Here is a 72089-nt window from a genome sequence, read left to right as displayed (position 1 = left end):
TTTCTGCTGTAGATTAGGGTTTACAATAGAGAAATGTAAAATTTCTTAGCCTTTGGTGATCTCATTGTTGTAATCTTTGGAATGAGGCTGTAGAAAGGTGGGGAGATGAGAGAGAATGCTGAGGAGAGAGAAAATTCAAACCTTCTTCACGAAGAACTAAAGAAAATCTATCATTTACTGCTATTGCCGTATCTCAACAACTTGTAAATGCAAAGAACTAAAGAAAATCAATCATTTACTGCTGCTGCCCTTTCTCAACAGCTTGTAGATGCTATCACTTGCTGTTGATTGGTCTTCTCCTACCCCTGGCTTTATAAAAGGTCATCTAACTACCAATATTTAAAACCACACCTACCCACCTACTTAGAGAGCTGAATATCTAGAGGTACAATTGCCATCTCATGCTATAGTGTGAAGAAGAGTTGCTTTCACTTAATGAAGCATCCATTTACAAAAGGATAGCTCAAGATTCACTCATAGAAGGAAGTTATGTAAACTATTTTGAGCAACCAAACTTTAGTCTTGCACAATCCTATACTATCCTAGAGAGAGAGAGAGAGAGAGAGAGAGAGAGAGAGAGAGAGAGAGAGAGAGAGAGAGAGAGAGAGAGAGAGGAGTGTATATTGGTATTGAGTATACCCCACACTTGCAATTGTGTGTTTATTATTATATCAAAGTTGGTAGATCTCCTCGAAGTTGTCAAAACTACATTACATATAGTCTTTGTGTTTTCACACAAAACTATCTTACAAGTAGTTTTTTGTATTCCACAAACTATCTTACATGTAGTTTTAGAGTATACTATAGACACTTAAAAGCTCCTCAGATTTGTTAGAACTACATTACATGTATTTTACATGTAGTTTTTGTATTCTACAAAACTACCTAACATGTAGTTTTTGAGTACACTATAGGTAGTTCTAAAGTACATGATTGTGTAGTCATATATTTTCTATACATGAAAAATAGCTTCAATGAACTTATTTCCATATACTGATTTATCTAAACTAAAGTCTCATAAGTTGGTTCTTTAGGCATATAAGGTTTCATAACTACATCTTGAATCTTCACATGATATGCCTAGAGGGAGCTCTATTCCGATTGCCTAAGTTTAACTCTACTAATAGAGGCAAGGAAATCTAGAACTAGCTCCCTTTGAAATATTATGCATGCATTTGAGAGATCCCCATCTATGTGCCATTCTACCTTGTTGTTTCCATAGCTCTTGACAAAGAGCTATTCTCCTACTTATTGACTATTAATCACATCAAGTATCAAACTTTAGTTTGATTGTCCTCCAATGTGAAGAGTATTATTTAAGATAGTTTTTTAAAAATAAATAAATTAATAACTTTGATACTTTCTATCTAGTAGACATGCTTCAATTTTGTCAGGATATACGTAAGATAATTAGTAGATCCACTTGTCCGGATATAGGTGAGACAATTAGTGTTGATGAAATAGTACATGTCGTCATGCATTCAACACCTTTCATGGTACGATGGAGATCCCTCCCATGAACTAATCCCTCCCATCAAAATCTAGTGAGTGTAGGATGAGGTGGACATAGCTCAAAATACCAAGAAGCATTGTCAAGCTTCATCATTTTGATAAAAGCCCATAATTCATTATTAGTGACAAAAACATTTCACATGAGAAGTTGTCAATTTAATCATAGCCTTTAGCAACATTTTGAAAAAAATATTCTTAAGTTTATAACTACAATTTACGCTCTTATACCATGTGTAACATGCATGTCTAACAAATCCCTAATGGCATATTTTTGGTAGTCCACCTCTCAAAGGGATGTATCCAAGTGATTCCATCCAAAACTCCCATGGAATATTACTCTATTCAACATTACAAAGGGTAATATATGTATGGGGGAGAAAAATCTCATGTGGAATTTGGATGTATAGATATAAATGTGATATGGACAGTATGTACGAGTTGACAATTTATGAGTTTGGCCACCAATTCTTAACAATTAGGGTCTATGGATAGCATGTTGTCTCGAATAGGGCTATTGGACAACATGGGTCATAATTTTCTATGAACGGCTCGAATTGAGATGTGTAGCATGTCAAAAATAAGCTCATGAAGTGTACTTTTAGGCTATATAGGTTATACATGACTGTCATTAATGCATGGTAAAAACTTGTGAGGTGTCCGCTAGGCTCATTCCAAGGCGCAGCTTTTTGTAGTCCATCAATAGGTTTTCCAAATGATGCCGCCCGGCGCTCCCTTGGAACTTCACGGGGTTTGTCACTTAGACTCCACTGAGTCTACATCGAAACGTAAGTGTTTCGGTTGAGCCCACTAGGATCTACTTGAATTTTCGGGTTCCTAAAATCAGACGGATCTCCTAACAACCAACTAATGTCAGTAATTTTGAGTTCCCACTTCTACAGGATTACTCAATCTGAAGCGGACTTGCCATTGCACTTGGTTCAAAGAGAATGGGAGACAGAGGGGAGTGCCGTACGTCAACCCTCTTGCCCATAAGGCAAAATCCCATTCCGGCCCCCTAAAACAATGCAAGTTGGTTCTACCTAACGACTAGTTGGTCAATTTATCGTCATCCTATTTCTATCGCCGATTTTGAAAAGGTCCTATCTAACTGAGACCACCCTACCATTGGACGGACCTGTCGGGGGTTATGCCCACCCGCTTTCCTTTGATGACAGAATCATCTTTAGTTTTTTAATTACCTACAACACATTTATTGGAACATATACAACCAACTTCCTTAATTGGTTCCGTTAAATCACAGATTCCTTTACGTAATTTATCTCACGGGCACGCATAAAATTCAAACAATCCTTGAATAAAGTAAAATTCTTTATTATATTGAAAGTTTATTACAATTTTCATCTTTTCGACCTTGTGGAAGATATAAAGAATTCCACGAGGGTATTTTGCCCACCAAGATTCCACCCTTGTAACTAGTATTTAGGGTTCCAGGATCCCATCCTTGGTCATGAAGGGGCTTGTCAGATTCTAGGAGTAATGCAAAATTTACGACCAGAGCCCCCCTTGGCACCCACATTTCCTACTGCCCAAGGCTATCCCTATGGATAGTCCTTTCACTATGGGGCCAATCTAAGCCTCTCAAAGCAATTACCATGACCCCCTTGGAGTAGGGTCTCGCCACTAGCTTGGGGGTAGCCTAGCGTGATCTTTCCTTTTATCTTGTTTGTCAATGTTTTTAATGAGAGATCTAGATTCTAGCAAACATAAACAATCCTTTCAAACAATGACAATCACACCATTGTGCAATTTATAGCTTCCATAGCCAAGGTAGACCTTAGCCTAAGGTAACCTCACAATTTAATGAGGATTCTCCTCCCCAATGAGAAGTGCTAAGTACATTTTTTTCAACTTGTTAAGTAAGGCATGAATTTCCCATTTAGGCTATCTTACCCAATATAAACAAAATTCCTTAAAGAAATATATTTTGCCAATAACTTAACGAGATGACTTACAGATCCTTTAAATAGAGTTTCACTTTTTTTAAGCATTAGTCAACACTTAACCTTGTTGCATTTGATAATAATTGTATCGAGTTATTTTACTATCTTAAGTGCACATAAAGTCATATGTGGAATAACTTCTTGCAACTATTTCCATCATGATTCTACAATTTAGAGTCTCAATTAATCTAATTACATATCATAGCGATTAATTGTTTATGCATGTACTAGTATGCTTTCTAGATGAAATTGTCAATTCGTATAAGTGTAACATATAGAAGCTAATATTTTATGTAATTAATTCTTATACGGATGGTGTTCGTGCAAGACAAAAAGTAGCTCTTGTACCATTTGATGCAAAGACTAACATTTATTTTTTGTAGAAATTCGGCATAAACCTTATTATTTTATGTGGCAAAATAATAACCTAGTAGTGAATAACCTGGTTTGGCATGACGACATTGGGAATTTTGTCTTTTCTTGCACTTGTGTTTGCCACACCAGATGTTCCGTTAGTAGTGGCAACTCCAGCAACCTCGGGCACTCTCGTGTCTCTGGTAATACCCGTTCTTTGACCGATTGCGGTGGTTCACATGGTCTTTCTACCTCATTGCTTTGGAGCCATCGTTCGCAAGTGGATTTGAGAGATAAAGAAGGAGGAATGAATTTGGGATGGGAGAGTGTAAGAGAAAATGGCTTAGTCCGAGACATGGGAGTTGAGCTAACTCTCTCCCTCGCAGTCTCTCGGGGTAACTCCTCTCTCTCTCTCTCTCTCTCTCTCTCTCTCTCTCTCTCTCTCTCTCTCTCTCTCTCTCTCTCTCTCTCTCTCTAGCTTCGTCTTGCAGCCTCTTGGAGGGGTGTCCTTCTACCTCCCTCTCGGAGCCTCTCGAGGTCTCCTTGTGCCTCACTAAATTTCTCCCCATGCCTCTTATTTATAGCTAAATTAGAGAAGAAGGGTTGTGGCTAAGAAGAAGAGCTCTTTATGGAGGGGATCTTGGCAAAATCAGCAATCTGAAACTTCTAAGATGCAATCTGATGCTCAAATCACAAATTTGATGGTTCCGTTGGCTAGGAAAGGGGGGTAAACCTTAAGACACTTACTTAGAAGTCTTCCAGATCACTCCTTCTTCTTCTTCCTGTTTGGAGTGCTATTTGCTACTTGTAAACTGCGATCACGAGACACGCGATTTCGCTAATCCGTCTTTTTGTATTAAATCTCCAAAACTGGCTTAAGAACCACTTGTTTTTTTTACATGACACCCTGTTCTAGAAGTTTCCATAGCTTTTTAGGATATTTACAAAAAAAAATCCACAATATAAAAAATATGCTAGTTTTGTCCAAAAATCTAGTATTTTTGGACCATCCATACTATACACATTGACACTAATGACTAATATGGCTCGTAACTCTTGTTCACATTGTAACTTCCGTGACAAGTGGCTACATTCCTTGTCAATCCAAAAAAAATGTCGAGTTATGATCCAATATTATTATTTTTAAAAATTGTTAGTTAATTAATTATTAACATTAATTGGCTTTTACTTTAGTTAGTAACCTTATTAACTTACTAATTGACTAACTTGCTTTCGAACTAACCAACTAACTTTTAATTGCATGGAAGTATTACAAAACTATTTTAAATTAGTGTGCTTTTTATAAGCAGTCTAGAGTCCAAACTAGGCCAAGGCCAGCTAATCTTAAATCAAAATTGCATCTTTGAACTAGCAGGTTGTGTCTAATAGAGGTAGGGCTTTTCCAAACCATTCCATCTCACGATATCAATTGGATAACCTACACGATAGGTTAGGGGCATAGAGATCATCTGTACAAGTGTGGATCCTTACATTGCTATATCGGGGTCAAAAGATTAGTAGTGATCCAATACATTTGATGTGTCATAGAGGTGATCCATGCAATCATCTTCATCTTCTTCTTTCACATCCTTCAAGACATACATACTATTGAGTGTAGCTCTCATGTAAGCACATTTAGATGCATGATCCACTGTGTATTTTTACCCACATCGAAAACACAAGCCCGTCTCTTTATGGTCTCTAAAGAGGTCCATTGGGATGAATTGTTGGCCTTCTTGGCTACCTTGGATTGAGACAATTCTCGATCTATTATCAATCTATTTTGTGTTGCTTGCTACCCTAAGGATAGACTACTATTTTGAAGTGTTAAATGGTGAATGAATGAGTATTTTCAGATTGTTATAAGGCATGTTACTTCTCTCATAGGTACCTCCTTGAGGGCTTTATCTAGCTACAACTCTTTGCTGTTCAAAATTGTGTTGAAATCCAATATCCTTCACTTTTTGGCCAACTCTATTTCTTGAAAAGTGTAGTGGGCTTTTGTGCAATCACATTAATGGATAAATTGGGCTCCAAGCCATATATATATATACTTGGTGCAAATTTCCATCATCACTAACATTTTTTAAATACATTGTCAAGTTGAGAAATTGGTTCGTGTATTCTCTCATGGACAAGCTACATTGTTCTAGTTAGTACCACCTTCTAGCCAACTGCTCCACGTCAAAACTGAAGAGATAAATGGTTGCACCATGTGTGCCTTGAAGTCCTTCCATCCATGGATAGTATAATTTTTATACTTAGTGCCACCAAGTGTGTGCAAAACCCTCAAGATGAAGAGTGGCAAAGCGTATCTTTTTATTAACCCCAACACGAAGAAAGCAAAAGGAAATAAAAAAGATGCAGGGCAAAGGCGGAAAAAAGGTAGCCCGACTGAAGAAAGAATAGGAGAAAAGGCCAAAAGCACAAGGGCAACCTTAAACGTCCAAGGCAAATACAAAAGGGGAAAGGCGCATTTTAAAATAAAAAGGCGCACCCTGAAATCGTGTAAAAGAGCACCGGGCTCTCACCCGTGCAATTTGTAAATGTAGATGGGCGGTGGAAAGGAAGCTAGGAAGATAGAAGGACAAGGGGAAAAAGGGCCTAGGCTACGGCCGGCCATGTAAAAAAGGGGAAAAGGGGATGACCGCCCAAAAGGGATTTAGGGTTTTGTATATAAAGTTGAAAAGTGAATGAGAAGCTCATTCTTGTGTGTGGCCAAAAGTAGCTCTCTTCTTCTTCTTCTTCTTCTTCTTCTTCTTCTTCTTCTTCTTCTTCTTACTTGCTTGAGCTTGTGCTTGAGAGAGGGAGCGTGAGAGTGTGAGGGAGTGAGAGTGTGAGGGTGAGGGACCGAGGAGGAGAAGCTCTCCATCTTCTCCTCTCTTCTTCTCTTGTCTTGTCTTGTCTTGTCTTGCTCGCGGCAATGGAGCTTGGAGCGTGGAGCTTGAGGATGGAGCTTGCTTGAAGCTTGCACTTGGATCGTGGAGCTACCGGAGTGCGCGGGAGAGGAGGTAACTCGAACAGCACGGAGGTAAGCTCACTACACCCGTAGATATGGATGGCGCATCGGTTATGTGAGAGGTAGCCATTAGTGCTCGGCTTAGAACGCTTAAAACAATAAGCGGTCCGTGGGTCTTGGCGGTTGAGTGAAAGCTCCCACATTTTGGTTCCGTTGCCGGGACCAACGGATTCAAGCCTTGAGCGCTTGCGCACTTTGAATCGAGCATTAGAGTAGGGTTTTCCCTGAACCGGTGCTTGAGATAGGTAGGAAGTGAGGGGGTTGAAGAGGGTATTCGATCTCCTTGGCAAGTAGGTTTTTTGATTTTCTAAGATTTATGTTGTGGAATGAAGTAGTGTAGGTATTTATTCTGTGATTTGGATGCATTTAGGATAGGAAAAAAAACAAAGAAAAAGAAACAAACAGTAGGGTTTTCTGTTGCTGTATAACAGGCTGAAACAAGGAAACAGGGGACCGGATTCAAGTTTCTGGGTGAGACAGGGACAGGGAACTGGCTGTAAGGTTTGGCGGTGCTGGGAAAGGACCTTAAGAGGCTTGGGAAGCCAGGACAGACCTCATGTCTTTAGTTGGCCTTGTGTGAGAGAGAGGGAGAGAGCTTCTGGTTCATAGGACGAGGAAGCGCTACCCCGATTTCTAGGCGCCAGCGATTCGTGCTGCTCCAGGTGAGTCCGGTGTTCTCCAATAGTGCTCTAATCAGATTTGGGAAGTCTGTGGTGATTGTGTGCAGCAGACAGTGAGGAGGGTTCAAACGCGCCGGAATCGCGCCCGTCGGCCGACGCAGTCGGACCAACTCGCAGTGGTCCGAAACCCTAAATCGGACCACTCGTGCTCTGGAGTCGGACGTCCGACTTTCAGAATTGGACCGAGTGAGTCGGACCAGTCTGGTTCGATTGCCAGAATCGGACCAGCTCGATTGGACGTTCCACGTGGCACTCGGACCAACCCGTTCGACTCGGACACTCGGACACTCGGACCAGTCCGAGCCGAAATCGGACCAGCCAGAATCGGGGACCACCCTGTCTGATCCGATTCCCAGAATCGGACCAGCCAGAATCGGGGACCACCCTGTCTGATCCGATTCCCAGAATCGGACCACTTTGAAAATCGAACCACTTTTTGATCCGATTCCTAGAATCGGACGTAACCAAAATCGGACCACTGAGCCGATCGGACCAGCCCAAAATCGGACGTCCGATTCTGATAATCGGACTCTTGAAAATCGGACATCTTAGAATCGGACCAAAAACTGTCAAAATCTGATAGCTATCCAGAGCACAAATTCTGACGCACCTAAACCCCGAAATTGACCCCAAAGACCACATAGAGCTAAAGGCACAGCATAGATCCATCACTAGGCTAAAACTTAGAGCAAGTAGTTCAAAATTTGGCTATAAACGGTCCTCCAAATTGCACATGGTGTTTACTGTAACGGCCCTAGTCCTGTGAACCAGAAGCTCTCTCCCTCTCTCGTCCTGTGAAGTAATGGCTCTACACGAGCATGGATTCTCACTTGCGAAAGGGCAACCAAAAGCCCATGCCCGAACAGAGAGAAACAGAGACCCTAGAACATCAATGGGCCAATCTAGCCATCAAGGGCAAAAAGGCCACACCACGAGAACACAAAGACAATGTGTTCAGACCATGTCTAGTCAGAGCGGAAGGCAACATCAGCAAGCTACAAATGCCTGGATGACTAGACGTGACACTCTTGATGAGAGGTGTACCTTGAGCAACACTGCACAGACAACCCAAGACAATGGTGGAGAATCCACATCTGGTCATTCAAGTGGGGACTCAAGGGCATCTGTTAGAAGGCTTAAATTTACAAGCCAAGACCCGGAAGATGAAGACATAGTACCACCTGCTTATCTTAGGGTCAAACTCACCGCTAAAAGAGAGCATACTATCGATGCTCTGATTGATGAAGGAGCAGATTTCAATATCTTGACCTATGAATCATGGACCCTACTAGGCCAACCAGAGCTCACACCGACTAGTGCAACTCTTAGCCCTTATGGGGGACACCCACAAGCACTCATAGGGAAGTGCAGAATCCTTGCGACAATTGAAAGGGAGAGCTTGCCTATCCTATTTCATGTTCCTCCAAACAGTGCTAGCTGCGGGAAAAAAACCCTCCTAGGAAGACCCTTCAAAAGGGCGACCAAATGTGAGGCTGACTATGTAGCACAGAGGATACACCTGACACTACCGGGTGTGAGGATAGTCACGACCTTTAGCAAGGGTGACCTCACGAATCACGATCACCGCAGAATGGACGTATTCTTTTGATGCCCTGATCGACGAAGGTGCCAAACGTAATATCTTGATGCATGACCATTGGACACACATTGGTCAGCCTAAATTACAGCCCACAAATGCGAAACTTAGCCCATTTGGGAGCAACACTTACTCTCTCTTAGGAAAATGCCAAGTGGCTATCTCCATCGAGTCTGAAACTGTCCTAATCGTCTTTTATGTGTTACCAAACACTAAGGGGGCCGGTGATAAATCACTACTAGGCCACACTTTCAAAAAGCAAACAAGCTGCAATGTGGACTACAACCTAGATCGCATCCATCTTGCTATAGGCAATGTGCGCATAGTAACTACTTTCAGCAAAAGGGCCATCTTGCACCTTCTATAGATGCAGAGCCACCGATAGAGACCCCCATAGCCAAGCCTAAGGAGAAGGGCATGGATATCTTACCCCGCACTCCAACTATCAGAATCAAACCCACCCAAGCCATTCACATGGCCAAAGAGCCCACGCGCATATGGGTGCCAAAACGACGAGGGCCACCTTCTGGTAGACCGCAAAAACATGCTTCTAAACACAAAAACTATCAATTGCAGCCTAAGAGGCAGCCCAGATGCTATCAACCTAGGCGCACTGCCACACCACGATGGATATCAAAAGATCTCCTGTGATGAGTACAAGGATACTAGGAGGGAAACCCCTGGATATGGGTGCCTAAGGGTGGACACTCAAGAAGCTCAACTCTGAGCAAACCCACTCCAGCTGGACAGGCTGGCACATGCAAAGCACAAGTTGCAAAGAACGTCGAACTAGCACCATTGATGATTAAGGACCCCCAACACATTCATTGTCATAAGCTGGATGTCCCAGCACCATCCAGGTCAAAGGAGGTGCGCACCCCCATGCTAGCTCAAATAGAATGCAGCACACCTCCTATGCCATAGAAGCCCGTTGTAGCATCTCCAAATGCTCCATAGTGCAAAGTCCCATTTGTGACGCCAGCAATGGAGTCAACACTGTCCAGCCCAATTGCGCCATCACCACCAGTAGGTCTTAAGCCTTCGTACGAAAGACGATCTTTCCTTTCAGCCAAGGATCTCGCTGAGACCTCGGGGAATGACGTAGTGGCATGCGTCAAGGAGTTTGATGACACCTTCACTACATTCGTTAGAAGCTACGAGAGGCTTGACCTAGGACTTCTTGAAAAACCACTCACTTCTGATGTTCGCGCGTTGCCGTGCACTTGGGAAGACTATGAGTTTATGATCATCAAATTTCCCAAAATTGCGGCCGAGCTAATCGCTAATGGAGAAATCTCAAAGGAGCAAGCTGTTCTCAGACGACTAGTCCCCTCTTACCACAAGCGTGCTCGCTCTACACCTGAATGAGAATTGGAGGACCTCACGCAGCTTGCTAGCTCTACTTCTCCATTCTTACAACGGTGGTATGCTTTATGACTCCAATGGGAGAAAAAAGGCCGCCATATCATGACCAATGCTGAGCAAAGGAGGGCAATCAAAACAATTGAACCCGACTCTACTTATGTGGCACCTCTTTCATTCAGAGTTTTGGCCATTATACACAACATACACTTAGATGATCAGGTATTGGCCCACCCATACATTGATCAATTCCTCACGGAAGAGGAGTTGCACGTTGCTAGTTGCCTCAAATTCGGGGACATCTTTCATGATGTCTTGACCTACATCACTCAAGCTTCCATACAACCATGCGAACTGATCGTCACGCCCAGTTTGAGTATAACCCTAACCTTTATACTTGGCTGTTGGCCAAGTAGCTCGCCCCACACAGCCCATGCGAGCCCTCCTCCTCCCCTCGCAAATCCTAAAAAGGATTCCCGTAACACTTAGGAAAAAGGGGGGGGGGGGAGAGCAAGTGACGAACCAAGTGATGTAGCAAGAGGTATAAAGGCTGAAAGTGATCAACTGAATTCAAATATGAAAGAATGCAAGGAGAAAGTAGATGTTGGTTGTGAATTATTTCTAAGTTTCATTCCTCTAAATCCGCATGGCGAACTGTCACACACATTCTTTCTTGGGTTTTTCTAGGAATGAATCAAGTTATAACTCTAATGTTGACCTGGGTGATGACAGGCACCTACCATGGCAGGATAGGGTAGACTCCCATTTATGGAAACGGAGCTAACGAAGTATGGAATCAGCATCGAGACATGTGGATTTAGCCAATTCACATTCAAGCATACCATGAATCTAGATGAAGCCATATTGGAAGAGCCAGTCGTGAGGGAGCTGGTGGACAAATGTAACCTCCAAAAGTACATAGAGAAGGTCAGACAGGCAATGGACTATGGCATGTGCGCAGATTTCTTAAGGAGCTTTGATGAAGGATGGAGCTGTGGCACAGTCATAGTGAGGGCAGGTGATCAAGAAAGAAGGGTGTGAGTGCCCCTTAACACAGACATTGTCGAGAGAGCCCTGGGGCTTGTGCCCAAAAAAGAAAGACACCCAAAAAGAGATGTGTACTCCATGCTGGGAGTTAGAAAAGAGGACGTGCACATGGTCAATGGAATCAGTCTAGCTGACATTCTAGACCCTGCGATAAGGATGCAAGCTAAGATGATCCATGCTCATTTCTTGGGCCACAGATACAATGCACTCATGAATAGAATCATTGTGCCACTGCTGGAAATCATTGCGGCAGGAGTCCCAAAGGAGGTGGACTGGAACAGCTTTGTCCAGAAGACTATTAAGAGTTTAGCCACCCTTCTAGCTCCAGCCGCAGCACCATCTGGTGGGGAATCTCCGGCCTCTACCACATGATCCACAAGAAAGAAACCTGCCACAAAAGCCTCTACAATCAGATACGGAGGTGTCCTCACTGCAATCATTGACGAAGCTGTCAAGGATGCCGGTGGGGAGGAAGAGCAAGTTAAGCACCAAAGCTCACCACATCATGAGGAAGAGGGCTGGAGCGAAGAGATGGAAAGCGACGAAGGAGAGCCTAAAATACCACCCACTCAAACGGCCGAGCCACAGAAGCAAATGAAGACCGGCAAGAGCCAGGAAAAGAAGGAGGAGAGATTGAGCAAAGAGAAGCGGGCCGAGGTGAAGAGGGCTCGAAGAGAGTCAAGGAGGGTGGATGAGCAACGAGGGAAGAAGGAGGAGGAAGAGCTTGAAAGAGTTAGAGAGGAGTCAAAAAAGGCAGAAGAGGAAAGGCAAAGAAGGGTGGAGGAGGAAGCCCACGAGCTAAGGATGAGAGAATTGGCTGAGTTGGCAGAGGCCACTTATAGATCTGTTGAAGAAACTCATGGAAGAGGAGAGATCAACCCCTTGAGTCCTCACCATGAGGCTGAAGCAAGTGGCAGCGTGAGGGCAGCCCCAGTGATCATAGGCAAGGAAAAGTCGTTGTTACACCCCCTGCCTTCCTCCTTCGTGCCGGTGCCAACAGACACCACAACTGTCCCGCAATCCACGCCCTCTCTGGACACGGCCCAACTGATGAGCATGATGCAGATGCTCATCAGTAAAGTGGCTAAGATTGTCCCAGAGACTGGAGCGAAAAGACTTGCCACTATAGATGCTGAGTCCAGGAAAGACCCAAAATGGCAAAAGCTAGAAGCGTCAACCACCACAACTCCTATTCCCATGCCACCTGGTGCGGACTACGATGCCTACGTGGCTAAGCTCCTGGCACAGTTGGATAAAGCAAAGGAAGAAAAGAAGGTGGCCCTGTTAGAGCTGGAAAAGGAAAGGGAAACTTCAGCAGCCCTGAGGCTTGAAGTTTCAAGGCAAGGAGCCAATTGGCAAAGGGAGGTAAAAGTGCTACAAGATCAGCTAGAGGCAAAAACGAAAGAAGCCCAGAATAATGAAAGCCGTCTGAGACAGAGGCTAGAGGATGAAGAACAAAACCTGGTGGCCGAGTAGCGGAGCTTAAAGTTGCTAGTGTAGCAATATGTTGACCTAGAGCAGAGAACATCTAGACTGGAAGGGTATGGACAGTTGGCAGCGGAACTTAAAGTTGCTAGTGCAGCAATATGCTGACCTGGAGTAGAGAACATCTAGACTGGAAGGGTATGGACAGTTGGTAGCTCAAGAGGGTGAGTCGAGTGAGCGATAGGAGAATACCATAGCAAAGCTACAATGTGAACTCGAGAAACAAGATAGGCTGGAGAGAGAGATAGAGTTCCTAGCACACGAAAGGCCGGCAACCCTCGCATCAGAAGCACAAGGGCAACAACAGGAGGCACAATGACTGCAAGGTGCGTTGGAAGTTGCCAAGGAAGATACAGAGGCCCTCATGGCCATGGCCTTTACGCAACGAAGACTGCACCTTGCGTAGATCCAAAGCCACGAGCAGCTAGTGTAGGAAAAGTCAGAACTAATCATTGAGGCAAAACAAAGGTTCAGTATTGAAAATTAAGTGAAAGAAATTGCTAAAGAACAACTGGCTTGGAAGTCCAGGGAGTAGGTGGTAACCACATTAGCAAGTGAGCTGGAAGAGGGAAGAAGAAAGATGGATGAAAGAGCCAACGCGTGGGAAGAGAACAACTTTGAAATAATCAGGCAATTAACGGAGCGCTTGGCAGTGGTCAAGTAGAAGAAGGAGGCAAGAACTGGTAGAGGACGCACAATGCAGAGCACGGTCACTACCCAAACAATTCCCTAACGAGCCGGTGCCACTATGAGGGGACCCCAACCCTATCGATTGGCCTCATGAATTGATCATCTGGCATGATCGGGAGTTCCAGAAGAGACCATTTGAGCTATCATTTGCATATCCATGCTCGCTGGACCATGTGTTGCCTCTAGGCATCCTATCCAAGATCAAGGACCTGGCCAATGACCTGGCGAACAGATGGATAGAAGAGAGGAGCCTTATTATAACCAGGTGGAGGCAAGAGCCTGCAGATTACTGGCAGGATAAGGCGAACCGGCTTCCCAAATCTGTCCAAGGATACAAGGCGTAGCCGAAGTGGCGGAGGAGGATTTGGGACGCCAATTTTAATGCCTGGACCGCCTTCTGCAGCTCACTTCCCGAAGAACGAAACGACCCCACCTACATGCCCTACCCCTGTCAGCATGGAGTGGATTATGACCACACTATTCATGGGGATTTTGATTTTCCTAGAATATATAATGTAAATGCCCGAACTCCCGAGGAATGCCTAGTTTTTAGAGTAGAGGATCTCCTTCCATCCATCAACCGCTTCCTTGCGGACTTTTCTTCTTACCCGGATCTCGCCTTCCTAACCACCTACAATTTTCTTAGGCTGATCAAATTCCTATTAATGCAGAGGCCTACCGTCGAGGAAGACCACCTTCCCCCCCTCTTTTTTGACGTCAATCTAGGAATAGATAGTAGGTCTATGACTAGATTAATGATGAGGGCAACCCTGCTTCCCTCTTTTTGCTTAGAACTCTTAGAGAATATGAATGACACCCGCTTCACGAGGTGTAAACATCCATTTTTGTCCTCCACACCTCTGAAGGCCCGGGCTGCTATTAAAGAATACCTCCAAAGCCGTGCCTTTCTATCCCAATGCTTGCGACCACCCCACGCTTCAGCTGAAGGTGATAGGCACTAGTCATCAAAACACCTTCTATGTATACAATCTCCAAAAAGAAGAAGAAGAAGAAGAAGAAGAAATAAAGAAAGAAAGAAAGAAAGAAAGAAAAAGGCACGAAGCCTCACTTTGCTCACCACACCTAGGGTTCACCCCTAGCCCCTCTCCCCACTTCACGCTTAGGGCACATTAAGGGCAGGACTTCCAGACCTGTCACCCTAAGCTCTGCACTGCACATCCAACAATACACGAACCGGGTCCTCAAATGTGGGACATTATTGAAGGCCTAGACCCATCTCCCGGTTCCACTGCACATGCACTTACACCACACCGTGAGACAGACACACCCCTTAGGGAGTGCACAACTTTCTCTTGCAGGCTGTTCGTAACTTAGATGGGACCCACCATTGGCATAGATCTTGGAACCATGTGTTCTTCAATTGATTACGGAGCCCCGGTTTTGACAGTCATCGCCGAAGAAAAATTCCAACCGTGTGACAAAGGTTGAGCATCTTCATAAAGATCAAACCATGCCGAAATCTCTCCAAATCATTAGGAATCAACACCCCATCATCTCTCGTTCACATCACCACCTTTTTGACTGTGATCATCTACCCGCCAATGCTACTTAGCACCAACCCCAACTACTCTGCTGCTCCCCACCCCACTGCCATGGGACTGGCACTCCGTTAGGAGGGGGTAATGTTTACCGCAGCACAGAGGAACGGAAAATGGAGTAGAAGTGCGGGAAAAATGGAAGAAGGAGATAACCAAGAAGGCATAGGACAAAGGAAGGAAAAGGCATCCTGGACGGAGGTCAAACCCTGAAAATTTGAATGATGGTGTCGCCTCGAGAAAAGAAAAGAGTAAAAGCACGCCATTAAATATGAAGGCACTCCCGAATCCTTGTAAAAAGAGCGCTGGGCTCACTCCTGTGCAAATTGTATGGATTAGTGGGAACGGGATAAGTTAGAATGGTGGGAAATAGAAAAAGAAGGCCTAGGCTAATGGCCGGCCATGTAAAAGTGGGGATGACAGCCCAAAAAGTAGGGCATGTATATAAAGTTCAAAAGTGAATGAGAAGTCCATTCTTGTGTGTGGCCAAAAGTGGCTCTCCTCTTCTTCTTCTTCTTCTTGTTATTGCTTGCTTGAGCTTGTGCTTGAGAGAGGGAGTGTGAGAGTGTGAGGGAGTGAGTGTATGAGGGTGAGGGACTGGGGAGGAGAAGCTCTCCATCTTCTCCTCTCTTCTTCTCTTCTCTTCTCTTCTCTTCTCTTGCTCCCGGCGATGGAGCTTGCTTGAAGCTTGCACTTGGATCGTGGAGCTACCAGAGTGCGCGAGAGAGGAGGTAACTCAATCGACATGGAGGTAAGCTCACTACACCCATAGATTTGGATGGCGCGTCGGCTATGTGAGAGGTAGCCATTAGTGCTCGGCTTGGAACGCTTGAAACAATAAGCAGTTCGTGGGTCTTAGCGGTTGAGCGAAAGCTCCCACACCAAAAATAGATTGTGTTTTTCTAAAGATTTGTATGTGGAGTATGGGAATTATCCTTTCTATTTTCAGCCTTGTTTCCTCATGTCATTTAGTCTTCTTTCTACTTCTTGAATGCAATGCTACCCTATTCCTTAACAGAGTTACTTTTCTTGTAAAAATAAGCATTTTTAAGGGTACTCTTATTAACTTAATGTGATGAAAGCTATTTTTAGATCCCCTCTTCGATAGGTAATATAGGGTTAGGTTACCCTTCAAAACCATTGGTTTTGATTGTGACATTAGAGGCATGATCGATCTGGCAAGTTGCAATTGAGAGAAAAATCAGAGTTTGATGGATTGTGGCTCATTTACTCATGACTCACACATTGATCATTCAATCATTCAGTCAATACTCATTATCCTTCCTAAAAAAAGAAAAATATAGTACTAATCGATATCTTTACTTGTATCCAAAATCTATTCTCTCTTTATCAACCCCTCTCATCTTTGTGAGAGAGAAACATCGTCTATCTCATTATTCCTTTGTCATTATTTTTAGTACCTCATATCCCAAATCTATGTAAGGCCCCATCTTGTCTTTGTAGCTCTTCGTTACTATGCATTTTGACCTAGAAATGATCCCATCACTTGAGAACATATTGCATGCCTCATCACATGTTTACTTGAGAAAGCTGAGAAATAGGTAATGCATTTGTTTCTCTTGGCATGTTTCTTTTACCTATTACACTCATGTTTTCTCTTTGATGTACACCTCCTAGTGGCATTCCATGTCTACATGATGCTATATCCTTTTTGGCAAATTTGAAATTTTTTTCCCTAGTGAACCTTGATAACTTGCAAATCAATTTTATGACTCATAATGAGAAGGGAGTGTTTGATTAAGAGCATCATTGCAAGCTAGCCTTTTGCAATAGCCATTTTTAAAACTTACCATTAGGGAAGATGGTAGCATGGTTTGTGATGGAGATTCTAAGGTGCCTCCTCTGTCTCTAAATGTTTCTAATGGATTTTGGATAGTGCCTCTTCTTTAACTTCTTGCAAATCCCATGGTAGGGGAATGTATCCGAAAATTTGGAAGTTTGGTGTAGATAGAGTTTTGGGCATATAATAAGTAGTTTTCCATCAAAGTACAAGTTGAATTTAAAAAACTAGTTTGGATTTCAAACATTGGTGAAAATAAAAGGCCAAATGTTTTATTATTACATCATGTACCATAAAGGTTTCATTGTAATAAGTGCCAATATTCTCTAACATTTCTCTCTCCCTCTCTCTCTCTCTCACTCACTCACTCATGTTAGATTTTGATATTGTTCATCTCTCTCTTGTGCTAGATTTCAATATTGTGTGTGTGTGTGTGTGTGTGTGTGTGCGCGCGCGCGCGTGCGCGCGCGCATGTGCATGTGCGTGTGCGTGTGCGTGTGCCTGCACATGTGCCTACGTGCGTGCGTGTGCGTGTGCGTGTGTGTGTGTGTGTGTGCATGTGCGTGCGCGCGCGCGTGTGTGTGTGTGTGTGAAGAAATCTTTGTTGCAGCTAAAGTAGCTCGTATTTGAAGTGTAAGGCAGTCTCCTTTGCTTTATTTATTGAATGTTTTGGCCCCTATTTGTGCACACCATGTATTCCGTACATGACTATAAATTTCATGCAATCAATACATAAGTGGCTATAAATAGATTTGAAGGTTTTGCATCATGTAGATAATATAGACTGCATGCATGCTTATAGGAATTATAATTCAAGCTGTGAAAGATTTTGCAACATGCAGATATTATGGATTGCAACATGCTTGTAGGAATCAACATTCAAATTATGAAATGTTTTTTTAGATATTGTATTTTGTGATTATTTATAGGAATTTCATTTAAACTCCATGAAGGGTACACCTAAAAAAGAAAAGAGCAGTACACAAGGGTCACCCAACAAGACAAGTTTGTTGCATGCATGCTTTTGCAGGATTGGTATCCTTGCCTCGTAAAAAAGGCATAAATAATCAATCTATGTTCAAATTTGATAAAAGAGACATGCAACAAAACAACTCTTATTTGTTTATAAATTAAAAAATTATAAAACCTCATCTAAATACCTATATTTTAGCTCATGTAGGCATGGTAACGACACTCTTTGCATTAATGGCATAGGATTTAGTTCACCTTAACTAATGATATAATCATAATTGCATGATTGAATCTAATTTCAAATCATAAGAAAGGTGAGTACTTCAAACTTCCCTCCTATTTTTTCTATTTTGTTTTGTCTTGATCCAGTCTTTCCCTCTCTTGGCCATGGATATAGATATTCAACCTTAACCATATCAATTTGTAATTCATTTCAAAAAATGGAGAATGGGTTACAACTATTAGTAGTAGAGGTACTTGAGTGAACATGTAGCAAGTAAGATGTAGAAAAAGACAAAGGTGTGAGAGCCCATTCATGTCTACTTGGAAGGGTGGAATCAAAGACTTCAAATAGGGAGTAAGTTGTAAGTAGGTGAATATCAAGAGATAGCATATCAGGGATGACCCCTCTTCTTGGGCTTCATATGGAAGAACTACTACATTGGGATTCTTTACAATTCTAGAAAAATTGAAACCATAAGGTAAATCACTATATTCCATCACAACATTATCATAAATGGTTAATAATAGAGGGGCTTAGATGTAAGCAAACAAGGTAGCCTCTATGCAAAAAACAAAGAGTTACGAATGAATATTATGGCTCTTGTATGACCTTGGAGGTGATAAAGGCATGTGGTAGACAAAAGGACATTACCATGCATGCAAAAGTGCAAGAAGTCTCTTGGAGTCATCAATCCCTACATTCACTAAGAATAGATGTAGTTATAAGGTTTCATAATGCTTTGGCCAAGTGCAAAGATGGGGATGTCTTCCTAGATAATGCAATGCTCTATGTTTGTGCTTTCGAAACCTTGTACTAGCATAGATGAGACCATACAAAGAAGGGAGACCTCTCCCTAATGCAATCTTCTTTGTTTGCATTTTTAAAAGATTGTGATAACATGGAGAAACCATAATGGGGCTGATGGAAGATTATGCCATTTGTGCTAGGCATTGCATATGTGAGTACGTGACTAGTGTTTAGTTCTTGCAATGGCACAAAAGCTATTTGATGATCTTCTAGCAATGAATGCACTCTCTTGGACTATCTTTAGCACTAGATGTCCTAAGCATAGATATAGTGATGTAGCTTATAAATACATTGGGTGCATGTAAGATGAGGGCCTCCTCCCAAATGCCAATCTCTTTTCATTGCATTTTCAAAGCTTACAATAGCATAGGAGCAACCAAGAAGGGAAAATAGATACATGCTAAGGTCTCTGGCTATTAGGGCTACCATACTATTAAGATGTTTTGCTAGGCATTGGATTGGTGAATCTGTATCCTAAGTGTGGTGTGCTTGAAAAATCATAGTAAGTATTTTATGAGCTTTGAACACTCAATGTAGTCTCTTGGAATGTTCCAATTGGTGGTATGTTGAATATGTACATGGCGATGAAAGTTTAAAATGCTTGGGGCACATGTGAGATAAAGGACTTTTGTAGATGCAATCTACTTAAAATGCATTTTGAAAGTTTGCAGCACTACCATAGGAGCAAAATTGATCAAGCTAAAGAGATACATGATGAGGTCCACAAGTTAGGCCGCCCAAGGAAAATCATGTTGTTGCTCTAGGCAATGCATTGATGATGATGTATGCTAATTGTGGTGCAATTAAAAAAGTGCAAGAAGTGTATGATTCTAGCATAGGATCTAGTCTCTTGGAATGTCATACCCATTGGGTATGTTGATCATGGACATTGTGATGAAGCTTTGAGTGCATGTGAGAGAGGGTCTCTACCTAGATGCACTCACCTTTATTGCAGTTTGAAAGCTTGTACAATGTAGGAGCAATTCAAAAGGGCAAAGAGGTACGTGTTGAATTCTACAAGATGGAGCTTAATATTGTGCTAGGCAATGCATTGGTGAGTATGTATGCTAAGTATGTTTTCACTTCTTTGATCACTAAGCTAACCTAGTAGCAGAGACAATCTCAAAGGTTGTTTCGAAGGTATAATGGGTTTTCATTTCCCTTCTTTAGGAAAATCTTTTGCTTTGTCTTGGAATGCCCCATAAGAGGGAGGCTATAGTCTAAGATAACAACTAGATTTGTATTTTCAAAGGTGGTAATAGAAAATTATTTTTCATCTCTTGTACTCACACATTACCTTCTTGGAAGGATGTATGAGGTGCACTTTCTATTGGTATGAGCTATGAACGTAGTGATCAAAGCTCCAACTCTAGTGAGTAACAAAACTATATTAAAGAGATAAAGCTAGCAAGTTTCTACAAGGCATTCTTATATATGTGAAGCTTTCAACATGTATTCATAGTATTATGGAATTTACATCAAACATGTGTATTCCCAATATTCTCTATCACTAGAGCAGCCTACCTTTGATCTAGTTTTCCTCTATATTACGACTAGTGACATCTTGCCTCCCTAGCTATTACAATTGCATTTGACATTTTTGGGATCTCAAATATATAACACTAAGGAAGGTCAATAATTGCAACAAATACAATTGGAAAGTTGTAAATGAAGCAAGTATTTCTCTATCTACCTACTTCTTCTAATTTTAATTCTCTTTCTCTCTCTCTCTCTCTCTCTCTCTCTCTCTCTCTCTCTCTCTCTCTCTCTCTCTCTCTCTCTCTCTCTCTCTCTCTCTCTCTCTCTCTCTCTATGTCTAGGGTATTTTTCATATTCTAAAGTGAGAAAGAATCTTATTTTCTACATTTTTAAACATATTTACAAGATAACGGCTTTGCTTGGTTTAAAGTTGGGGGATTGAAGTTGAAGCTACAACATGAGGTTCTTATATTATCAACTTCAAATAGCTTGAACAAATGTTAGCATCATGTAGAAGGAGTACATATATTGTCTTCTAGTTCACGACATATCTTTTGAAGTGATTTTTTGAAAATAATAGTGGTACTTCTAAACTAGATGCATGAATTCATGTTTAGTTGACCAATATCATATTTGATGATTGAAGTTCAATGAAGTGAAATGTATGGACTTCGATGCTTCCCTTGCATTTTTCCATTGAAGATAGAGCACAAATATAAATTGAAGAAAGAATTTAAGGATACCATGATTGAATTCTCACTTCATTGTTTTTTAGAACTCTATCACAAAAAGTAGTTACTTGTCTTGGGCCAAGAAATTCTTACATGAACTATAATTTAATAATGTTTTGAGATAGAAACAAAATATATTCCTAGTTAAAGTATAGCAAATGTAGGAAGGGGTGCAATCAATGGCATTAGAGAGTGCCAATAATATATATATATATATATATATATATATATATATCTATTTAGCATTTGAGAAAGGTTTAACATTTTAGATGGTCAAAATCATGCGAAAGCTAGGATGGATGTATTTATTGGTCTTGCAAATGCAACAAATGGCAATAGAAGAGAGCAAACAATTGCTATTGTGCCATGTGGGCTACCAAAGAATTCTAGACAAGGTAGAGATTGCCATGGACATGGTGTAGAAACCCTAATCCCCATCTAATGTCTCTATAATGTAGGCAATTGTTACAAAGAAAGATTGATGGTGATAGCACAATATCAAAGCTCCTAATAGCCTTGTTTGACTATGATTGATGGCAAAGGATGATGAGTATCTGAGTGGGAAAGATGAGAGAAGATGATGATTAGATAGGATGACTAGGACAACAATAGGAAGGCAACACCCAATTGCACACAATAATGATAGAAAGAGTACAAAGGTGGATAGAACTATCCTATAAATAGGGAGGGAAGAATAAATTGGCCAATTTGTTACAAAAATTCACCAAAATCTAGTTGATTATTTTTCTAAAAGGGAAATGCATACAAGTTGTTGGCTCCCCACAAAACGGTTCAGCTATCCATGAAAAGGGTGATTAAATTAACCATCCAACTATGGAGAAGGTTTGGCCATGCAAACAGGAAGAATGTTTCTCCATATAGAAAGATGCCACAAATAGTAGTAGGAAGAATGTTCATCTAAAGTTGGAATGCAATCAAGACCTTCCATGTGGTAGTGCCCTTGAGAACATTCATTTGAGCATTAACTTATCATATGAGAGCATTATGGATTGAATCAACATGCTACTATGATCGTTCATAGATCTTCCAAGTGCTACCTAAGTTGAAGGTGTCAATTCCATTTACATTTTGGGAAATATCCTCATCAAATGCAACATGATCTTGTTTCCATCTACTTGAGCATCAACATTAGCATATGCCCCACCATTTCCACCCCTATCCACATGAGAAACATGGTTTTGTAGCCTCTACCCCTCCCTAAAACCCATAATGCTAGGGGGCATTATCCTAAGAGTGCTAAAGGGGGTCTGCCTATGTTTTAAGGCTTAATGTGGCATGTTAAAAAAAGCATATAAATTATTTTCCAACCTTCATGCTCATGGTACAAATTATTGTAAGCTATAAGCTATATTGTTGAATGTGGATGTGACAAATAATTGCTAAGCTAGTTTAAGTAGACACTAACATAAGACATTGCTTTAGCATTCGATCATTTTTTTCTTTAGCTTTAGATCTTGTCTTGTTTTAAAATAATTGGAGTTGGTAATATGGTAGTAATGTCTATTATAGCATGTTTTTGTCACTATATGATCAAGTAAATTTTACTAGTATAAGTTTTAAAAGCATGAACTTTAAGGTTGTAAATCTTTATGTCTCATAAAAAATATTGGCCTAGATATTTATACATTTTTTTCTCTTTAAAAGGTAGTTCACCTCAAATTCTAAACTCTAGATTGGAATTTGGTATGCTTGCCACATATAACATAGCATAGTTAGTGTATAAGCTCTTAAAGTTATCCTTATTGAACACTTGGGGTTCACTACAAGTTAGAATTCATGTTGCCAATATCTTGCTCATAGGATTGGGCTTCATATAGCAATTTGAACAAGTCTATGAGGTGAATACCCACACCTCAACAATTTGAGGAAGACATGCTTTCACACTATGCTTTGGCAATAAGGGAAAACTAGGAAGACATATTTATCATGTGTTTTGCAAGGGCCTCATATGGGGATAACCTCATCATATATCTTGCAACCTTAGAGCAACAAGAAGGGGATAATATGTGAGACTATGTCTCCAAGGTGTGAAGCCTATACAAAAGAATCTTGCTAGATAGAGATGGAATGCAAATGCCTTTTTTATCAAAGGTATCCTAGATGAAAGAATCTATGAAGCAATGGCTAGCGATTCTATGCTAGATAAGTCCAACCTCAATGAAGCCCTTGATGTGGCCATGTGCATCAGTGACCTATATTTGGAGAGAAATAAAGACAAGAGAGGAATGGTAATACACAACATTGTATCCACAAGAAGTAGCTCAAAACTTAGCATAATCCAAGACCTTCTTGTGGCTTTAAAGCAACAATAGAGATAGAGATATCCAAGCTTGTGCAGACATGAAACAACCATGACCATATTGTTAGAATGTCCAATGTGTACATTGTAGAGGTGCCCATCTACCTTTCAAGTGTTCAAAGCCCCGATTTCTCAAGCATGAGGTAGCTTATTCTAGAGCCCCCAGAAGGTTGTAGACAATGAAGCAACCATGACTATATTGTCAAAATGTCCAATGTGTACATTGTAGAGGTGCCCACCTACCTTTCAAGTGTTCAAAGCCTTGATTTCTTAGGCATGAGGTAGCTTGTTCTAGAGCCCCTAGAAGGTTTCCCTATCCAAGCCCTTATACGAACAATGCATATTAACAATAGAATAGGGGTTCGTACTATGTAAGGCCTCGATAACTAGCTTTTCCAACACTTATTGAGCAGAAGTGATTGATAGAAAGGGCCAAGATCAATCCCTTGGGCATATAAGACCTCCTAACCTAGTTATTACTCACCCTTTAAGAAAATTTTCTTTTACATAATATTTAGGAACCAATGAAGGAGAGGGAGTACCTAAACCCCTATGTCAAATTTGACAAGGAGGATGATGCCTTCCTTATAGACTATTAGCCTATTCTTATCATGATGTTAGGGCATGGAGACAAGGATGAGGCATGGTTCCAATCTAGGGAAACCACCAACTATTGGAGCTATGGGAAACCTAAACATGTGTCAACAAAGTGCCAACAAAACTTAGAAGCACCTAATGAAAATCGAGGGGATTGTTCCCTAAATGTGGCACATGCCACATGTACTCTAATTGCCCCAAATGGAAAGCTAGAATTAGTGCCAATCACAAGGAGGATTCCCGAAATGTGGAATAACTTACATGTACTCTAATTGTCCAAAATGCAAAGCTAGCGTAAGTAAGGAAATAGTCCTCTCAATATCCCTTGGTCTCTTTAGTGTAGAAATGTTAAGTACTAAGGACACAATAACATTCTCTTAAATGCCATTACTTGGGCACAGAGAAAGAAGGCAAGTACAAGTGTACCTAGACCATCCCACTACAACATGACTCCATCAATGGGAAAAGAAATAAAACAAGAGGAAAACTCAAGCCACAACTAAGGTGCAAAGTGAGGGTTTTACCACACTACTAATTGCAAGAATGCTTCATCAAGTATATAGAAATTGCAACTATAGCTCCTAACATAGAGAAAGCTACCACAACAAAAATAGATAAGATTCAAATGCAATCACACAAAAATTGAGACAAAGTTTGATTTAGCTAAGATAAAGTCATAGCAAAAGAAGTGACAAGTTCTATTATGATGTAGTGTATCTTAGTGTCATTGCCACGATAGCCTCAATCAACATGAGAGTATCACTATGAATATTTCTAAGGAATGACCCTAACCTTTAGAAGATTTTCAAACTCTAGGTAGAGGGAAGGAATGAACCTTTAGACCAATCACTTCATACTCTACAAAGGAACAATACTATCTTTAAAGCTCTAATTTCACCTTGAAAGGCACATGGAAGCCAAGCATCACACCATCCTCCTAATGAAGGCTCTAGTAAATCCTTGCAAAGGGGCGTTATTGACACAGTAGTAGCTAGAGTTTGCATTCTCAACCAATCAATTCTAGAGGCATGGGGAAACCCACCAATCAATAATGTGAATTTCAACTTCATGGTGGTAGAAAATTTGAAAGCTTAACTACTAGGAGTTTTGAAGAACTTGACCGTTAAGAAAATTGGGGTTGATTTCTTAGTGAATTTTGTGGTCATGAAATGGGTAGATTACTTCTACTTCTTGGTTGTCCTTGGATGCAAAATGCTTGGCTAGGGCAAAGGATTAGTCTTCTTGGGCAATAGATGTGAAATAGTCAAAATAGAAATGGAAGGCTAGAAGACTATGCCTCTTAACTTGGATGCCATCCCGAACATGCTTCAATGAAACATAAATGACATGATTTGTCTTGGAATGCTCCATAAGAGGGATGGTGTAGGCCAGGACAACAACCATATTTGTATTTCTAAAGGTGGCAATAAAAAAGCATTATTCATATCTTGGTTTCACACATTACCATCTTGGAAGGATGTATGGGGCGCATTTTCTATTGCTACAAGCTATGAATGTAGTGATTAAGTCTCCAAGTCTAGTGAATAGAAAAATTATATTAAAGAAATAGAAGTTTTTACAACACATTCACTTATAGATTTGAAGCTTTCAACACGTATTCACAATTTTGTGTATTTATACCACACATACATATTTTCAATATTCTCTATTAATAGATATTATGGATTTATACCACACATACATATTCTCTATTAATAGATTTGCCCACCTTGGATCTAGTTTTCCTCTCTTTTGGGATTACTAGCATCTTGCCTCCTAGTTATTATAGTTATATTTGAATTTCTTTGGATCTCAAATATATAATGATAAGGAAGGTCAATAATTGCAACAAATACATTGGGAAAGTTGTAGATGAAGCAAGTATTTCTCTATTTAAATGCTACTTATTGTACTCCTCTCTCTCTCTCTCTCTCTCTCTCTCTCTCTCTCTCTCTCTCTCTCTCTCTCTCTCTCTCTCTCTCTCTCTCTCTCTCTCTCTCTCTCTCTCTCTCTCTCTCTCTCTCTCTCTCTCTCTCTCTCTCTCTCTCTCTCTCTCTCTCTCTCTCTCCATGTGGTATTTTGCATGTTCTAAAGTAATGAAGAATCTTATGTGCTATAATTTTTTGGGAGATTTAAAAGATAATAGCATTGCTTGGGTTGAAGTTAAATATATAACATGAGATTCTTACATCAACTTCAAATGGCTTGAACAAATGTTAGCATATAGAGGAGGTATGTATTGTTCTTTGGTTTATGGCATATCTTTTGAAGTGTTGTTTTGAAAATAATAGTGGTACTTCTAAACTAGATGCATGGATTCATATTTAGCTTACCAATATCATATTTGATCATTGAAATTCAACAAAGTGAAATGTATGGACTTGGCTGCTTGCCTTGCATTTTCCCATTGAAGATAGAGCATAAATATAAAATCAAGAAAAAAATTAAGGATACCATGATTGAATTCTAACTTCATTTTTTTAAAGAGCTCTATCACAAAGTAGTTGGTTGTCTTAGGCCAAGTAATTCTTACATGAATTGTTATTTAAGAATGTTTTGAGATTTGGGGGGGGGTTCAATCAACACCATTAGAGAGTTCTAACAATTCAATTTGTAGGTTATATATATATATATATATATATATATATATATATATATATAGTTTTATGTTTGTGTTTAACATTTCTAAAAGGTTTACTATTCTAGGTGGTCAAAGTCACGTGAAAGCTAGGATGAATCTATTTATAAGCCTTGCAAATTCCACAAATGGTAGTAGGTGAGAACAAACAATTGCTATTGTGCCATGTGTGCTGCCAAAGAATTCTAGACAAGGTAGAGATTGCCATATGGACAAGGCTTAGAAACCCTAGTCTCCATCTAACGTGTCTATAATGTAGGCAATTGTAATGGAGAAAGATTGATGGTGATAGTGACAATATCAAAGCTCCCAATAGCCTTGTTTGGCTAAGGCTAATGGTAGAGGATGATGAGAATCCAAGTGGTAAATATGAGAAAAGAGTATGAGTAGATAGGATGAATAGGATGACGCTAGGAAGGGAACACTCAATTGCACACAATGATGATATAAGATTAAGCTACAACTAAGGTGGCATTCTAAAGTGAGGGGCTTACACATTGCTATCCCCAAGAATGCTTCATCAAGTATAGAAAGTGTAGTGATAGCTCTTAACATAGGGAAGTCTACCACAACAAAAGTAGGAGGTATCCAAATGCTAAACATCAACTTTAAATAACTAACAAGGTTAAGAAATGGGTACAAGAAGCTCAAGCAAAAGAACAAGTCCAAGGAGTCATGTATGACATAAGTGCAATGGGATTATGTAGCATAGCACCATTGTCAATTCCATTAGGAGATCACAACCTTAAAGAGATGCAATTCATATGCAATTAGACAAAAAGTGAGCCAAAGTTTGATTAAACTTAGATAAAGTCATAGCAAAAGAAATGGCATGTTCTATTATGATGAAGTGGATCCTAGTGTCATCGCCACAAGAGCCTCAACCAACATGACAATATCAATGGGAATATTTCTCATGAACAACCCTAACCTCTCAAAAAATTTCAAGCTTTGGGTAGAGGGAAGGAACAAACCTTTAGAGCAATCAGTTCCTACTCTACAAAGGAATAACAACAACTTCAAAGCTCTAATTTCATCTTAAAGGGCACATGGAAGCCAAAGCATCACTCCATCATCTTAATGAAGGCTCTAGTGCCTCCTTGAAAATGGGAATTGTTGACATAGTAGCTGGAGTTACCATTGTCAACTAGGGTTTAGAGGCATGGGGAAACCCACCAATCCAAAATGTCCATTTCAACTTCATGGTGGCAAAAAATTTCAAAGTTTGACTATTAGGAGTTTTGAAGGATTGGCTTGTTCAAATGATTGGGATTGGTTTCTTAGTGAATTTTGTGGTCATAAAGGGGTAGATTATGATCTATTGCTTGGTCATCCTTGGATGTGAAATGATTAGCTAATCAAAGACTAGGGAAATGGATTAGTCTTCTTGGGAAATAGATGTGAAGTAGTCAAAATAGAAATGGAAGGTTTGAAGATTATGCCTCTTGGATGACATCTTCAACATGCTTTGATGAGAAATGCATAACGTGCTTTCTGTTGGAATCCTCCATAAGAGGGATGCTACAAGCTAGGACAACAATCATATTTTGTATTTTTTAAGGTTGCGATAGAAAATTATTTTTCATCGCTTGGATTCACACATCACCTTCTCGAAAGGATATATGGGGTGTGTTTTCTATTGCTAACAGTTTGAATTTAGTGATTAAGTCTCCAACTTTGGTGAGTAGCAAAATTGTATTAGAGAGATAAAGCTAGAAGTTTTCTACAAGGCATTCACTTATAGATGTGAAGCTTTCAACATATATGTACAATATTATGGAATTCATATCAAACATATGTATTTTCAATATTCTCTATCAATATAGTAGCCTACCTTGGATCTAGTTTTCCTCTCTATTGGGACTACTGGCATCTTGCCTATGTAGCTATTACCGTTGCATTTGAAATTTTTTGGATCTAAGATATATAACAATAAGGAAGGTCAATAATTGCAACAAATACATTGGCAAAGTCATAGATGAAGTAAGTATTTCTCTATTTACATTCTTCTAATTTTAATTCTCTCTCTCTCTCTCTCTCTCTCTCTCTCTCTCTCTCTCTCTCTCTCTCTCTCTCTCTCTCTCTCTCTCTCTCTCTCTCTCTGTCTTGCTATTTTTCATGTTCTAAAGTGAGAAAGAATCTTATTTACTGCATTTTTTTGGAGATTTAAAAAATAATAACATTTCTTGGATTTGAAGCTATAATATGAGGTTCTTATATGAAATTCAAATAGCTTGAAAAAATGCTAGCATGTAGGGGGGTACATATTGTTTATTGGTTCACTTATCTTTTGAAGTACTTTTTGAAAGTAATAGTGATACCTTTAGACTAGATGCATGGATTCATCTTTATTTGACCAATATCATATTTGATAATTGAAATTTGACGAAGTGAAATGTATTGACTTGGGTGCTTGCCTTGCATTTTCCCATTGAAGATAGAGCACAAATATAAAATGAAGAAAGAATTTAAGGATACCACAATTGAATTTTGACTTCATTGTTTTTTAGAGCTCTATCATCATAGAGTAGTTGGTTGGCTTAGGCAAAGAAATTCTTACATGAACTATTACTTAATAATATTTTGCAATAGGAACAAATCATATTTATAGGTAAAATATAACAGATGTAGTAAGTGGGTGCAATCAATGTCATTAGAAAGTGCCAATAATTTGGGTTTTAGGTAAAATATATATTGTGTTTAACATTTGAGAAAGGTTTAATATTCTAGCTAGTCAAAGTCATGGGGAAACTAGGATGGACATATTTATTGGTCTTGCAGATGCCATAAATGGCAGTAGGAGAAAACAAAAAATTGCTATTGTGCCATGTGGGTTGCCAAAGAATGCTTGATAAGGCATTCTTTGCCATGGACAAGGCATAGAAATCCTAATCCCCATCTAATGCGTCTATAATGTAGAAAATTGTTAAAAAGGAAGATGTGTGATAATGATGACGATATCAAAGCTCCTAATAGCCTTGTCTAACTAAGCATGATTGAAAAGAATGATGAGAATCCAAGTTAGAAAGATGAGAGAAGATGATGACTAGGACAATAATAGGAAGGGAACACTCAATTGCACACAATGATGATAAAAAAAGGTGGAGACAACTATCCTATAAATAGGGGGTAGAATAAACTAGCTGACTTGTTGCAAAAAGACACAAAAATCTAGCTGACTATTTATCTAAAAAGGCAAATGCATATAAGAGGTTGACTCCCACAAAATGGTCTACCTATCCATGAAAAGGGTTAGTAAATTGACCATCGAATTGTGAAGAATATTTGGTCATGCATAAAGAACATTTATCCATGTATAAATATGCCACAATAGTAGTAGGAAGAATGTTCATCTAAATTACTTGGAATTCCATAAAGACCTCCCATGATAGTTCCCTTGAGAATATTCATTTGAGCATTGACTTATCATAGGAGAGCATTATACATTGCATCCAACATGCTACTATTCTCACTCATAGGTCTCCCAAGTGCTACCTTAGTTGAAGGTGTCTCTTCCATTTACATTTTGGGAAATATCCTTATCAAATGCATCATGATCTTGTTGTCATCAACTTGAGCATCAACATTAGCATATGCCCCACCATTTCCACCCTATCTGCATGAGAAACATGGTTTTGCAACCTCTACTCCCTAAATCCATAGTGCTAGGGGAAGTTTAGTTTGATAGCATTTGATCATTGCTAGGTTGTATCCTAAAAATTTCAAATATATGGGAAAAGTGTACTCCAACTATCATTGGTTCCAAAGCACACATGATGTTAGCTAAAGAGCTTTGATTGAGGAGTTCTATAGCTAGGAATGAAGCTAAGAATGAGTAGTTTTAGCATATATAATTGATCCCTTTATGAATATGATCAACTCACTACTAGATTTTATTCACAAATTACAAATAAAGCAAGTGTGATCTAACAATACCCACATTGATACTAGAACATAGTATCATTGGGTATCCTAGTTCATACATTGTTTGCATATCCCATAGAAAGGAATTCTTGATCTTCACATTCTACAAGGAAGTTATATAGTTGTTTGTAGGTTAGGATTGCATTATTCTTAGAAGATAAACACCTTCAAAGTCCCTAGATAGGGAAAAGTTTCTTTGTTACATAGAATTAGGTTTAGTAGGCCCTAGGAGGCTAGAAATTGCCCATGCTTAAATTGCTTGAGCAAGGGTTGCCATTATCATGAGAGTGCTAAAGGGGGCCTTCCTAAGTTTTATGCTTAATGTGACCTCTTCAAAAAAGCACACAAATTATTTTCCAACCTTCATGCTTGTGGTACTATTTGTTGTAGCTGGTAAGCTATATTGTTGAATGTGGACTTGACAAAAAATCGATAAGCTAGTTTAATAAGATACTAATGGGTACTAATGTAAGATATTTCCTAGGATTCAATCACTTTCTCCTTTACCTTGAAACCTTGTATTGTTTTGAAATCATTGAAGTTGGTAATATGGTAGGAATACCTATTATAATATGCTTTTGTTTTACTATATGATAAAGTGAGTTTTACTAGTATAAGTTTTAAAACTATAAATTTTAGAAGCGATCTCTCTATGTCTCAAAAAATATTGGTGTAGCTAATTATAACTATTTTTTTAATCGAAAAGCAATTCATCACAAATTCTAAAGTCTACATTGAAATATTTGCCACATATTATATAGAATAATTAGTGTATGGGCTCTTAAAGTTATTCTTGTTGACCACTCGAGTTCACTACAAGTTATTCTTTTTAACCACTTGAGTTCACTACAAGTTAGAATTCATGTTGCCAATGCCTTGCTCATAGGACCGGGTTTCATATAGCAATTTGAACAAGTCTATGAGGTGAATACCCTCATCAAAAATTCAAAGAAAACACATGCTTTTGAGCTATGCTTTGTGTTGAGATTCAGCAATCACACTCACTAAATACCCTCTTTGTATGGAGCTTCATGGCCAAGGACATGCAGGCTAACCTATCCCATATGCACAGTGGTGCCTATTGCAGTTTCCTACTTTCCTATAAAGCATTGTACTTGCTTCCTTTTCTTAAGGCAATGATAGTACTCTTTTCTTTTCAGTGAAGTGTCAATGTCATTGTCCACATACACAAGATTGTGTTTATGAGTCCAAGTCTCAATATTGGAACCTAATTCACTTGTGTAACAAACAGTGTCTTTGTCTTCTCCATCATGAGTCCACACTTCTCCTTCCATCCACCATAACTCACTGCCATGTTCTAGATCCCGTATCTTTAACATGGTATCAGAGCTCAGTTGGGCATGGCCTAGCTCATTTCACTCCTCTCTCAGCTCCTCTTCACTCAAGTCATCTCAAGCCCAGCTCAGTCCCAGCTAATGAGCTCATTTCTGAACTCTATCTCCACTTGCCCTGTTTGGCAGCCATAGCCAAACTTGCTTCAAGCTCTTATATCTCACTCCACAGGTCAAACCTCCTAGAGCTTCCTTCTGGGAAAGTGTTCCCCTACTTCCAGAGCTTCTTCTTGACACATCAATCATCATTGACTTTGGGCAAGCATAGCTCCAGCATTGTGAAAATTCTCAATCTCTGCCCTGTGTCTGCCATAGCCAGACAGGACCTAGCTCACTTGGAGCTTCTTGATCTCCCTCCACAGGCAAAATTTCAACACGATTTCTTCTGGAGAAATGTTCCTTGGCTCAGGGCGCTGCTTCCTGTCACTTTAAACATCAACATTGGTGATCTACAGCCCTGGCATTGCAGAAATTTGACGTCGCTGCCCAGATCTGCGCCGTGTCTGTTCGAGCCCTCTACGTGCGCCGTGCTGTCCGCGATCTGGACGATTTCCATAGGGCTTTGATAGCCCTTGACATAAGCTTCCTAGACATGTAAATTTTTTTGAAAATGATCAACTAGAAGTCCTGCAATCTGAAAAAAACCAGACCCCTGTCTCAGAAACCCTAATTCCACCATAGCCAAAATCTCTCAAGCTTCTTTTTTCCTCATTTTCTCACTCCTGAGACTAAACCAAGCTAAAGCCCACTCTAATCCATTGTCCCAGCATCAAATCAAGGAGGGGAAGGACTTGAGAAGATTGAAGAACAACCGAACGATCCCGAACAAGAAGAATCAAGCTCAACATCAACACTGACATAGTGTGTTTTCACATTGTCATTACCTGTGTCTCTTAACGCATTGTAATCTGCTCTTCTACTGATAAAATCTCAGAATTCTGGTGTTGATTTGCTACTGATCTTGCAACCTCAACATGGGAAAAGACTCTCCAAATGCTCGATTCAAAGGAGTTGGGTTCCACACTTAGCAAACCCTATGTCCCTTCTGCCTTGCAGAAGTAACTAGTCCAAATCACATGGCACCACAATTTCCATCCTTTATCTAGAATAGGATATTCCAACTCCACAGACGTTGGGGCCACAGAGGTCTTCAACTCCATTTCGGACTTGTCAAGGGGTGTCCAAAGCTCCACCTGACCCACAAGCTCCCTAGGAGTGAAACATTATTCCCACCCTCTAACCTAGCTACAATAGTATTTCTCTATCCAATTTAGCACTCGTCAATCAACAAAGAAGATGAATGTAAGACTAGATGCGAGTTGTAGAGAGCTCACATACTTACCTATCATGTTATAATCCTCGTCATTTGATGGCTTGCATATGGCTTTGCAATTCAAGTGTGATATCTCACAATCAGCTACTCCATTGGTCCCATGCAATTCATGTGCTCTCCAAGCGATCGTGAAGGAAGATAAAAAGAAGAGAATAGCACAAGAGTTGGAGAAGAGCTCTCTCTCTCTCTCTCTCTCTCTCTCTCTCTCTCTCTCTCTCTCTCTCCTAAGGTGATCAAATTGATAAGATAGAAACAAGAAGAAGAGCTCTCAAAGTTGGCACACACAAGAATAACCTCCTCTATTCAATTTTTGACCTTTTATACATGGACTCAAGTTTTAGGGTTTCTGCCCAAAAGGTGGGCACCCTACCCCTTTCTTGGGCCCTTAAACAATCCTTGTAGTACATGTATGCATGTATAAGATTAATCTTAGACTCTCTCCTAACTAAGATTGTTACAATTTGCATGGGAGTGAGCTCAACTCTCACTTTTACAATTGAAAGATAATATATTTTGAACCATATTGCAAGTATTTCAATTCAATGAAGATTCTTCACTTGTGTTGCAAGATTTATAATCTAAATACTACCACTTTTGTTCTTCTTCAACTTTGGTCCCAAATGAGGTTAACAATGATGATCACGTCATTGATGATATCAAAGACATATTTTTTAGGCTTATATGGTTGTGTTAGCATGGTGATGGCAAAAAGAGTGGCTAGAGTATTATAATAGATGGATAACCATACATGGAAGCTTTTTAGTGATGATATTGTTTGTGTTTTTGGAAAGATGGTGTTGCTATAAGCTAAGCAAGTCTATATGAGGAGGTTATGCATGAAGGAGAGTAAAGAGAGCCATTACCCTACCACTCAAGGGAGTCATGGAGTATGTGAGGAGCATGTAGCGACTACCCTATCGTATTCATCGCCAAAGAGACTAAGATTTGTGGAGTATTAAAGGCCATCCTACATGCAAAGTAGGTGGTATTGTGCTTGTGGCTCATAGGGATAGGACAAAGTTAGGAGTTGGCTCCCTACTGTGAGTGTGACTTGGAGCTTTGGAGCTCTTGCTATGGTTTGTGGTGTTCAAAGACAAGGTGGTATTTGTGGAAGTGTGGAGCATTGAAGCCAAGGGTGTTCTTCGATTATCTCTTTGCCTATGTGTTATGTGCTAAACTGTTGAATAATCAAGGTATGTTGAAATTTGACACTTTAATTTGTGAGCCTTGGGTGGATAGTTGTTTATTCCTCAAGGAGGACTATGAGTACATTATTATATCTAATGTGGAGAGCATATTTGTATTCACATTGTTTGATGCTTTGTCTATTTCATTTAAGTATCCTCATGGTGTACTTGCTATCAAATTCATCAAGGAACAATTGTAAGTAGACATGCATATATAAATCACGCTCCACAAGAGTTGGACATAAAAGAGTGATTTTAACCCTACTTGATGCTACAAGGGGTGTTGTAGTTGTTTGCATATATGTTCATGTCTATATACTAGTCTTATTCTACGATTCTATTGTCTTGATGTGTTGGACGTTTTGCTTGTGGATTGGAGTTCTTGTGGGTGTGATAGCCTAGCACAATGTACTTGTTCTCTTTCCTTTTTAGCCACATAGTAGGCTTGCCAAACCATTTAGTAACTCATTGTATAGGAATGAATTGTATGATGAGAACAATAGAGAAAAGTGATCATGCAAACTTCAAATGACATTAGGAATTACACATTTTGGTCACCTAAATTTCATGTAGTTTGTAGCCATAATATCATATGACTTATAGAATACTAAAGAATATCAACCTCAACAGTAAAAAAAGTTTCTTCGTAACACACCATCATATACAGTAATGTACTTTGAGGACACATCCTTTCATAGTAACCCACGATATACATTGCTAGGAATAGTTTATTGTTGTATTTCTCATGTAGTTGACACTCTTGCAATAAATTTCCTATTCATGTCATCATTTACATATCCCAAAAATGTCACAAGATAGTGTTAGTCAAGAGACACGCCTCTCCAAATATATGTTGTATTTTTTGAACACTTCTTGTGTATTGACCTAGGATCAACTCTTTAAGGCATAACTTTCTTTACCCCACCACTTTATGCATGTTGTACATTATTTACGAATTAAGGCCAATAGTTCTTCTAGCTCTCCAACTTCAAAGTCTAAGGTACCAAACATCAAGTCCAATATTCTAAGGTTGCCTCTCATTAGATGAGGTAGGTGAATGACACAATGATGATGGAGCTTTCTTATAAATTGTATCCTACAACATATGTGCATTGCATATGACTTTTAAATCCTATCACTTTTTAGATAAAGCTTGCCATGCCTTTTAAGTGTATTAGATTGCATTGCACCCATGCACACACTCCTCCTCTCACCCCTCGCCCCATAACACGTGGATCTTTTGGTTCCCTACAATTTCATTTATTATTGTAACAAGATGAAGTAGAAAATGGTTACATTTCATTTTTGTCACGAGGATTAAGAGTGGTGTTTTGCTTGATATCATTTGACATTGAGCTAATTGGCACAACGAACACACTTGGTGCATGTCTCAAAATGATCAAAGCATTTGCATTGCAAGGACATGCTTCAAAGCTTTTCATACATCACCTAGAAAGGACTTTGAAAAGGGATTTCAGTGTGCAACCTAGGTTTACAACTTTTCATTCATGATACTAAAAGGGTCTTCAAAAGCAATTTGATTGATTGAATGGAAAAATAGAGGCATAAATCCCCATGTATCAACAACAAAGGGTCAAGGACTTCTTTTTTTGGAATATGTAGCAACATTTCAAGTCATATTCAACATTGACTGCTAAGGTGCTACTGCATATAATGTTCAAGATATGGTTATCAGCAAGAGGGGATACTGTGCTGGTAGTTCAAGCCTTTAGATCTTTAAAGACCTTTGGACATGTCAATACAAGAGAGAATAGTTTGAGCGTAAAACTGTTAAAATTCAATACCAATGCATACTTTCTTTATGACTACGACCACCCAACTTGTAAACTTGCAGGTAAGAAGTTGACATTTTCAACCACAACAACAAAAATTCAAGAGAACTTTTGAGAAAAGAGTGAGCCATCAATTCTTTAACATTAAACAATTTTGTTTTTGTCTCTAGTCAATTTTGAATTGTATGCGTACCAAAGAGACAACATATTTAAGTTGCTCTTTATGAGAATCTATGTATTCAATGTAACATGACAATAAAATCGTATGTATCTACTTGGCTGGAAGTCCTTGTTGCTTTCTTATTGGATTTACAAGTAAATGTTCTAAGGATGACAAATATTCACAAAGAGGAATAAGAGTGGGCTCATATGCACCCTACTTTGGTGTTACTAGTAGTGGATGGTGACAACTTGCTCTTACATTTTCGAACTCATAAACTTCTCAAATAAGAACCAAGTTATAGTAGAGCAATTCACAAGTTCTTAGTTTAGCATTATTTGCAACATTAATTCTCCGTCTCTAGTTGCTTTTTGCAAGACCAACGACATGTAGATTAGTTTCAAATTTTAGTTGGCTTTAGTGCGTAATTAGAGGACTTATGAAACCGCATGCCACACCATATAAGAGAGTGAGATAAGTTAAGAGAGCTAGTTCACCTATTGAATGAGTATTAAATCCATTATCTTCCAAAGTAACATTGCACATTCTTTTCTCTGGAAAGGAGTTATGTATTTGTCCAATTTCCTTTTACCTTTTTGCTACCCATATCTAGAGACCTTTGTTGAGATGCATCATTTCTTGATGAGTTGTAGGACAGTGCAAATTAACTACATATGAAGTCTTAAGGATAATATTTAAACCCTATTTATAGCTAGTGTCCTTATAGTGATGTAGAGTTAATAATTGATCTCCATGGCTCGTATGTGTATGCGAAGGGTGGAATATGAATGGGTATGGTAAGGATGTTTGCATCATTGGAAAGCGCACACTATGTATCCATCTTAGTTTAAAGGTGATGCATCTAAGGTATATCATATGTGCTTGATTTCATTTAAATAAAAAATGTAATCACCTAAATGCATACATAGATGCTACTTCATATTTGACTAACTTCGTGACTAAGGTCATACATACCAAGAAGTGAAAATTTGGGTGTTCTCTAGTAAATAGTATTTGCAAATTGATTGCTTGATGTTCTATTAATATTATGCGTAAAATATATGTATTAGTCAAAAGATATATGCATAGCTTCCTTAGGAATATAGACAAAAATATCCTATAATAATCTTTACAAGGCTTGCATAAGCATTCCAGCTACCACATGATAGGTTTGCCCTTAAGGCATTCAATCAACACAATAAATTCTTTGACAACCTTAGTAGAAACTATAACCAACACCCCAAAATAGTTTTTCTATTATTGACCAAACAACAAAGCATTCCTAAGGCTCTGAATCTCCCTCAATGTGATTGCTCTGAGAATGACAATGGCTATCCAAGCTTGCCCATCAAGTAATCCAAGTCTTTTCATCCCTAAAAGCATCCATTGTGATTAATGTATTAATTATGGAGAGAAAGTGTGGACTATCACAATGGAAACTTGAAATTTTCAAATCATTCAAAGTTCAAAGTCTTTTAAGTGTCCTTTATCTCTTTGTCCATAAACGCTCCACAATGAAGGAGTATTAGAGCACATGAATAAATAGAGGTGGTTATGCTTTACCATTTAAGAAAGTAGGTTTCTTTGGAACAAAATGGCCATATGGTAATAGGCAATTCTTGCCCTCTTTAATCTATGGTGCTTTAGTTTATTAGGTAGAAGGATTCCGCTCTATCTTCCCCATAGACCCATTCCTATGTAACTTCAAATATCTCTAAGCATGCTAATTTTTTGTTGATGTTACATTTAAATAATAGCTGGAAAATGGTCTCATACATTATATGGTCAATCATCAACATCAAAGATGATTATGTGTTTTTATACATAGTATTTTGCTTCTTCATGTTTTGGATGCTATATATTATGTCCATTAGCTAGTACCAAAAACAATAATTGCACACAAAGTAAAAAAGGGGCTTGTTATGAAATTGATATGTGGAATCAAAATTAGGGTGGTATAGTGCTATATGAAATAGCTTAGGTGATAAGTGTATCACAAAACAATTAGCTAGCTTGTGTTTTAATCTATCTATCAATAATCAAGAGAAAGGTCTCCATTGTGACAAAAACTAGTAGATGTATACACTTGCCTTTTCGTGCAAGGGTAGAAGCAACATGAGAAAGAGAGCAAAATATGTTGAATCCAAACTAATAATAAGTCATAAGTATCACTATTATAGTGCTTTTGCCCTGATGGGGACTAGTACTATGGTATTGCTACCCTACACGAACAAAGTGTGGGATAAAGATAGACTAAAAAAAACCCATAAAACATGTACTAGGAGAAATCTAATTACAATAAGATCTAAACAAATTTACAAGATGGTATTTTGGGGATGAGGACACAGTGTGTGAAAGCCACACCATGGATGTTTAGTCCAAGCCTAAAGAGAGGATCATTTAAATAGGTGGATGGAGACAAATAGTAGAGCAGTGCTTGTATGTAGCAGTACAACAATTGAAAAGAAAAAAATAAAGCAAAGTGGTATTCTTTTCCATCGATATGCCAAAGAAAATGGAGAGTTTGCATGTTGGGGTGGGCTTGAGCTTCTTAGAGACCCTAATTTGCATGATCACAAATGTGTTGAAGTTGGATAGGATTGTGGTTGAGAACAAAAGGTGCTGGTAGCCTTCTCACTTAATGTGAGGTTGTAAGTGATATTGGATTCTAGTTTTAGAGGTTTTAGTCAATAATAAGTGGGTATTTGTAGCTTGAGATGGTAATCAATTAGGACTTGGTCTAGGATAGTGGCCACTTTTTAACATGGATTCAAAACATCGAATTATATTACATTCGCCTACACACATTTAGTTTCAAAACATTGAATTATGTCACACGTGCTTATGTGCTAGTAAGGCAACTTCATACTTCCAAGTTTTGTGACTATGAGCTAGCAAATAAACCAACATGAAAATATGAAGAATAATCTCATTAGATACATTGTTTTTAAGGATTTGGATTATATTAGGTAAAGTTGTTAAAAGCAACTTAAAAATAATGCAATTATAAACAAAAACTAGGGGTAAGGATGCATTTATTTTGGGACATGTTCTCTTATGATGCACCTTAATGTGGTAAGGAACTAGAATTTTCTAGTGTAACATGCACAAGCTTCATGGATAGCATTCATGTAGAATAACATGAAAACTTCCAATCTTGTGAATCCTTCCATGCTTATCTACTACTATATACAAATTGTCTTTCCATGATGTTGTAGATTTTACTGTCATAAACAACCTTTTATCTAATGCATCTAGGACTTCACTTGATCAAACCATTTCAAGGCACTTCAATGTTGCAAATTTTAGCCAAAAAAGGAAGGCCATAGAGCACATGTAACAAGGTGCCTCTCCATTCTTATTGACGTCTTCTCAATGAGCTAGCCTTGCTTGGTTATCCTTTGGTAGGTTTCTCAAAATTAGACAGTCAATACCAATAGGATGAACTAGTAACATTGGAAGGATAGGAAAAAGGGCATGAATGAACTTACTTGAGCTTTGCTTGAATTGTCAAGTACTTGTAGTGTCGATTTTTCTTGCTTGAAATTCTGTAGTTCTCTCTGAAAACAAGGTGTATGAATTTGAAAAGAGAGTTTGAGGCAAGATTTTGGAAGTTGATATTGGCCTCTTTACCTTAGGGTAAGGAGGCCGATAAAGTTATGGCCCTCACTGCTATTGCATTTTTTTTGTTCCAGTGAGCACGAACAAAATGGCACACGTGGAGGGGAACTGATTACACCATACATTATTGCATCATGCTTTGATTAGTTTACCAATTGTTCAAATCTTGATCACTTCTTTGGCCCGCTCTTGAATTTTGTCAATGCCCCCATGTGCCTCACTTTAGTGGGCAATATTCTTCCTTCACATATTCAATAATGGTCAGCAATGTTTCCAAATCTTGCATAGCTAAGTGCTATGATTTTTTGGGAGTGTTGGGGATTAAAAAACAATTGAGTAGGGATTTTGTGTGAATTGTCAATTCTCGCGAAGAATTGGATGGTTGCTAGTAGTAGTAGTAGGAGAGAGAGAGAGAGAGAGAGAGAGAGAGAGAGAGAGAGAGAGAGAGAGAGAGAGGCACATACATGCTGCCATGTACTCAAACTTACTTAGTATCGCTATTTTCGGTGATACTTCTTGCGCTTGTTGGAGTCCCTCAATTACAAGAGCACAAGTCAAGCAGCCAAGCCACACTTGCATTAACTTAGACTACATTGATCATGCCTAATCTATCTATGAGCATTATCATGTGACTCGCATAGACTTAGGTAATGCCTCGTGCATCTAGTCTCATGGAATTGGTGTCATGGAAACAAGAGCACTCACATAGACTTAGGTAATGCCTCATGATGCACCTCGGCTCATGGAATTGGTGGCATCACAACAAGAGCACCAAAGGAGGATTAAGGTTAGGTGGGTACGAGCGATAAAAAAAGCCAGCGTTTGGGCGGCTGCCATGTGGACGGGAAAGGCTGGCTTAGATAAAAATAACAATGATAAATTTAATAGAAACCGAAGGCTAATAAAGGAGAGCTCTCAGGAGACTGTATGACGTATCTATGTCTACAGAGAGACAGCAGTCAAAATAATTTTACCCAAAGTTCAAACCTTAATAATTAGACATTAAAAATACCAATACTATTTTTAAGGAAAGCGATAACCCCGGAAACAGATTTTCCCAACAGGGTAATGCATTTTCTGCAGGAAACACAAATTCCGAAAAAGAAAAGTATTTTTGGCCGAAGAAATAGGCCAGGAAATGGATAATTCTAGTTTCTCAGGAGGTGATCGAGGACTCAGGAGGCTGCACTGCAGCAGTAAATTGAATCTTAGAAAGCAACGTTTACAATAATACATGCTTTGTTGCAGATTTAATGACAAAGAAAACGAACTTGTTTTCTGGATTTTTTGAATCTATAAAAAAAAACAAATAACAGACTGAATTGTTGTTTTTTGTGGATTTAAAGGGAAAAAAGGTGCGCGCGCACACACACACACACAGAGACAGAGTGACACACTCCTGCGGTGGTTGAGAGGCGCAAAAAGAAGGGTCAAAGAGACCACCCAACACAAACAGCGCCCTCTCCCCCCCACCTCTCTCTCTCTCTCTCTCTCTCTCTCTCTCTCTCTCTCAGACTCTGTGTCTGTGTGTCTCTCATTCTCATTCACAGCTTTTGCCCCCCTGCCATGGTTTTCTTGAGAAAAACATAGTTACGCAGAAGTGAGTTTCAGACAATAGGCAGTAGGAACTTGGAAGGCTTTATTTAGCGACCCCCCCCCCCCCCCCCCCCCCCCCCCCCCCCAATAGAAAAAAAAACCCCTACGCTGGCTCCGTAAGGCTAGAAGAGAACAGGGCTCCGTTAAAGCAGTTCTGCTGGCCACTCCTTCCTGCTCTGTGCCTGGAAGGAGCTGCATCTTCTTTGCTGAAAGAAGAAAGCAGGGGAGCTGACGACAGAGTACATTTGTGCTTTTGACTTTCTGGGTTCCCTGAGAAAGAACATTTTCTCCTGGAGGTGACCTCCTATCTCTGCTTGTTTTTTAATTTTTGGTGCTCTGTTTCCCATCTTCTCAGACAGCTTGACTTTTTATCTTTGACATGCGTGTGATATACGTTCTCGAAATCCGTCTCATTCTTGATCGTTTCTCCTCTGATTGCTGTAGTTTATTTTGATTTTTTGAGAGAGAGAGAGAGAGAGAGAGAGAGAGAGAGAGAGAGAGAGAGAGAGAGAGAGAGAGAGAGAGAGAGAGAGAGAGAGAGAGAGAGAGAGAGAGAGAGAGAGAGAGAGAGAGAGAGATGGGTCTCCTCCCAGAGCAGCAGAGGATTTGCTAGGCCCATGATAACCTCACAGATGAAGCAAACTGAACAGGGATATGTCATGGCCGGTGATATCTGCTGATTAATTCAGTATCTATTGGTCTAGAGCAGATTAACCCCTCCATCCAGTGCCCTATGATATCAGGGATGCCGGCATGTCCTTCCCGCGCATGTAACACCGCGGTTCAGGTTACTTTCCAAGTTCCTGCGAGATTTTCCTGATCCATTTTCACTAAATCATGAAGGTCATCACAGCATCGACAATGAACCACATGCTTCAGCCTGCTCAGGTACTCCATCTTATCTTTACATATAAAACACAGTTTTGATATGGGCACTTTTCAAAGAGGGGAATCGTGAAGATTAAGTGCCTTACTGTTTATGGCTAGTATGAAGTATGTGTGGCTCATCCGTTATGTTTGTTTGGCTGCAGGTGGATACATCTGCTTGCTACTGCAGAGCTGACACCTTGACCGTAGTGGGTGCTCGGAAGTTTGTGCCCGGAACTAGACATTGTGTTCAACCACACATAAAGCCCAGCATTCACTCAAAAAGAACCAGGGTTCCAAAGGGGGAAAGGAACAAGCTACCACCTGATTTGATTCCAGGACTTCCCAATGACTTAGCTGTGGCATGTCTGCTCCGAGTTCCTCGTCTGTTTCACAGGAAGCTGCGGTTAGTCTGTAGAAAATGGTACCGCCTCCTTACGAGCAACTATTTTTTCTCACAGCGAATACGGCTTGGGATGGCAGAAGAATGGATCTATGTGATCAAGCGTGATCGCGATGGGCGTGTGTCATGGCACACATTCGACCCAAAATATCAGATATGGCAGCCTCTGCCACCTATTCCAGTTGAATACTCAGAAGCATTGGGCTTTGGTTGTGCAGTTCTAAGTGGATATCTGCTGTTCTTATTTGGTGGCAAAGACAGAACAAAGGGGTCCATGAGGAAAGTTGTATATTACAGCCCAAGAACTAATAGATGGCATCATGCACCAGAGATGCTACGGCGAAGACACTTTTTTGGTTGTTGTGTGATAAACAATTGTTTATATGTTGCGGGTGGAGAGTGTGAAGGTGTCCCTCGCTCTTTGAGGTCTGCAGAAATGTTTGATCCTAACAAAAACAGGTGGTCATTTATCTCAGATATGAGCACTGCAATGGTTCCATTTATAGGTGTAGTATATGGAGGGCGCTGGTTTCTTAAGGGACTTGGTGCTCACAGACAAATCATGAGTGAGGTGTATGCACCTGCAACAAATCATTGGTCTCCAGTTTATGATGGCATGGTTGCAGGGTGGCGCAATCCATGTGTATCTCTCAATGGTCAATTGTATGCTCTTGACTGTCCAGATGGATGCAAGTTGAGGGTTTATGATGGTGCAACTGACTCATGGAATAAGTCTGTTGACAGCAGGCTTCATCTAGGCAGTTCTCAGGCCCTGGAAGCTGCAGCACTTCTCTCCGTTGGTGGCAAACTGTGTGTTGTCAGGAACAACATGAGCATTGTAATGGTGGATGTTACAAATGCCAGTAATAGAGGGTCACTGTGGGAAACTATTGCTGGGAAGGGCCACTTTAAAAGCGTTGTGAGTAATTTTTGGTCCAACATTGCAGGACGGAACAAGAATAAGAGCCACATAATTCATTGCCAAGTTCTACAAGCTTGAGGTTGTATGTATTCATTAATAGCCTCTCGTCTCCACAGCCCTAGCAATTTCTTGTAGGAAAGGTTTTGAACTTTGGGGTACCCAGTTGATGCTCCAGGGTTCTGTTTCTTTTGGTGTAAACATATAATGGCACTTCTCACATATTTATGCTTGTGCAAACACCTCGGGGCTTTGAGAGCTCAACATATTAAGAGTTACCATATAGAGAAGATCAATTGGGCTAAAAATAATGATTATCTCACAGTGTGTCTTTGTGTTCCAATTTTTGTGATTTTTGAGGTAACAGATCCCATTATCTATGCCTCTTTTTGAGAATGTGTTCTTCCAATTAGTGAATACAGTCATTTCAAAGAGTGTTTTTTTGCCTTAAAGGAGCTATTTTGATGTATGCAGACTCACGTACATGAGGAGCACATCCCTTAGGCATACATTACAGTAATGATGCCCCATGTTCAGCTGTGTGTTGACCGCACAGTTCTCTGTCTGCATAATAGCTTCTTGTTTGAAGGAAGGCCAAATTTACCTTTAGTGGCTTCATATTGACAATTTTGTTCAAGGGCAAAATTCTTTGCATATACCATTTATACACCTTGCCGTGGTCCACACGTACAAAGTGATTTAGAACATGTGGCCATGCCATCACAATGGCTTTAACATTGTGGCATGCAGTCTACGAGTTTTCCCAGAACAGTGACATACGACTTGGTAAAGTTGTAATTTTGAGATGTTCTCGGTGAACCAATCTGCTATAAGATAAGATGTAGAGAGTCCTGCCAGATTCTTTAATCATAGCCAGGAGCTTATTCATTGGAACAGCTGACCTTTACAGATCAACACAGGGCAACTGATTGTGGAGTTCCATTCCTTCATGATGACGCTCCGAACTAGGGCAAGGGACTTGGTAACAAGATGGCTCCCCTATACTGCATTGAGCATTACCCAACAGCTCGGCAACGGGGGGGGTTCCAACTATGTGACGGGATGCCAATGGTGATATGTTTGGAGAAAGGAATTTGATGGTCCTTATCAGAAAATTATTCTCTCCTCCTTTACCAGCTCTGTCCTGCTACAGTTCATCAAGTAATTCTTTCACTTTACGATCTACTTCGCAGCCCTCAAACTCTGAATAATGTAATATTTTTTTCAGCCTCCACTTGCACACATGACGACTTCATCGAAGGAATTTAGAGGAGTTTTCCTTTCTACTGATGCATTTCTGATAGGTGGCCTGGTTACCGCCTAAATACTGATCCCCTTGCCCCAAGTCTTACTAGTTGTTTTGATGGCAGAAAGTATATCCTGACAGGACATTATGTAAGGTGTGAGTGGTGGTGAATCTCTTTTCAGTTATGAATATGCTGACTGAGTGTGTTGTGGCTCCACTGGTCCGCAAGAGCATAATTCCAAAAGCTTATGCTTCTATCAATTTGGCACATTAGGTTTCTGAGATGAGGCTTATTTGACACAGGACCTGTCACCAAGTGCAACTCAGGCTCAGAATGCACGACTACTCGAAACCTTATATAAAAAATGGCAACCTTTGTGTGTGAAGGTTCACTTAGGTTGATGTGGCTTGAATGGAAGGGATAGGTGGCTTGCAAGAATGGAAGAGAGCCTAAACTGGGCTGCTCTGTGAGTTTGGCTTGTTGCTCTAGCAACAGAATAAGGTATTTTGGCTGCTCCATCAGTTTGGGCTTGACATTGCGACAAACAAATGCAATGTGGCTACTTGACAAAATCAAGGAAAATATGGATAGTGGAAGAGCATGCATGCAGGTCTTTAGGAAGGGATCTTGTGCTAGAACTTGTTTTGCAGTCTAGGATTTTATTTGCATTTCTTGACTTTGCAATGGCACTCCATAATCTGAGAGCAGGTGAGAACATTGATGGCACCCAGAACTGAATGGTCCAGGCATTCCTAGGCTGTGCATGAGGGCTGGATTCTGCCAGTCAGCACTGGGCAATTTTGCTGAGATTTTGGAGTTGTGCTGCCTCTGTTGCTGGTAGGACGTGGCTTAATATCATCCCTTGGATAGGCAGGTTCATGATCACCAAAAAAATGTATTCAAGGGATGCTATAATGCTTATGGCGTAAGAATGTTAATATAAGGGAATCCGTCAAAGCAGCTATATCTCTTGCTATCCTAAAGATTGGATTGAGTTTTTCCTGGAATGTTCAACTTTTCTTCATTTTAAAAGATTGCGCCGAGTTTAGTTGCTAGGTTTCATGAAAGTCAAGTCCCAATATGGCACTATCCTCATTATAGTAGCTTTGTTGTGGCTAGGTAAGATCTTGATAGAGTGTAATGTAAGTGGGAACATCATTGCTTTTAAAGAGAGGATTGTGCAAACCACCCACCACATTCAAATTGAAGCTGTCCAGGGTCAAAATAATGTGCAATACAACAGAAGCTAAAGAACAACACAACATGATAATCAATGACTGCAAAAAGAAACACAAAGATAGAATGAAACAGGCCAAGGAGTCCTGTAGCAATGATAAATGAAATACCACCGCCATATGACAAGATGCCATGCAGAATGTGCTCAAGCCTCCTCTCTCCTACACATGCATAGCAATTGTACGATGAATGTATGTGTCCTACGTGCCACACCTCTATATATAGGCTTAACCCTCTCTCCAGTGACGGGTGCTACAGCCATAGAGCGATGTATAAGTGGTACAAAAGCAGGCACATATGATACACCCAATTGATAACTGCTATTGATTATCATAGCTCAATTTCTTGAAACTACAAGTTGCCCATAAACCAGGGAAAAAAAATTCACTTGAAATGCCATGTGTCCAAGCCCTTAAGCTCAAACATTAAAAAACTCTAGTGCCATTAGATCACTTTTCTGATATTAGATGCAAAGTCCTTTCATTCAAAGTTTGGAGGGATTTTAAAATGAAGTTACATGTTCTTGCCTGTTTTGATAGATTTTGATGGTTGGTTCTCTTTAAATTTTTAGATAGATTTTGATAGTTGTTGCATTTCTCTTCAAAAAGTTTACAGTTGGAAACCCCGCCCTTCTGTGTACACTAGAGCCCACATCGTCCCAAATACATAAGGTCAAGTGGAGGTTACTCTCGCCCTTTCTTTCCACCCATCAGATTATGTATGGGCAATTCAACCCTCCACAAGGATCTGTACTTCCATGACTCTTGCATGAAGTACCACCTCCAAATGTGATCTCCAACTCCTTTCACCTGCCCAAATCCATAAAAACATTGCTGAGTATCCTTGTTACGGGAGCAAAGTTATTGAGAGAGAATCTATGAGAGGTAAGCATACATGGGTCTAATGGATCACTGGTGCTACCCTACTCCAACTCCACCCCCATTAGGAGCGATAGCGATGCCCAGTACAGCAATATTCTTGTAGGCACATTAGATATGTCATTGAGGTGCATGTTCTTCTAGTAATAGTGAGTCAGTGGAGTATGGGCTCCAAGAAAGTTAAACGTTTAGTAGGAGTTCTAGCCAACCCTTGCTGAACGCATTGACATTGTGTAACTACAAGAGCATAAGCCCTCCACCTCTCAAGCCAGCACAGTTGAAAATTTGCTACCAGAACAATCTTTCCGTCCCAGCGGGAGAATGGAGCGTGTGCTTCGATTGGCCCAAGTCTATTGTCCTCTGTGAGAAATCATGTGATCATCGTTGTAGGGCAAGCCTTATGGATCAAGCTAGATGTTGGGGGTTCTTGCATTGGAATCCTCAACATCTATGCACCAACAGAGGTCAAAGAATGAGCTACTTTTTGGATTGAGGTGATGGTAGGCGATTGTTGGATGCGACTTCAACAATCTAGAGAACTTAATATATCAACAGGGCAGAAAGCACATATTTTCATGACGTTTGCAGATATGGAGGAGGAGGCCTAGAGTGTCTTGACAAATTTTGTGCAGTTTGAGATAGCTCACCTGGGAAATCCAAACAAGATATGCCTGGAGGAGGAGAAGGTCCTGTGTCACGACCTCGTATACTACAAGAGTCCCTTGGAGACCACCCCAACACAATCAGAGACCATGTTCGCAGCTTTCGAGATTAGTATGACAAAGTGCAGTCCTCCCTAGAGGAGATGATGGGGTTGATAGGGGGGGACCTGAGAGAGAAGAAAAAAAGAAAATAATGAAGATATTGCGGCCGCCCAGTCTGACAGCCGTCGCCACCTTCGATCTCACCAAGAAAAACTCGACCTACCATCGCACGATTCCACCGAGGCCTGCGTGCCACCGTCCGCTCGGACTGATACTCAGCATCGCAGATGAGAGGAAGAGAGCAATCAAACAGATCCAAGGCAATGCTTAAGCTTTGGCCTAAAGCTTATATAAGCTAGTGATAGGCATTAGCAAACATATTACTATTATTATGCGCGCCCAGTTGCCGCCGAGAGAGAGAGAGAAAGAGGGGAAGAGAAGAAAGAAGGAAAAGAGAGGGAGAAGACAAGAGAAGGGAGAGGGAGAGAGGAAGTGAAAAGAAGGGAGAGGGAGAGAAGACAAGAGAAGGGAGAGGGAGAGAAGAAGTGAAAAGGAGAAGGGATAGAAGGAAGGGGCAAGAATAGAGGGGTGAGAGAGAAGAGAGTAGAAGAGTGGTAGAGAAGAAGAATGAGGAGGAGGAGAGTAGAAGAAGAAGAGAAGGGAGTTTAAGAGGTAGAGAAGTATAGAGAGAACTGAGAGTAAAGAGACACGGGAAGTGAGAACAAAGAAGAACATTCTCAAATCACAAGAGTACCACTTTGACATTTTTAACACAAGTCTTTCTTTCCTGTTGATCAACTTGCCTATCTTCAAATAACCTTAAGAGAATCAAATGGATGGAGGACCTTACATTGGTCAAGCTGTTCATCTTCGAAGAATCACACCTAAATACCATCCTCAACATAGGCGGAGAACGAGTTCACATCAAAACCATTTTCTTTAGGACCAAGCTCTGAATTCTCCCTGGCAAGTGTGTTGCCATTTTAGGGCACTCGCACCGTCACAATTATTGTAAAGATAGCTTTTCAAATATTCCTAAAAAATACAATATCTTGAAAATATTTGATGAACCCCCAACTTACAAAACCACTAAAATATCTCAATTTTACAATTAGAATTGTTATAACCCAAAAAGTTTCCTTGACTATCTACTCAATGTAATAAAGAGATTCTGTTAGTCTTGTCGCAAACAATGAATAATATAAGAGTCTTCATTTTGCTTTAATTTTTGATTCTCATTGCAATTACAAAGCCTTTCTACAACTAAAGGATACTCAAAAAAAATTATTTTTAAATAAAAGGTTTTCTTTTCAACTTTTTGCAAGATTGTGTACTTCATACTAACCGTATGTTACTCAAGATTCGTAGGCTTAAGTGATGAAACCTTAAAGAGAGGTGAGTATTGTAAGCACTCAAGACCTACAACTAATCTTGCGAATGTTAACAAAATCAGGGTATTGCACATTCCATGTCTATGCTTATCCCGACTGAAGCATAAGAGAAGAAATTCCTTCTCAAACACATCAAATTGTCTGAGTTTGATAGTAGTAAAGGAAACGATGTCGAATCGGAAGCAAAAATTTGGATTGAGTCTATGGAGAACTACTTTGCTACTGCAGGAAACTGCTCCTCCAAATCAAGCAATGATAACTAAACTAAAGTTGACAAGTGAAGCCTTGGTGGATGCAATGGTCCAAGGACCAAGGGATTGCACAATGACTATTACTTGGGATAAGCTAAAGGAAGTTGTACACAGGTGCTACCTCCCACTAGCCTACCGTACACTAAAATGACTACATTCTTTAGCTTCAAGCAATCTAGATTAACCTTAGAGGATGGTCCACCCATGGACATCACACAATAGGTGTCTAAGTTTTGCCTCGGGCTAAATTCTTTGTTGGATACTTGCCTTGAAGCAATGTGCCCATCTGACCTACAAGATGCATTAATTCAAGCAAGGCCCATTATACATGATTTGCAATCAACATCCAAGGGTGGCACATTTTACGGAAAAAATTCTCCATACAAAGGGCCATGAGGATATATCAAGATTACCTATGGACAATACTAAACGGGGCAAAGGAAGAAGACCAAGACAAGCGTAGTTGGAAACTTCGCATCTATTGTTGGCAATAAGCCAACCATTGAGGGGTAGCCCTCATCTTGAAAATAAAACCCTATCTATAAAAATAAAAAAGTGAATGGGAAATCCTATTCTTGTGGTATGCAATCTTGAGAGAGCTCTTTTCTTGCTTCTTGCTCCTACCATCTTTCTTGTGTGGGGGTTTTTTCAGGGGGTTGCCATGTTGTGGGGGGGGACCGGGGTTTTTTTTGGGGGTGGGGGGGGGAGACTTGGGTGGAGTGGGTTTTTTTTGGGGGAGGGAGGGGGGGGGGGGGGGGTTTGGTTGGTGCCATGTCTAGATACACGCTATCGCCCAGTGCTTGCCAACGCCACCTGCCCTAGACATAAACTAAAGCATTCACAATCATTTGACCTTTTTTGAGCATATCTCTAACTTAATGCAATTGGCTAGGCATTAAGCTTTATGATCCTCAAAATCTCTAAAAGAAATTCAAAGTCACTTCTTCCATAAGCTTTAAGTGAATACATCAAGGGTGAATAGTCTAACCCTTATGCCCAACAGCCTTGTATGGAAGTGGCACCCACTACACTATCTATTGCTGTAGCCTTTTTTTATGAATGGTATGTTTGTAATACTGATTATTAAGAGACCTTCCCAACTTGCAAGATAGACCTTGAATAATACGATGGTGGGACATATTAGAAATGCACAAACTTCACACGCAACTTGGACAATTTTTGAGAATATGTTTTCAGTAAATACAAAGGCACGAAAGATTCAACTCAAAAGCAAGAGTTGAATGCCTTGAAGAAAGGAAAAATGTCTGCCATGAGTATGTGTTGAAGGTGAGGAGCATTGCAGATGCTTTAGCAGCGATTGATGCAATGCCTGATGATGATGATTTGGTTTCATCCACTTTGAGTGGCCTTAACAATGAGAATGCATGAAAATCATTTGTTACTTCAGTATACGTACGAAAGCCATTTCCAGATTTTGATGAATTGATCTCTCTCATGATTACTGAAGAGATCAATATGCAGGGTGACTCATCTGAAAAAAATGGTGAACATGTTTAAGCATTTTACTCAAGTTTAGGAAGGGGACGTGGTAGATCCTCTTCGAGAGGCTGTGGTATGTGACATGCTGGTGATAACCAGCAAAACAGGTTCAATCAGCAATTTGGTGAAATGCAGGTTTCAGGAGGCTGAGGAAACTTTAGAGGCAGGGGGAGATCTAGAGGAAGGGTGGATGGCAGAATAGAGGTTCTGGAAATTCTGCTATTATTTGCCATTATTGTGGCAAAATAGGCCATATTGCAGCCCATTACTATGCTAAGAAGGATGATATTCACAGTGGTAAATTGCAGCAATGAAACTATGCATCGTCTTCCCGACAGAATGAAGACAAAAATGAGCATCTGTTTGTTATGCAGCATATGATGAATGCAGTTACAGGAAAGGAGACACATGATGATGTATGCTATGTTGATTTAGGTGCATCTAATCATATGACCAGTCATGTTGAATGGTTTGGAGAGATGCACGACTTACAAAATCCAGGTTATGTGCAGACGGGTGATGATTCATGCCACCCAATTTCACACATTGGAAAGGTTCCCTTGTCCTTGTATGATGGCCAGACAAAGAGTTTGACAGATGTATTACATGTGCCATCAATCACAAAGAATCTAGTGTCTGTTGACCAAATGGTAGAGTAGGGTTTGCAGGTCCGATTCAATGCAAAAGGTTGTTTTGTAGAAGACTTTAATGATAAGTGTAGGTTGGTTGTAAAAGGAAGTAGAGTTGGCTGAATGTTCACTTTAGATACTGGAATTCTTGCAATGGATGCTGCTATGTATGCTAAAGGAAAAGGAGTAGTTGCAGATATTGAAATATGGCATAAACGTATTGGACATGAAAATGTGCAAAGGCTGAAATTAATACAGTCCAGAGGATTAGTTACAGGGTTGCCTTCTTTTAGAGTTGCAGAATTGCATAAAGTCTATGAAGCATGCCAGTTTGGTAAGCAGGCAAGACCTTCTCGCATGACAGAGAAGTGAGTAGAAAAATACTTGATGTAGTGCATATAGATGTTTGGTGGCCTACACAGAATGTATCTCTTGCAGTAAATACTTTGTCACATTTATTGATGACTGTTCAAGGAAGTTATGGATATACTTCATGAAGGAAAAGAGTGATGTGTTTGAGCACTTCAAATCTTTTAAGACAGCTGTTGAAATAGAAACATGCTTAAAAGTGAAGTGCTTGAGATCGGATGGAGGGGGAGAGTACCGTACAGGCATTAATGGCTGAAAAGAGTATGCCCAAATATTTTTGGTCTGAGGCTGTCCATACTGTTGTCTACATTATGAACAGAACTTCCATAGTTGTAGTTCATGGGATGACTCCTGAACAATGCTTTATTGGCAAGAAGCCCAATGTATTGAACTTGAAGGCATTTGGATGTGTTGCATATTGAAGAAGCTTGATCCAAAGGCTGAAAAATGTATTTTTATTGGGTACTCTTTAGAGTAGAAAGGGTATTGTTGTTCTAACGCTGTCACATGTGAGTTCAGAGTGAGCATGGATGTTATCTTCAATGAGATGGGCAGATGGTATGCACCTGCTGGTGATCTATTAGATGATGATAACGATCAAGACAACTATGTGCAAAAAGAAAAACAAGAATCACGGAGTCTTAGTGGACCAGAAACATCATCTGGTACTATACCTATAGTGAGCCCTTGGTCTGGGAGACTAAGGGCTAGCCCCACATCTTCAGGTGGATCTATAAGTGTTGCACGGAAGGACAAAGGAAAGAAGAAAGTGCTGGATGGTAATGATGCATCTACCAGTCATTTGGGATTTGATGGAGATTCTAGTGATTCTGAGAGTTTGGATGATGAGCTTGGTATTCCTTCAGTTAGGACACCAGGTGTACAAAGAGCTCATAGTAATGTAAAGGCTCTATTGAGTGATCCGATTGTACACAGATCTAGCAGGGTCAGATACCCTATTAAAAGATTTGGTTTTGAAGGTTATGCAACTCACCATTATGCTTATATGGTGAAACTAGTTGAGAATGTTGAGCCTACTTGTTTTGAGGATGCTGTTGGTCATGCTTATTGGGATGTAGAAATGGATGAGGAGATGGTTGCATTAGAAACCAATAAGACTTGGGATTTGGTACCCTTACCTAAGGGTAAGAAAGCTATTGGCTGTAAGTGGGTTTACAAAGTCAAGCATAATGCAGATGGTTCAGTTAGCAGGTATAAGGCTAGGCTGGTTGCAAAAGGCTATGCTCAAACATATGGCATAGATTATGAAGAGACATTCCGTCCAGTTGCTAGGATGGAAACTGTTAGGTGAGTGATTGCCTTGGCAACAGCCAAAGGTTGGAGTTTGCAGCAAATGGATGTTAAGAATGCCTTCTTGCATGGTGAATTGCAAGAAGAAGTATATATGGAGTAGTCAGCAGGTTATGAGGATTTAGAGCATCCCACATATGTGTGCAGGTTAAAGAAGGCGCTCTATGGGCTAAAGCAAGCACCTAGAGCATGGTCTGACAAGATTGGAGAGTATATTGTCAATATTGGTTTTTGTATTTCTGATGCTGATTACTCACTTTATGTGAGAAAGGGAGATGTACGTTTGGTCATCATAGTCATCTATGTGGAAGACTTGATTATTACAGGTGATAGTGACAATGGGATTGCTGAAGTTAAGAATTTCTTGAAGAAGTTTGAGATGAAAGATTTGGGTGAGCTGAGATACCTTCTTGGTATTGAGGTGATCAGATGTGATGATGGTATATGGCTATCCCAAAGGCAGTATGGCTTGGATATGTTATCCAAGTATGGTATGACAGCATGTAAGCCTCTTTCAGTACCATTGGAGCAAAATGTGAAGTTGAGTGCTGACGTTGGGGATGAGGTAGAAGAACCTACTATGTTTAGGAGGATAGTAGGGAGTTTGATTTACATGACTATCACAAGGCCAGACTTGAGCTATGCTGTTGGCATTGTTAGTCAATTTATCCAGATGCCTAGAAAGCCTCATTTGGATGCAGTTAGACGTATATTAAGGTATGTGAAGTCCACTTTACATTATGGAATTTTTTATGAGGCAGGTAAGGACGTACATGTCTTTGGATACACAGATGCAGATTGGGCTGGTAACATGTCAGACAGAAGATCTATAAATGGATTCATGTTTCCCTTGGTAGTGCAACAATTACATGGAGCAGCAAAAAGCAACCTACATTTGCTTTATCGAGTATAGAGGCTGAGTATAGAGGTGCTACTATGGCAGCATGTGAGGTGGTATGGCTGCAAAAGTTATTAGGCGATTTGGATGTGCAGGGAGATGGTCCAGCTGTCATTCATTGTGACGATATGAGCAGCATACAATTAGCTAGGAATCTAGTGTTCCATGCTAGGACAAAACACATTGAGGTGCACTACCACTTTGTGAGAGAGAAGGTACTTGCAAGAGAGATTGACTTGGTATATGTCAGCACATAGGATCACATAGCTGACATTTTCACAAAGGCATTGGGTGTAGAGAAGCTTCAAAAGTTTCGAAGCTTACTTGGAGTTGCAGAGATAGAGTTGAGCTTGAGGGGGAGTGCTGAGATGGCAAGCTCAACACGTGCGGATGTTGATGATGGACCGCATGGCTAGATGAGTCCGCACGTTTACACTTAGCACGTTGGTGGTCATTATGATACTCACATGGCCACCACTAACTTATCATTTATTATATTTAGTTTGTTACACCTACCTACAGTTGGAAAAGATATAATGCCAGTCAATTACTGTAATCGGTTATGCAGCGTTTGACTTAGAAGGCCACTTTCCTTTATGTTGTATCTTATCTATACTTTGTGTATATTGTATAGTGTGTGGAAGAAGAAGAAAAATCAGCAAGAAAACGTTTTGGCCTCTATCTCTCTTCTTGTGTTCTTGAGTGAGCTTCCTCTTGTGTATACAATGTGTGTTTGGCGCAGCAACTCAAGCAAATCCCCCCATTACACGATTCTTGACAATTCTCTTATGCTTTGTATTCCAATGCCACCTGGCATTGAGGGGGTGTTGAGAGTATAGGCATATGAACCGTCCTTATGTAGGAGTGGATAAGGGTAGGTAGGTGTGAATGGTCCTGAGGGGAAGGGAAAACCCTAACCCTAGCCAGCTGGGGCTATATGAATAGCCCAGGGGTCTACATCAACCTTTGAGTAGAGTGACCCAACTTGTACTTTCATAAGCAACTGAATAAGCAAGACTTGTTCTTGTACTTGTGAGCTCTTTTCTCTCTCTTGTGTACACTTTAATCTTGGATTCCACTCCGATTTTCACAAAGATTTCATTGATGCCCAATTTGACAGTTTTCGCCACCCTTGATCTCATCAACAAAAACTTGACCTACCATTGCACGATTACATTGAGGCCTTCATGCCACCACCCACTCTGGGTTGATATTGAGCATCGCAAATGAGAGGAAGAGAAGCAATCAAATAGATTGACTGCAAGGATTAAGCCTTAGCCTAAAGCTTATATAAGCTAGTGATAGGCATTAGCAAAGCTAATACTATTATTCTATGTGCCCAGTTACCTCTGCACAAAGAGAGAGAGAGAGAGAAAGAAAGAAAGAAAGAAAGTTATATTAACGTCTTCTAAAGACTAAAACTGGCCTATGAGACAAACTGTGATACAACTGATGAGGTCCAGCTATCCAAAATAAAAGTGCTGAATGAAAAGCTAAAAACTGGAAACTGAAAATACAGTGCTGTGAGTGTGATAAGTGTCGTGTATGTGTATGTGCGTATGTAGCTCTGGTACTCCAGATAATGGCTACAAAAGGGGAACAAATGTTGGCTGTGATAGGGGAACAACTGTCGGCTGTGATAAAGTGGTGCGATGTGTATATGTAATAGATGCAGGGAGATATACTATCATGGGATGTAGTAGCAGTCGTCGAAGTCGCTAATAGCAGGTGATCCCTCCTGGATGCAGGATGTGGTACATCGGCGGTGGAGAAAGAGCAAACTGGAGATCTGAGATCCAATGTGTCGAGTGTCGTCGGATCTCAGTTTGCTATCGATGTAGATCAAGAATCCTCCGGATCTCCTGTCGGTGTGGCTGTGGGGTCCGAAACCCACGGATCCTCGTGCAGCGTCGGGTACGCTGGTCCTCAGCCTGCTGTAGTGTGAGCCCGGAGGTCTGGCTGGAGGCTGGTACAATAGCTCTCACTCTGTCTGTCTGAAAGAACTGTGTAATAGTCGTTTGGGTGGGCCCCTCTCTGACTGGGACCCGCTGTGTGCTCTGCTCTCCGATGTGCCATGCCTCTCCCAGAAAACGGCGAGAGAGAGAGAGAGAGAGAGAGAGAGAGAGAGAGAGAGAGAGAGAGAGAGAGAGAGAGAGAGAGAGAGAGAGAGAGAGAGAGAGAGAGAGAGAGAGAGAGAGAGAGAGAGAGAGAGAGAGAGAGAGAGAGAGAGAGGAGGAGGAGGAGGAGGAGGAGTGGTGGTGGTGGTGGAAGGAAAAGGAGAGAGGAGAAGGAAGGAAGAGAGAAGAAGAAGAAGTGGAAGGAGAATGGAAGAGGAGATGGAAGGAGGAGAGAGGAAGAGGTGAAAGGAGAGGAAAAGAGAAGATGAGGGAGGGATACAAGAAGAAGTGAAAAGGAGGAGAGGAGAAGGGAGAAGAGAAGGGGAAGAAGAAAGGAGCAAGAATAGAGGGGTAAGAGAGAGGAGAAAGAAAGGAGAGTAGAAGAGGTATAGAGAAAAAGAAAAGAAGGAAGGGAGCTGAAGAGGTAGAGAAGGATAGAGGGAAGGAAGAGGAAAGTGTGAACAAAGAAGGGCATCTGTGAATCACGAGAAGTACCATTTTGACATTTTCAACACAAGTCCTTTCTCCTTAGCGAGATCACGATCCCACACGGAATCACAAAATCCATTTGGAGCTCAAGACCACCCAATTTTGGAGCTAGTACTATGGATTCCTTTCGTAATGTCCCCCTAGAGGAGATATTATGGAGCGAGGAGCATGGGAGCTACTAAAGTGGTTGACATGCCACCTCACGAGACACAAGATCATGTTCCTTTGCAAATTTATACTCATTCAATACATGGTTAGAAACATAAAAATAGGACATGTAAGGATTATTAAGTCAAAATTATATAATTCAAAGCTAGGATAAATTTTATAATATTGCATTGAACAATTATCTTAAGATCCTTATAAATGAATTGTTGCATCAAGAATAAAGCTCTTTTCGTATTTATAAGTCATGTTAAAAATCATATAAAGATAAAAGTAGCATTAAGCTTAATTCCTTTACATTTATAAATCATGGAAAGATATAAGTTGCATTGATAATATTTTTTTACATTTATAGATAATAAAAAATATTAGGATAAGTAAAGTTGCATTAATAATAGTTTCTTTAGTTTTAATCTATAGATCTCCCCTAAGGCTAGTTGCAAGTCCCTTCCCAGGGAGGAAATAAATTTTTGCCTCATAGCATTTTTGGACTGACCCCAATGGCGAGAGATCACTCCGTGTATGAAGTCCTTGGGCAAGAGGAGTTGAGGGTACTAAGGGGGCTTTGGTTGGTAAACTCTTAGATTCCTAGGAATCACCCAAATTCCTATGTGTCAAGATGGTTTCTTAAGGCCTTGATACTAGTTTGGGGTGAAAATCTTGAGTGAATAATGGCCTTCGTGATGTTCTTCTCTATGGGCAGAATTGAAGACTTGTACAAAAATTTTCATTAAATAAAGAACATGTCTTTCAAAGGATCGTTTTCATTGTTTGTATGTTGTGATTCTAAATTACGTCAATGAACATTGTGATTTAAAGGACTAATTAAGAAAACTAAATTTATGTATACAACTTAAATGTGTTAGGTAAGCAGATAACTAAAACTATGCAATCGAGGGAAGAGGAAGGGCATGATCCCATGGATCCTGCTCTAAGGCAAAGTGGTCTCCGTAAGCCGATAGCTTCTCACAAATTCATTGTGGAAAAGTATAGGAGAAATTGACCCTTGAGTAAACTAGGACCCTTGACTTTGTATCGTTTTAAGGGAATGGAGTGAGAATTTACCTTATGGGTAGAGGCGTTGACATTTTCATGCTCCCCCTCATTTCTCACTCTCCTTAAATCAAGTGCAATATGAGTCCACTTTGGCTCAAGTAATCTGACATAAGCAGTTGCTCGAAGACTGACATAAGTTAATTCTAAATAGGAGCCTTTAGTTTATGTAGAAAATGATAAATTCAGGTTGATTCTCGTGGGAATAGCTAGGACCTTCTATTGATGCAAAGTGGACTCGAGAGTCAATAGACAACAAACTTGATGTTTCTCGAGAACAAGTACCGAGCAGCACTGCTTAGGAAGAATCATCTCGAAGGACCACTAAATCGTGTCGCCAAGGATGCCTCAAGTGGGCACATAGTATGTTATTAGAGCAAAAATAATAAAACTAATGTATATGAAGATTTATTTGTAACCTTGTTAAAAGAACATTTGATGCAAGAATGAATCGCTCTAACAAATCGGTGGGGTCTCTTTTGAAACCATGAAGATTGGCAAAAATTTGCAGTATTTCAAGCAATGTGTACCTTAGTGATGCATTCCCTTGACTTTGGTTGGCGAGATCGCTTCATGAGGATATCATCGATGGATGCGAAGTGGGGTCTATTGCTTCATCAATGCTAATTAACTTGCCTATCTTCAAACAAACTTAAGAGAATAAAATGAATGGAGGACCTTAAATTGGTCAAGATATTCATATTCAAAGAATCATGCTTAAATCCCATCCTCAATATAGGTGGAGAACGAGTTTACCAAAACTGTTACCTTTAGGACCAAGTGCTCTGAATTCTCCCAGCCAAGCATGTTGCCATTTTAGGGCGCTTGCACTGTCACAATTATTGTAAAGAGCATTTTTTAAATCTTCCCTAGAAATATAATATCTTGAAAACGTTTGATGAACCCCCAACTTAAAAAACCATTGATGTATCTCAATTGTACAATTAGAATTATTGTAACCCAAATTTTTTTCCTAACTATCTACTCAATGTAATAAAGAGATCCGGTTAACCTTGTCGCAAATCGTGAATAATAAAAGAGTCTCAACTTTTTACAAGATTGTGCACATCATACTAACAGTATGTTATAAACTTAAGATTTGTAGACTCAAGTGTTGAAACCTTAAAGAGAGGTGAGTATTGAGGGCACTCAAGATGTGCAACTAATCTTGCGAATGTTAATAAAATCACGGTATTGCACCTTCCATGTCCATGCTTATCTTGGCGAAGTACAAAAGAAGGAATTCCTTCTCAAACAAATCAAACCATTTGAGTTTGATGGTAAAGGAAAGGATGTCGAATCGGAATCATAAATTTGGATTGAGTCTATGGACTACTTTGCTACTGTAGGAACTACTCCTCCAAATCAAGCAATGATAACTAAACTAAACTTGACAGGAAAAGCCTTGGTGGAAGCAATGGTGCTTGCTCAACAGACTAGGAGAGTGGATTTTACCTTAGGAGGCAATCTTTCCAACATGGGGTTTAGAGTCATGAATTTAGGAGCTTATGAGTGCTTGTTAGGGATGGATTGGCTAATCCCCAATGACGCTCACTTTCATTGCAAGAAAGGTCAAATCACATTCCTGGATCAAAAAGTTAGTAACCACTCAAGGTGAAGCTGGGAACCCTAGTATTCAGCTACTAGCACAAGCTTCTCGGATCATGGAGGGGCTGAGAAAGGGATTTCCTATCTACCCAATTAAATATAATAAGATTGAGTAGAAGAGAAAAGTTGATGAAGAGCCATCCTGGTTAAAAGAGTAAATAGATGTATTTCCTGAAGAGCTGATAGAACTTCCTCCACCAAGAGAAGTTGATCACGAGATCAAGCTAACACCAAGAGCTGCATCGATAGCAAAGTGACCCTATTGCATGTTTATTCTAGAAACTGCATTGAGTTGAAAGAACAACTCAAGAAAATTTTGGATCGAGGGTATATCAGACCAAGTAATTCACCATGGGAGCACCAATGCTATTCCAAAAGAAGAAGGACAGAACCCTCAGTCACTACATGGACCACCGTGGGCTAAATCGAGTGATGATCAATAACAAATATCCAATTCCAAGGATAGTTGAATTACTTGACCATCTTCAAGGTGCAAATATCTATTCAAAGATTGATCTTTGATCAAGATATTATCATATAAAAATCAAAGAAGAGGATATTCCAAAAACTATGTATAGCCATTACGAATTTATTGTAATGTCTTTTGGGTTAACCAATGCACCCGCAACCCTTACCAAGCTAATGCAAGACATTTTTTAGCCCTATCTTGATGACTTTGTTCTTGTCGTCTGTGATGACATCTTGACATACTCAAAGAAAGACAAAGATCACGAGTCACAATTCCAAGTCATCCTTAAAACAATAAGGACACACAAGCTTTATGCCAAGAAGAAGAAACCTGTCTTCTATAAGAGGCAAATTGAGTACCTTGGATTTATAGTCTCTGACAAAGGAATTGCTATAGACCCTACCAAGGTTAAAGATGTATAAGAATGGGCACCTCCAATAATAGTTAAGAAACTTCAAAGTTTTGTGGGCTTGACTAGACGGTACATGATTTTTTTCAAAGATTATGCCTTGATTACCGTACCCTTGATTGACTTACTCAAGAAGTAAACTGCCATTATATGGACTCCCACTAAGCTCTCTACCTTTGAGAAGCTTAAACAAAGTTTTACCATCGCTCCTATGCTAAAACTAATTTAGTTGAATCAAGAATTTGAAGTTTTCATTGATGCAAGCTCTTTTGCATAGGTTGTGTACTCATGCAAGAAGGCCATCCAATAGCCTAATCTTCTAGGAAACTGAAGATCAATGAGAAGAACTATGCTATCCATAATGTGGAGCTACTTGTTGGAATTCATGCTCTCAAACTATGGAGACACTATTTGCTTGGTAGCAAGCTTACCTTAGTCACTGACCATAAAAGCCTCAAAAGGATCTTTACTCAACCCCGTTCTAAACATGAGGCAACAATGATGGATTGAAGTATTGAAAGAGTATGACTTTGAGATTAAGTACAAGCCAGGTAAGGAGAATGCTATTGTGGATGTGCTAAGCTGCAAAGCATTTCTCAATGCCCTTATCTCAGAAGAACCCTCCAAGCCAAGATCACTAATAGAAATGGTGTTAATGCCTAGCAACCCAATCCTAGTAATGGCTAAGAAAGAAGCAAGTAAGGAACTACGATACCAATAGATGATAAGAGAAGTCCTATCCAAAGAGACAAACCCTAAATTCCAAGAAGTCAAGACCTCAAGAAGAAGATACTTTTTAGGAAATCCAGGCTATGCAAAGACTCTCAACATAGTAAGAGAAGCCTTCATTGGGAAAATGTACCCTTGACAGCCGTTTTTTGAATTGCTCTTTTAGTTGGATGGCTTCAAGAATAGACATTTTGTAAGGTCTTTTTGCAATTGGAGCAGCTCTTGGAACAAGTTTGATCTCATGATCGACTTCTCTTTCCAGAGGTAACTCAGTTAGCTCTTCAGGAAACATGTTGGCATATTCTTTCCCCCTCAATTGCTTAAGGTTAGTTGGGGTTGTCAAGGCGATAATATTCTCAATCTTAGCAGGATCTGTTGCTATCCCTTGTGCAAAGACAATGTGGCCCAGAAGAACTCTTGATGAGATGCCAAAAACACATTTATTGGGGTTGAGAGAAATCCCATACTCTCGGCATCTGTCAAAACATTGCTCTAGGTGTCCCCAATGCTCACGGATTAGGCTATAGACATAGAAGTCATCCAGATACATCATGTAGATGGTTTTGGAAGGTAGCCATCATCACTCATTGGAAGGTATCAGGAGCACTACAGAGTCCAAACAGTATCACTCTGTAAGCATAGGTTTCCCATTATGTTGTGAAGGTTGTTTTGGATTGGTCCTCTTCTACGATTTGGGCTTGGTTGTATCCACTGAATCCATCCAAGAGGGAATAGAGCTCATGGTCTGCCATTATGTCCAAGAGTTGGTCTATGAAAGGGATAGGGAAATGATCCTTCTTCGTCTTGGAATTCAGCTTGCAGAAGTCCGCACATATTCAAAGTTTCCCGTTTTTCTTGGGTACAACCACAATGTGCGAAACCCATTCACTATTAGCCACATGATAAATGAACTCAGGTTCAAGGAGCTTTAATAATTCGACCTTCATTAGAGCCGAATAATAGGATTCATGCACCTCTATCTTTGCCTCATAGGTTTGGCATCAGACTCCAGATCAATGTGGTGTTGGCATATTGTGGGATCAATCCCCTTTAGATCTTTATATGACCATGCAAACACATCTAAGTTCTCCTTTAGTAGGTCTTGCAGGACCACTAGTTCTTATTCTACAATATTTAGACCCACTTTTGGGTGATGTTCGATGCCATCTACATCAACAAAGGTCAACTGCTTTTCTCACCTTCCACTTCTTTGATTAAGGTCCCGCGGACTACTTCTAGATAGAGGTCGACTCCTTCAAGGGAGTAGTGTGATCCTCTAATGTTCCACTAGAATCTTCTGCTTTTGAGGCTTCAGGAACGTCAGGGACGTCTTCCTCATCTCTGTCTTTTGGAGTATGATAGATCCTTCTAGCTCGCTTTCATAATCTTCGTGTGCATTATCACTTTTATCCTCTTCAGGTTCTGTTTCGACATCTGTGGGTGTTCTGTAAAAGAAGAACAAGCTCTCTATTATGTCCTCTGCTTTTGCTTCTGTCTTTGCTTCTATTTCTAGCTTTGTCTTTGCTATGGCTATGTAACAGGGAGAGCAGCACATCCATGCTTCTATTTCGCTGTCAGAGGTGATTTCAGAAGTCAATTTGGGTTTAGGCAAGAGGTATTCTCCCATGGACAAAGACTTTTCTTTCTTCGGTAGTTGGCTTACAGTGCCCACTGTAAGGGATTGTGCCTTTATTTTCTTGGGAAAGATCTGTTTGGCAGCCTCTTCGTCTCCTGATGTACCATCCATTACTTCATTGGAGGAGTGTGTTATGACTTTGATGATTGCAGATCCATTGCCTTTTTGCGATCCATACAACTTCAATACTACTTTGTTGGGTCCTCTGCCTAGGGTCAGGGTTCCTTTGAACCAATCAATCCTGGCTCTTGCTTCAAAAAGCCAAGGTCTTCCCAACAACAGAGGGTATGAGATCTCGTAGGAATTTTGTTTGACCACCAAATATGTTAGCTAATAGTCTCTTTCTACAAGGGTTGTTTTTACGTATGGGAGGATGCCATGCCCAATGATGTGATTCTGCTTTGTTCTGCCAATCTAATAAGCCACTGTGTAGGTTGCATTCCTTTCAAACCTAGATCCTTCATTGTCACATCTGTTATTATGTTTACTGATGAGCCTCCATCAATCAATGCATCTGCAATAAAGCATCCTTCTATCCATACACCAATCTTTGGGGTTCCAGGATTTAGGAAGGTGTTGGCTACATTTACTTCCTTCATGGGTTCTGAGGCTCTGTTGGACTTTGTTGTTATTGGGGGAGCAATCCTTAGGCCGCCTCTTCTTGCTAAGATGCTTTTGAATCTTTGTCGGCAACTGGAAGATAGAATCAACTGTCAGAAGGTTAGGTTTGGTTTAAGGGTGTCTAGGTCTTTGACCAAATCATATTCTTTGATAGGATCTACATGCTTTTCCAATCGACTGGGAAATGGGGCCATGCCCACTTTTATACTCTTTGATAGGATCCACAGGCTTTTCCAATCGATTGGGAAATGGGGCCATGCCCACTTTTATTTTTCCTTTTTCTTTTAGGAGTGGAAACATCTGCGCTTCTTCTTCATGAGGATGTACTTCTGCATCCTCTATTTCCTGGACCTTTGGTCCTATCTCTACAACTGTCCATGTAGCTCTCTATGGCTCTGTAGTGCTCTGTACTTCCTTACTCTAGATTGCATTGTTCTGCTTTTCTCGAGGAAGGTTGAACTTCATAGTATTGGTAGAATGAACGTTGTCTTTTGGAACTGCAGGTTCTCCTTTCTTTGCTCACGTTATTGCGGCCACTTCCAATTCCACCAAATTGAAAGCAGGTTCTTGAGTCTTCTGTTGGGTATCAGAAGTAGATTTCACAGGGGCTGGACTTGGACAATCTTTTGCAGTATGGCCTTCCCCTTTGCATCAACTGCATAAGGGCTTGTAATCCATAGATCTTCTAGGGTTTGGACAATTCGGTGAGATATGACCCTTTTCTCCACATCTGTAACATTCCACCTCTGATCTCTGACCACCGTAGCAGACTGTCATCCTCTGTAACTTTGAGAGGGAAACCTCCTTGGATCAAAATTAGGACCAAACTCCCTAGTCTTTGGTCCAATGCCTTGCATTGTCATTTTGGATTGCAACAAGTTGAATCTTGCATCTTCATCTTTCTTTCTTCTTTTGTGCATCTCTTTCAGAGAGCAGATATCCTCTATATGGTTCTTCCTCAAACAGTATGAACAAAAGGCTCCAAGAATGATTGGTTTTCGGTTACATTCAGTGACTAAATGTCTCGCTTGATGGCACTTTCCGCACCATGTATCAGAACACATCACATCTCTCCCACCTCCTGCAGGAGTGGATATATTGGCGGTATTCACCTTCAGCATCTGTAGATGCTATGTAATCACATCCATAAGCTCTTTCTTGATCCTTGCCACTGAATTGGATAGGTAATCCTTCAAATTTTCACCTCCTAAAGTACTTGTAGTAGGGTTTTGGGAAGCTTCTATTATTACTGCATACACTAGTTGGGTTGATCCAGGAGGTCCTCTATTCTGGTTCTGATTCAGAGCTCCTGTTGAGACTTGGGGTTGTTGATTCCAGTGGGTAGGATTCCATTGTTGTTGAGTCCCCATTGGAGGAACTATTTGAGACCACTGCTATTGTGGTTGAACCATCAATTGAGGCATTGTCATCTGTGGCCATTGTGGATTAGGTGCATTGTACTGTGGCACTGTTTGCATCTGGGGGTAGGGGTAGGGAACTGTCCTCCATGGGATTGCATTTGGTGGGTATACCATTCTTGACATGGGAGGAGGTAAGAATCCTCTTCCTGAGATCATTGACAACCTTGCTTCAACTTTGTCATACAGTCTTACACCTTCCACTGTAGCTTGCAGATTGAATGGTCTTCTCAATTCCACGAACTTGCGAACTTCTAGTTGTAGGCCTCTAAGAAACATTCCTTTCTGGATGCCTTCATCCAAATGATGGTTAGTCCATCTCTTCAAGATAGATTCCATTCGCGAGACATAAGCTTCTACTCTTTCTCCAGAGGAATGACTTAGGTTCATAAACTCCTCTCACATACGCTCTTCAAAACCTTCACTCCTGAATTTAGTGAGGAAAACCAACTTCAGGTTGTCCCATATGCCAAAAGTTCCTGCTGCTTGTTTCTCATACCATTGAAACACCGCACCCTTGAAAGTGGCGGGAAGATTGCTAACCAATGCTCGGGGGTTCTAGCATTGTTAGCCACACATGCTACCATAAATTCTGCTACAGATCAGGGTCTTCATTGTACTCTCCCCTAAAAATTGGCAATGGGACTACATTTGCTGGCATGTCGTCAATATTTCCAGGACGAATCTGACTAGGAAGGGGACCTTGAGTAGCCATGGAGACTTCTGTAAAGAGTTCTTTTAGGGCGTCAAAGGAGGCTTCTACTGCAAGCTCGTTCTCGACCTTGATTTTTGCCTTCTCTCTTCTCACGTACCTTTGGACTCGTTCTAGTGCTTGCCTCTTGATTGCGTCATTCATTAGAGGGTTAGGTCCAACCAATTGGTATGTTCTCAACATAATAGAATTAGAGTGGGCTTCAGTCTCTGGAGGTCTCTCTGGCCAACATCTCTTCTACTTCTTTCTTTTCAATATCTCTAAATTATGCTTTCATGCCACTACAGAGAGGGAGATATTCCGTTTTGAAGGTATCAAAATTCATTCTTCTGAGGATCGTTGTTGTGCCATCATCATAATAATGTTGGATTCTGAAGGTTTCAATAGTGTATGTCGTAAATAACAATCTATCCACCAACTTCTAGTGGGTGGCTATAATTGGACAAATAGGAGATTGTCAGTGCACCACATCCCACGTGTCCTGTTGTTGAGCATCCACGAACAAATTCCAACACTTTTATTTATTGTTTTCAAGAACCTCCATTGACCATGACTCCTGAAGCTTCTTCACGATCTCCCACTTGATGATATTTGGAAACTTCTCAATGAATGCCAAATCTTCCATGGATTGTCATTCTCTCTGTTTCTGCACTTCAGTTTGTTCCCAAACAATTTGCCACTAAGATGCACGTCTCCGTTGCTTCAATTGAAAGAGGAAATAGTCCACCACATAGAGCTTGCATCATGATGGTTATATGTTTTCGCCATTGTGGGATGAACTTCTTGTGGAAAGTGGCTTTGGCAATGAGAATCTCCAATTCTTTAGTGGAAGGAAGAACTTTGCAAACATCCATTGAATTCTTTTCTTCTTGGCAATGCCATTTCCTTCATTTTCAGCCTCTTCTGATGCTTCAACATCTTCATATAATCCATCAATAGAACAAGAAACACAAAAGAAAGACACCACTTTTGAATGGAAATAATCACATAGTTTTCATCTTCATTGTCTTGATAGTTCTCTCTCTCAATCTCTCATAGAAGAATGCATTGTTTTCATAGAATTGGCTATCTCTAACTCTCTCTCTCTCTCTCTCTCTCTCTCTCTCTCTCTCTCTCTCTCAATCAATCAATAGTACATCATCTCCTCACTATAATACTCAATAATCACTCTCAATAATCCTCTCTTGGTCGTGGATGCCCCTTCCAAGAGGCATGGGAGGTATGAAAGGGCACCAGAGCCACTATAGTGTCTCTTCATAGCTCATACGTGTCACTTCACTCTAGTCTTCTCTTGAGTCTTCAACAGCTACTTCTTCCACTTCTTTGAGCTTATTTTAACTTACGTTCACCTCTTTCTAAGGCTAGAAAAATTCCCCAAAGTAACACATACATTCTATAGAACACTTATAGAGGCATACAGAATAGAATAGAATAGAAATATAGGCTCTACAGAAGCTCAACAAAGGGTTACAGAAGGTCAACAGAAAACATCAGAAACACATAATTCATACTGAAACCATTCAAAACTATAAAAAAATATTCAATAATCTTTCAAAAGACCTCAACCTTCATTAATCATCAATCCATGTTTCATACAGAAGAAAATCAGAACAAAACAGAAGCTAAATAGAAGGTATCAGAACCAATAAAAAAACCTCAACAGAACCTATCACATCAATATATCTTCATTAAAAATATCATGAGCTATCAAAATCAATACAAACCTATCCAAATCATACTAAAATCAATCAAAAATCATACCAAATCAATCATTCAGTCCACCAAAAACAACAAAAGTTAGTCAAAAATTCAGTCTTTTTCCACTCTCAATAGCCCACACAATAGAAATTATATATTTCCTGTTGTCCAATAGAAATACCTGGTCCAAATCACATGACACCACAATTTCCATCCATTATCTAGAATATGATCTTCCAACTCCCTAGACATTGGGCTCATGGCAGTCTATAACTCCATTCCAGACTAGGGAGGGGTGTTCAAAGCTCCACTGAACCCAAGCGACGTAGGAGTGAGACACAGCTTCCGTGGTTGGCCTTTTCACCACTCGACCTTTGGCCCGTGAATCGAGGAGCGCCCTCTCAGGTTGAAGTGCGATTTGACCTTGGAGATGATCCACCCGCGCAAGATATCATTCCTTAATTAATCTAATTAAGAATCAAGCGCAATCAGCCTAATATCATCTTCCAGAAAAACATTCATTTATTCCCATGGCAACTTGTCATCACAGATCCTTGCCATGCATTTACCATAAAAAAAAAGCACTTGGAATAATCATCCAAATCACATCCCAGCAATTAGTTTAATGCAAAGGCATTTAGGATGTTGTTTGATCAATCAACAAAAACAATGGTATCCTTTTCCAAACATTGCAGTAATAGTTGCGATAACCTTTCCATCACGTATTTGCTCTCCCCCTTGGAATCAAGAGCGGTTCCATGTAAAATTTACTCAACACACCCTTCTTTCGACTAAGGCATATGTTAAGGTTTCAAACACTGTACATGACATATGTCCTAGTAGTCACTTATGTTGATTGATAACCCAACCTTCTTCCCAACAAGTACAAAAGCATCGGTCTTTCCTTCGACTTAGAGTTTCCTAATCCTTGAGCTCTTCACTTCCCCTAGAGTTGTTGTTGCATCTAGCCCAACCCCAAATAGGATTGATAAACATTGTCACTATCGGGTGAACCTCAAGGCATCTTAGTCTTAATCCTTATTACCATTGCTTATATTACTATGCACATCATCAAGATTCAGATCTATCAACATGAGTTATCAGTTTGTGTTATTAGCAAAATCTTGGGCAAAGGCCTAGAGTTTTGAAAATGATTCTCTTCTAGACTAAGTTGCTTGCCATGCAATCCTTCAGGCATGCAAGTTGCAACATATACCTTCAAAGTGATGAAAATGCACCTACTATTACCAGGATGGGAAGTTGACAAATGCTTGAAGCCTTATATGTTGCTTATGAATTCATCGCATAGCAACTAAAAACAATTAACTCCTTTCGATACATGCATTTGGGAAATTCAATCCTTCGAATACTTGAGATGCAGATTATCCTTTCCAATATCCTATTCTTGTGTGGCATAATACATGCCTAATGCTTTCTCATGTGGGAGTCAAAGCAAACATCTATTAATTTGGAAATACATTACTTACGACCGGTATCGCAGTTGGATTGGCAGTGATGCCTTCGCCTAAGGCTTTGCTGCTCATTGTAGGGTTCCATCTGTGCACGTCATTTTTTGCTTGGGGGCCATTCTCGATCTTCATCTCTCTTAGACATGAGTCGCACAAGACTTCTGCACCTTGGCTCGATTAGTGGGGCCAATTAGGGAGAGAATTGAGCTTGTAAGTGGAGGATAATCTCGTGAGAGGTACGGGGAATAGATAGGTGCATGTGGCAACCCTCGTAGGAGAGGAAAGAGAAGGAGATCCTTCAAGGAGTCTCTCTTCCCCCCCCCCCCCTCTCTCTCTCTCTCTCTCTCTCTCTCTCTCTCTCTCTCTCTCTCTCTCTCTCTCTCTCTCTCTCTCTCTCTCTCTCTCTCTCTCTCTCTCTCTCTCTCTCTCTCACATGCCGGCAACAAGGGGGAAGAAAAGAGGTGGTACCTCTTCGCTTAAGGGGGGGGAGGTTATTATTGGGGTTCTGCCCATCTTCACCTGGGCGGACAAGAATGCCATGCTGCCATGCAGTCGACATTGGGGAAGGGACATCATCGTCTCCATTGTCATCTATCTCTTCATCGTCTCCTTGTCATCACTACCATCCCATTATCGTCTCCTCACCATATTGATTGCACTTGCCTACATCATGTGGAAGGTAGGTAGTTCTTCAAGCTAACTTAATGATGTTTTTCACCATGATGTATTTTTTTCCAATGCAATAATGTTGTCCTTAATTACCAAAAGTGCAGGATGAGTATGAAATGGTGGTGTGGCCAATCGAACAAAAATAGACACAGCTCTTTGACTCTTAGTTTAGAACCAAGTGGGGAAAGGTATACTATAGTGTTAATGAAAAGCTCGTCAAGAGAACTTGACATTTGCTAAGAGTTGCAGATCCCAGCCTCGGAGAGAAGTGGTATTAGTAAGTTGCTACCTCTTTGTTCTTGCCATTGATATGTACTCAAACTACATTGGTATGAAGTAACAATGTTTTTGTCAATGTAGAACTATCTCATGCTTGGAGTGAGGCTCTAAGATCGGAGGTGTGGTGAACAAGGAGAGAGTAGACATATTGGCGTCCTCAAAGCTAAACAAGGCAAATCACGTAAGGATATTAAATGCTATGGAGAGTTTTGATAGGAAAATTTGAACATTAATGGGCATGCCTAAATGTAGCTTATCCTCATTCGTCTATATTATCTACATTGTTAGTATAAATAATCGATATTAAATAACATAACTTTGATTTGAGCAAATGAAAATGCACCGTTTCGAAGTTGGGTGAGAGAAGAGATCTTCTGGGCCATGTTGCAAGATGGCGAAAGAGACTACTCTTGAGTTGGGAGGGCTATTATAACATTCGAGTGGAACACGATTTGTTCTTCCAATACACATAAGAGATAAAGAGAAAACATAGAGAGCAAATGTTTCACACTGTCTTCCATGATTTCAAGCTGGATGAAGATATAGAGTCATAGAAGTCATCAAAGGTGGCAACATGGAGGATTTTGTACATGTAGTTCACAATATCCTTCTCTTATAGTATGTTTGCCATGCTATCTTGCCAATTCATTCTAGAAATGTAATGGTGACTTTGCATGTTAGATTCATATACGAGCAGATGGAGAGGGGGGCTATATAAACTCTTCCAAGAGAATGTGAGGAGGATTGGGTGGACATGCAGGATGATCAATGCATGTATGAGGATTACCAGATAGAGCAAGAGTGGGATGAGGAGATATATCAAAGATACCCTATCTTCCTTGACTACCCAAAAGGTGAATACCCCTCCAATGAGTAATGTTTGTACAAAAAATACTCAAGGAAAAAACAAATGCAAGAGACACAAGGTTCCAAAGGCTTGGTAAGTAAAATGAGTTGCATTCTTAGAAATATATTACACTTTGTTGTCTCTTAATAAAGAGAATATGATCGGTTTATAGAAAATTGATACTAGTAGTGCGGTTGTTGAAAAAAGAAAATAGAAGAGCAAGTACACACCTAATATCGTCAAAGAAAGGCCAATCACCAATTATTTTGATTTCTCCACACCCAACAGATTTGATGTTTTAAAGTACTGCCTAGACATCTCTTGTAATCTTGTAGTGAAAATATTTCACTAAACATGAATCGTAACTACCAAACCATGTAGGTCCCTTGTTTGATACCATTGAAGAGAAAATCACAATCCCAATGATGCAACAAACAATGCACTCAAGCAATAGAGGTAAGATAACTAAAAGTTGCAAGTTTTCCATTTATTACATATTTATCCATATTGTTCCATACCTTGACATGTTCACAATGGATGATTTACAGTAGAAGGCACCACCAAGGAGGTCTATGTCATTGGCATGGATAGAAGGATAGAGTAAGTTCTGTCAAATCTTGTGGTGGAGAGGCTTACCTTACACACCATTGTAGAGAGATGCCCGACAACGGCGGAAAGCGGTGAGGCAATAACCAAGGACACAACATCGCATCCCACTAACACACATATTATAGAACACTAAGATGGTAAGCTTGCTTATGCACAAAACTCATAATGTGAAATCATGTAAACCTTATTCATCACCAAAGTAACAACAAGAATATTTTGTACTATGTAGAGGGTGAAAGAACTAAAGTTTTTGGATTTGTAGTGACATGGACGTAGCCCATACGCAGAGAGGTAAAGAAACGATGCTCATGAATTTCATGCATAGCATGATTAGATGACATCGGAGCTTAAAAACATTCTATCATTATACAATATTAATAGTGATGTGTCTCCATGTGTAGGAAAGGAAAGAATACAAGAACACAAACTAGTCGTGCTAAGGGACATGGCAACTATCGGTAAACAAGTACGACTCATGGTTTTTATTTCACACAATACAATGTCAATAAGAATGGTTTGTCTTTTTGAAGGAGGGATAAAAGTTGAGATTATGAACCTATAATGGTGGAGGACGTACCAGCCACAATCACAAGTGAACTAACATGCCTTAAGAACATTATCTATAGTATAACATTTTGAAGGAAGAATATGTTGCTAATTGTAAGGTCATTGTGCATAGGGCCATACTGAAA

At 40.1% G+C, this 72089-nt stretch overlaps 1 protein-coding gene across 1 annotated transcript; it reads left to right on the top strand.

Moving 5' to 3' along the window:
- The first annotated feature begins 41871 nt into the window (after positions 1–41871).
- On the top strand, positions 41872–44307 carry LOC148033483 (Galactose oxidase/kelch repeat superfamily protein). The gene is made up of 3 exons (XM_087681418.1): positions 41872–42093; positions 42448–42685; positions 42829–44307. Exons 2-3 carry the CDS (start codon positions 42635–42637, stop codon positions 44065–44067), a joined length of 1290 nt encoding a protein of 429 aa, XP_087537544.1. The 5' UTR covers positions 41872–42093; positions 42448–42634; the 3' UTR covers positions 44068–44307.
- The last annotated feature ends 27782 nt before the right edge of the window (positions 44308–72089 follow it).

Source organism: Lygodium microphyllum, chromosome 7 (assembly GCF_053477565.2).
Source record: "Lygodium microphyllum isolate KBCC chromosome 7, Lygodium_microphyllum_v1.1.10, whole genome shotgun sequence".
Lineage (NCBI taxonomy): Eukaryota > Viridiplantae > Streptophyta > Polypodiopsida > Schizaeales > Lygodiaceae > Lygodium > Lygodium microphyllum.
Note: the sequence above shows the minus strand (reverse complement) of the source record. Positions and strands in the feature narration are given on the sequence as shown.

Bases quoted from the DNA above. Each gene is read 5' to 3' on its own strand.
- LOC148033483 (XM_087681418.1), top strand. From the start codon at position 42,635: ATGAAGGTCATCACAGCATCGACAATGAACCACATGCTTCAGCCTGCT. The intron at 42,686-42,828 runs GTACTCCATCTT...GTTTGGCTGCAG, and splicing joins ACATGCTTCAGCCTGCTCAG to GTGGATACATCTGCTTGCTA.